The sequence below is a fragment of the Rhea americana genome, unplaced genomic scaffold (genome assembly GCF_003343005.1).
Source record: "Rhea americana isolate MKP2758 unplaced genomic scaffold, rheAme1 scaffold_90, whole genome shotgun sequence".
NCBI classification, from domain to species: Eukaryota; Metazoa; Chordata; class Aves; order Rheiformes; family Rheidae; genus Rhea; species Rhea americana.
Genome location: NW_028187089.1, coordinates 1,949,455 through 2,011,340, shown reverse-complemented (window position 1 = coordinate 2,011,340; position 61,886 = coordinate 1,949,455). Strand labels below are relative to the sequence as shown.

At 44.1% G+C, this 61,886-nt stretch overlaps 1 protein-coding gene across 2 annotated transcripts; it reads right to left on the bottom strand.

The window, feature by feature from the left end:
- Positions 1 to 1,172: 1,172 nt before the first annotated feature.
- ZNF185 (zinc finger protein 185 with LIM domain) lies at positions 1,173 to 54,070 on the bottom strand. 2 transcript variants are annotated; one of them, XM_085324301.1, is made up of 31 exons: positions 53,911 to 54,070; positions 36,886 to 36,960; positions 34,199 to 34,337; positions 33,539 to 33,598; positions 31,584 to 31,622; positions 30,890 to 30,964; positions 29,981 to 30,055; positions 29,215 to 29,295; positions 28,047 to 28,130; positions 26,784 to 26,822; positions 26,060 to 26,143; positions 23,548 to 23,628; positions 23,033 to 23,101; positions 20,569 to 20,652; positions 19,266 to 19,310; positions 18,776 to 18,880; positions 17,836 to 17,907; positions 16,709 to 16,807; positions 16,072 to 16,185; positions 15,329 to 15,424; positions 13,396 to 13,476; positions 13,052 to 13,153; positions 12,424 to 12,579; positions 11,028 to 11,141; positions 10,663 to 10,740; positions 9,336 to 9,437; positions 7,697 to 7,765; positions 5,299 to 5,379; positions 4,817 to 4,919; positions 4,030 to 4,128; positions 1,173 to 3,199 (listed from the first exon to the last, which is right to left on the bottom strand). In XM_085324301.1, the coding sequence occupies exons 2-30, from the start codon at positions 36,908 to 36,910 to the stop codon at positions 4,030 to 4,032; spliced, it is 2,451 nt and encodes an 816-aa protein (XP_085180427.1). In that variant the 5' UTR covers positions 36,911 to 36,960; positions 53,911 to 54,070; the 3' UTR covers positions 1,173 to 3,199. The 2 variants fall into 2 exon arrangements, with proteins under 2 accessions (XP_085180427.1, XP_085180428.1); XM_085324302.1 differs by having other exon boundaries at positions 26,784 to 26,819.
- Between the last annotated feature and the right edge of the window lie 7,816 nt (positions 54,071 to 61,886).

Here is a 61,886-nt window from a genome sequence, read left to right as displayed (position 1 = left end):
GCCGGGGCCGGGGCCGGGGCCGGGCGGCGGTGTCGCTTCAGAGCACGGCCTCAGCGGAGGGCAGTAAAGACGTTGCTCGCCTCGCGTTGCCTCCCTGCCCCAAGGTGCGCGCTGGACCCAGTATTCCCCTCAGACTTTCCGATAACCGAGCGTTCGGGTTATTGGATCTTCGTTGCCGTCAAGGACAGGTGCTGTGAGCGGAATCTAAAGCAGCAAAACTTGAATCGCCGCTTCTAAAAAAGCTTCGGCGAGACGGAAAAACACCGTGTGTCGTTCTTTAGGGGAGGGCTGCATCTACGCCTTGTGCAGTAAGGTCTCTTCAGGGTCTGTGGAAAACGCGTGACCTCGTCCGTCACGCTGGGGAAACCTGCGTGCAGATGCCCCGTTCTCCACAGATACGTGGAGGTACCAGGCATCTTCAAAAGACTGTTTCATTTCTTTTCCGTGTGAGGCGGTGGAGCTGGGAGGGGTAGGCTGGCAATCCTTGAAACTTCAGAGAGAGACGGAAACAAACTAAAAGTGTATTATTATTTTTTTAAATAGCTGCAGGCTCCTTTTGGATGACCCGTGGGCTTTTTTGGTTAAAAAAAAGAAATGCCGCAGACCCTTGACTTCTGTGGCAGTGCTACATGCTGCCACATCATCAGGAAGGCAATTCGCAGCAGCCTGATCCCAGGAAATGTATGAAGAAGGGAGAGGCAGCACCTCTACGAGCAGCCCGGTAGACAGGAAAAGCCAAGAAWCTTCTGTCTTGACCCAGTGGCTTTTTTTTTGTTGTTTTTTTTTGTTTGTTTGTTTTGGTTTTGTTTTTTTTTTCCAAATGGAGGCCCATTTGCACTCCTAGGATGACAGCAGCGTGTATCAAGGCTCCTGTTTTCCCAGGTAGCTGGCAGGTTTTTAAAGCAAACAGAGTGAACTGTGTGAAGACCATCACATCACACCACTCTGCCGGTTCCAAGCTACCACCTCCATTGAGGATGCCCTTTCTCCTGGGTACCTTTCCTCCTCTTTCTCATTGCTTGATCCTCCAATCCTCCATAAGTCAACCAGTGACTTTACCGTCGTGCCCTTAGGCCACTGAGGAGGGCAAAAAAAAAAAATTGACCAGTAGATCAAAGGGGTCTATAATAGGAATAGGAATATATTATATGGTGACACAAGCAAGTGGGTTGCACATGAGCTATGAATGTTTATTAGAGCTGTACCGTTGAGGTTAAACAACTGCTACAGGAAAATATAGTGCTGAACAGATATGGTGCAAGATTGTATGATGGACCAAACCCTTTCCCCATAAGGCCACACACACATCAGGAACTCTGGAATCAGTGAATATGTTATTTCTGCAGATCATCTCAAAGTGCATCTGTAATTTTATACCTATCCGTTTTGGCATTTTAAAAATATCCCTTTTCAACCATGGCATAAGGTGGCTTGTAACAGCTTTGATATCCATCATTCCCAACGACAGGTGTAAGTACCAGGAAGGAACTGCAGACCAAGGTTTTCAGAAATGAGCAGCAATTTGGGGAGGTTCAACATCAGATGCTTGTGAGCCTCTTATGTTCAAAAAGTGGATCTCTCTTTAACRTCTCAGCTTGAGAACTTAGAAACGTAGGCAGCCAATATCAGTAGTCATTTCCAAAATCACAGCTTCGTGATTACTGCTAGGGACTTTTCCCCCATGCTTTCATAAATGGGCTTCAAGGCTGCTGATGGTCCCCCTACTGTACTAAGCAAGTTCAAAATGGAGCTGCCCAATCCCCTGTCACAGACATGGCTTTAAGGTCTCAACCTGAAAGCTGTCCAGTAGTCAAGCTGTTACTGATTTCAAATGGAGTTCCCCTCATGGAGTRCTTCTAAGGTCATGCCTATAATTCAGTTAAATAACTGGTACAGTGGCCTAAAAAAGGCTAAGCAGCACTGTGCTGTAAAAACACTAACTTGCTAAGCTTTTGCATGCATGCCAGCTTCCATCACTAAGAGCATAAAGAATTCTCTGGCTAACAATGGTCTGCATTAGAGCTTTTGCCATCACCTATTTCTGAGTAAKGGCTATTACAGAACTGACTTGGGTGCTTTGCTGATACTTCTAATGCTTTCAGAGAGAAAAAGAGTAATTTTTTGGACACATTCAAAGCTGTATTTTTAAGGCAGAGAGACTGACTTCCTAGGTTTTGGTATTCAGTTTCCTCAGTGGCACAGCATTCAGCCTCTCAGTGGCTTAATTAAGGGTTAAAATCATGAGATTCTGACTTCTAGTATGTAGAGCACTTGCTAAAAGTTTAATTTTGTGAATTAGCATTTGTGATGTAAATAGCTTACAGCAATAAAAGAGGCATTACAGCAAGCCTCAGCAAGGTCAGGGAAAATTCAGATTCAGCTGAGCAGTGTTCCTTGTCAGGTGAGCCAAYTGAGATATGTATTCTCTGGCACATTTTGTTTGGCCAGTGGACACTTAACATCAGAAGCCAAGTTAGACTACCCAGTGAAAGAGAGTGYTATCTTCCCAAACAGGCAGCAGACACGCATGCTGCTGAAGGAACACACTAGGGAGCAGGCAGAAAAGGGAAATTAAAGCTGACATACAATTAGAGTAAAGTGAGTCTGCATGTGCTCCTGAAAGGCTATGGAAAGCAAATGGAAATCAGGCAGAAGCTATTTCTAGGCAGGGTTTTGGGGTGAAACAAACAGAAATAGGCTTTTGCTAAGAGCTAAATTCAAACCTTCACAAGAATCCAAATTTAGTGTCTAACACTTCTCATATCTGCCTGCTTTGTGCCAGCTGACAGGCACTAAGCTGCAGCCTCATTGCAAAAATGAAAGAAAAAAATCAAGAAGGATTTCTTGCAATTAGCTTAGACCTAAGGAGCTTCTACCTGATTTCCAACACAGGAAGCACTATGGAATCTTAATGAAGTTAAAGACAGGTGGAGACGCTCAGCACCTTTGGAAAATCAGCCCTCTTGTAGATGACACTGCCTTATCTTGTTAACAGTGACACTTGTCTTGTATACAGCTGACAGCCTAAACTAGTGGATGTTAAACTCATTCATTGTGATGAGGCACTGAAAGAGAAAATAACTTGAGGAAAGGAGGAGCAGGAATGTTGCTATCTCAGCCAGTCAGAAACTGCTAGATGCTTTCTGATATGTGCTGCTGAGGACTTTCCACTGGCTGCTGTCTCCAGCTTTGCAAAACCCTGCAAGCAAATAAGAGAAGGTGAATGCAGGATCTGGGAACCACAAAAAACACTGCATTACAGAGGTCAGTGAAGCAGATGAACACGCAGGAATGGGATGAAAAAGGCTAGCTAGTCACATTGCATTACGTGACAAACACAGCAGCCATTTATGGAATGGGGCAGGTGCCCCTTTCCATCTCTTTTTGTTCTATCATGAAGCAGAGAGRGGAAAGCAGGCACCTTTTGTACAGTCTCATTGTGATGGCAGGGTTTCTGACTGCTACTGTGGTGACTCCTATCCTCACGGGATTATCAAACTCAACAAAATCCACTCCAGTCTACTTCTTTGTGGATCTATCAACAGAGCATGCAACTCTTCAGTTTTCCCAGTRATCTTCATCTCAAAGGATTTTTATATAAAGCAGTAACCTCACCTGCCACTGACACACTGGCTTCTCACTGGAGGAAAGTTAAGGCTGCTAACAGCACCCAGCCACGCTGCAGCTGTTTTACCCAGGAAATAAGGGGGAACTCATTTCCTGAGAGGATTCAGAGAACTCTCAGTCTCTAAGGGATACTGTTCTGCCYGTCTCCCCAAAGTGAAGCTAACACAGCCTGTTTATCACATTATGACCAGAGATTCCCTCTCTGTGACTGAGACCCCTGGGACTAGCTGTAGCATGTTTCTAGCTATTTCTGTGACAAGGCTCATTGTTTCTCAGAAAAACCCAGAGGAAAATCCCTACGTAGGTCACTTAGCGAGTATCAGGGTTAAGTGCTCATCATTAGTAAGCTCTTCATGAGCTATCATCCAGCCATTTATGCTGATGCTGTAAAGGGTCACTCACCTAGAAGAGCTTCTCATAGCACTTGTCGCAGTGGACGATGTCCCGGTGGATGAATATTTTATCCAGAAGATCTCCCATTGCTTTGTGGCAAATTCCACACTGCCAAAGGAAAAACAAGGTGGTTGGACAGTAACCAAAGCACCACACAATAATGACAGCATGAGAGGGGCAGAGAAATGAATAGYCTCTGTATCATTTTAAAGGTAGAGATGAGGCCAAATCAGTGGCCTTTAAGACTAAACTCTTCTACAAGGGAGACAAATGCCACTCAAGGCTTCCTCCACCCACAYCCATACCCAACATTTTCACAGGCTGCACTTGTAAGCTTTGTGGAGTTTGAGAGATTCAGCAAGACACGTACTGGGGAACAGAGGCCACAAAGCAGCATGTCCACCACAAGGAGAGGAACATGAGGAAAGAGAAAGTCCTCCAGCGAGGAGGCAGCATGTCAGTGGCAGGTCAAGTTACTGCTTTATTTAAACATCCTTCGAGTTGAAAACCACTGGGAAAACTGAAGAGTTGTATACTCTGATAGCAATTCTATCGGAAAGAATTCTGCTTGCTCTAATATGCATTTATTTAAGGAGCTGAAAAACTTTTGGGACACAAAACCTGTGACGGCATGATTTTTTGTCCCATTGTGGATGCAAGTGTTTGGTGCATACTACATGCACAGTATACACTACTCTAAAAATGTGAGGACAGAACTTGCACCAGGACCCCTACTCCCCTCACCCCATTTCACAGCAACAGGTATAAGATGGTCAGTAGTAAAGTTTTTTTTTACCCTGAAACAGTATTCATGGCAGCAGATGTTAAGGTGCTCTATGATGATCTTAGGGCAGTCTCGAATCTCACGGCCACAGTAACTGCAAACAGCTTCATTGGACCTGTGAAGGAGTAGAACAGTGAATTCCTGCATCACAGTGCCTCTGTAACGCAAAAAGCTTCCAGTCCCATCACTGATATCAGAGCTCTCTTATCTAACACTTCTCTGCTCCATTACCTGCTTCTACATGAGTTTGGCTGTGCCAAGAGACAACACAGAAGACCATGGGGCACCCCACGTACACTGTGTTTCAAAGGCAAAGACCACAACAGCACAACAGTACAGAACATTAATTCAATGTCACTGTATTTTCAAAAGACCTTTTAAACTTCCTGCCATGACTTCACCAAACATATACCAGTATTACAAAAAGAGTGAAACCTTAAAGTTATTTCTGTGTAAGTCTGCTAAAATCACCATGCAGCCCTGAACTGTCCTACCTCTGCCGGGGAGAGCTGGACAGGTAGCTGTGGTGGCTGGAGGTTGCTCTCTCCAAGTCAGTCAAATCTACAAGGCTGCCACTGGAAATGGAAGGAAATATCAGCACTTAATAATGATACGTGGGAAGTGTTGCATATGGAAACATTAATCATTAGGCTATGATAACCTAAAGCCCTAACTGGGTCACAGTGCTTCTTTGCAAAGTCCCAGCTGCCTGTTTCTTGGAGAGACGGTTGATCCTTCCCAATTAGCTCTGAAAAGGCATATCCCCCAAAAGTCAGAGCTACACTGACTGATGGACGTGGGCTGTCAGCAGCAGCGCCTGCGAATCTTCGCTGTATTCACAATGCAAATTCTGCTGTGTAAGAGTGGCAGAATCCCCCTCCCTGCCCCATACCACAATCACTGTGCCTCATGCCCGACTCACAGCGCTGCTCTGAGAGCTGGGAGGGGGGTACAGGTGCTATGGCCCACTCGAGCTCAGCCTGGCAGATAAGGTTTGCAAGGAAAAATAACTTGGAGAAAGGGGCAGGCAAGAGCTGCTGGTGCCACGGCCTATGTGAAAGCACTGAAGAATGCATCTGACTGCTGCACCAAGAGCTGCTGGCCTCAGGGCCTATGTGAAAGCACTGAATAACGTGCTTGGCTGCTACACAACAGGGGAAAGTGGGATATGGGCAGCTTGGCTGGGAAACCGGGAGATTCACCCTGAAATAGGGCTCCTTTGAGCCTGAGGGAGGTGGCACAGACACATAACAGCCCTGCACTGCAGCCTYTCCCCTCCTGCGATCCTCTGTGCCAGATGGAGCTGGTGCCATGTCATAGTGATCACYGCTGGCCGGTGTAGTGCAGCAGAGCAGCCTTGGCACCTGGCTGCTGGGGGTGTCAGGAAGTTAGCATTTTCAGTCCCACACAAATGGTCTGGCAATGCAGCTTGTGAAGGGGCTGAGAAAACCTAGCATCTTGCCAAAGGAAAAGGAAAGATGTTGCTCCCTCTTACCCTCTCCATTCTCCAGTATGCTGCCAGCCATATGCTTCCACCCACTTACKTCTTCCCAGCCATCAAACCCCTCTGTGAGGCAGGTTTACTCATTAAAGTGATAGAAAAGAGGGGACCAGACTGGCTGGGAGCAGAGAAAGAAAGCAGGGGAAGCCGGGAGACGAAGAGGGGAAGCAAAGCTCCCCTGTCAAGTGAAAGCAAGCCACTGCTGCCTTGGCTCAGCTGGCTTTGGGCTCATGGCGTGCTGTCCAGGACATCTATGCTTGGGACAGGCACAGTCGGTGACCCAGACTCCAAGGATCAACATACCGTACACTGGCTGCTAGACAAGAGGTGTAAAATCCTGCACTGGCTGCTAGACAGGTTCGCTGCAAAATCTTGCCTCCGGTACCCCCATCAGTAAAGATTCTCCAGGCTCAGTAGGTCCATGATGTTATCTACAGGCCCACACACTGTTACTATTTTTACTGTTTCCTAATGTATAAAGCCCCAAATCCTGGACTACTCTGCAGGAAAAGGCAAGAGTCTCACCTAGTTGAGTGCTCCTTTTCCCCCTTCTGTTTGCATGTTTCTTAGACTGTGAAGCAATATGCGTATCTTTGGTTGCCAAGACCTGCTTTGCACRCTTACATGAAAGGCTAGAGATTTATGTAGCCTGTAACCACCTTCCATGGCAAGATCAACCCAGCACTGAGGCAGGATAAACCCCAGCAGGGAGGCACGGAGTGTAACTGGGTGTTAACTGCCTGTCACATCAATGCAAGCAGGATGTACATAGGGCCATGTTCTGTTCTCAGTCACATTGATGTGAATTTAAAGTAGCCTTACTGATGGACTTTTGAGTGAGCAAAATATAGAAGAGTGAAAATTTTATTCTGAGAATTGGTTCTTTTGAACATGTTTTTTTTAACTCAAAAATGGCTCATCTTCTCAGAGAGAACTCAAACCCCACACTTTTCTCACCATTTCCAATCTTCTTCTGTGTTTGTGCAAACATGCAGTGAGGCCTGACAGTGTCAGATCTGTAGTGTTTTCACCCCCTCATGGACCTCACAGGCTGACCCACTTGCAGGGGGAGTCTACCCCATAACAGGCTGCAGGACAGAGATTCTCCTGTTACTGCAATGGTACTAGACAGCACAGTGCAGCGCTCTGGAAGTATCTACTCGGGTTGCCAAAGTCTTAGCACAACTCTGCGCCCACCCAGTGCAATAATCCCTCCAGGGCTAATTAGCTCAGGCATGATGCCATGTTGATGTAGTGCTAATGGTCCCAACTCTGGAGCTCSTTTGGTGCGTATCAGCTGGCAGAGTCGTACACTGCTCTTTGCGTACATATGTAGACACATGACCACCTCTGCACCCCTGCTGTAGGATATGACCACAGGCTCCTCATACCTGCCATAGCGTGGGGAGGATGATAACTCACTGCTGTTCATGTACTCCTTCACAAAGAGGACCCCTTTTCTAGGAATAAACAGATACAGGAAAAGAAGCATTTACATTAGAAAAGACTGAAACTAATGAGAGACAGCACAAGGGACCACATGTGTGCACTTGGACACAAAACGTGCATGAAAAGGCACAGAGTGAGATGCTTTTGTTCTTAAATAAATACCAGATTTCAAGCATTGATACTAAATAACACCTAATATACCCTTCTAATTAGCCCACCAAAACAAATCATGTTAATTAGAAAGAATGAGACAGATAATGTAACTCTTTCATCCAGTTATCCTCTGTTTTGCAAGGATAAATGYCTTTTTCAGATCATCTCAGGATTATGCATACAGTAAATACTGAGAGAGCTTGTGGTCCTGTTGTTTAACATTAAAAACCTACTGACACAGCACTACTTACAGTGAATGTTTTGTCATTGGAATATCTTCAGTATTTTCATGCCCTAAAAATTCTRATCTGCCTGTGGGGTGCTTTTTCTTACAGAACTGACCTTCCTTACATAGTCTTCCTTTTCTGAAATCCTGATTCCAAAATGACATGCCCCCATCTGTCTGTCTGTCTAGCACTCYGCAACAGATCGAGAGGAGATGCTCTGCCCACTGTCTCTCTTCGCAGAGCTATGAACTAATCAGGCTCTTTCCCTGTGGTTCATTTTCATTGCTGCCTTTAAGCTGTGACTAATCCCTTTTTCTCATATGAGCAAATTAAGCCATGTTCCAGCTAAGGGAACAAAAGGAGAGCTTTTTTTACTTAGCACAGACACTTCCCATTGCAAGTTTCAGATGAGAGTTCCCTACTTAGACAGGTGTTGTGATAAACAGGCTGTGGCAATGCTAAGAGGACCCACGTATTGCCTGTCAGGGTGTGTGCTGACCTTGCAGAAGTCTGAAACCTGTCCTTAATTTGTGTAAAACTGTTCAGATTTCAGTAGTGTTCATCTTCAAGATGAAGCATGTGGAAACTACAGATCCCAGAACACAAAACTGAGTTGACACTATCCTCTGTCACACACTACAGACCAGGGTCCTGTGCTGGCCCCAGAGAGCTCTGATGGGCTTGCTGTAAATCACCCACTCGCTCATCACTGACCACAAGACAAAGAGTTTATCTTGGGCACAACAGGGCATTAACACAATCTTGCAAGAGCCCCATACCTTTGATGAGTGTGTATGGCATGAGGAGCTCCTCCAGCTACAGTGGATAATGAAGGATTCATGATTTAGCTACCTTAAATAGCAAAGGCACAGCTTACACAGTAAGCCACTTACCAGACCAGACCTTGGCACCCAAGGGCCCCAAACATTCTTTTCCTTGACAAATGAATTAGGGCTCTTTCCAGCTCTAAAAAAAAAGGTGTCTGGGGAGAAACGCTCAGTTTGTTTATCCCTTTTGGGTTGCCCCGGCCACCATGGCAATGTCTATGCTATTAGCTAGAACAGGTTGAATAATGTCCTTTGTCCCAGATGCCAAGTAGCAGAGCCTGGCTCATGTTCACACTTCTCCGTCACCAAACAAGATGGCTGCATGCAAAATGCCTATTACACCGGGACGATCATAACAACTCATTGCTCATTACCCGGCGGCACTGGAGTCAGGCCCATACCCAGAGGCYGCTGGGCTGTCGTACTGCAAGGTGGCTGTCGGAGTGGCGATCCTCTCACTTGAACTTGAGAGAAGCCTGGAGAGAAAGAGAGAAAAGTCTAYGGATGTTGGAAACATGAGTCATGATATAATCCAAGCTGGCTGCCAAAGAAAGACCTACCCCTACTGTTAGAAGGGAAGTTTGGAGGGTGCAATATTAACGCCACTAACCACACAGATTAATTCATCTTTGTCACAAGCCTGAGAGGCTCCCTTCTCTTTTTAAATCTGCCAGATATCAGTACTACTTCCCTGGGGAAGTGATTTGGGAGAGTCCCACTTTGAGGCCACAGGAAAAAAGATCAAACAAGATCTTCAAACGAGCACAGACCTTAAGTGGATCATGTAGCCTGAATGGGTGCAGCTCTGAAGAAAAATGACATACAACACATTGCAGGAGAAGAGGAGATGGGGACATACTGGCCAAGATCCAACATAACCATCCCTGACTTAGCCACCGCAAAAACCACAGTGGAWACAAGAAGGCAAAACCATGGCTATTAAGCTGTCATCAGAAGACAGCTAACCACTAAGACCTGTTATGTCTGCCTTGAAGGGATGATGCTGATCTTCTCTGGAGCCAGCCCTAGGCTATCGAAGGATCTCACACCTCCTGTTCTTGCCCACATGCACCCTACCTACACTACCCACATGCTACACTACCTGCTCTACCCACACATGCACTCTACCTCCCCACACTCACTTTACAGATCCAACACTTTAACTTACACTAGTGCCTCCAAACAGTGCCAGGCTGCACTTGAGTAGATTGAAACTGCCATGAAGGACTGTAGAAAAGCCCAAAGTAGTGCTGTTCCACAATGGGTACCTCCTGCCTCTTCCATCAGCTTTGTTTTTGGAYCAGTTCAGTCATTTAATCACTGGCTTTCTAGAGACAGTGATTTTCTCCCTCAACATCTCTCTATGCTTCTAGCTCTCTTTTTCTGTAGTTTGCATAAAGGCTGATTTCCCATTAAGCGAAKGTAGCCAGGAACGATCTATTCAACTCTCTTGCACTCTGTTCTGRCACCCATATGGTGGAGAACATCCAGCATCCAGAGATGAGTATATCACAGATCCTGTGCTGGGTAGCTTTTGCTAGGGACAATGTTGTTTAAAAGTAGTTCTATACATCCAAATCACAAACGCATACCCTGGGAACCCTTGCATCTTTCTTTCATCCCTTGTCTCTGCTTCACAGGTCCTGTTCCACAGCAGTTTTGTAGAGATTTCCCTCACAATCATTGAGATTATCCATTTACCTGGTGCTGTTATAGTCTGAGCTGTCCATGTAGAACGGCACCCTGTGGCTTCTCTGGGGAATGGACATTGTAGTATCTCTGGAAAGAGGGTAGTGATTAGGAAAGGAAGTGATACAATCTCAAGYAATGAATTTGAGCACATGAAGGATTCTCACAAGTGATGAGAATCTTGGCTGCATTTCTCCCTGTTTGGCATCAAAATCGCCCATTCACCACAGCCATCCATGAAAACAGGAGCTCACTAGCATGCTTAGACCAAGGGAGTTGGTAAGAAATGTGTCAGGATACTCYAGATAGTGAACAAATCTAACAGCACGGTATCATTTGGGTTAACCAGCCTGGATTCCCCCCTTTTGACTCCTTACCTTCCAGCAGTGGGATTAAATTCACAGGATTCTTTAGCACTAGCACTGTCATATCTGCTGCTTCTAGGGCTACTTCTGCCATCATAAACTGTCCCTTGGTAATCTGTGGCAGGTCTGGCAAGGAAGCACAAAGTCTTGATTACATCATACCAAGAATCACTGGAGTCCCCACACCAACTTATTGATATTTTGTCTCAGGAGTCAGTATCATGCAGTTCCTCCTCTGCTCTGCAGAGCTTTGCTGGTTCTGCAGCAGAAGCTCTGAAGTTAAGAAAGCAGACTCAAAATCTAATGCTTGAGAATAAAACCAAAGCAGTCCATAAGTGGTTGCATCCTGAATACTGTTTCCTTTCCAGGTGCTCACCAAAATCACCACTGCAACATCTACAGGGCTGAACTGCTGACCAGCTGGCCAGTCTGGCTATCAGACCCACACATTTTCACTTCTCCAAAACAGAACTCATTATCTGAATGGCTTTAATCTGCAGGCAGAGCTGTTGTTCTTTCAAAAGCAAAAATGTGCTGTAATGGTCRTTCTTTTCTTGCAAGTGCTCTGGGGCACAGATTATGTTTACATTGTATGTTAAGACTTTGATCCTGATTAGACCTTCAGGCAACTGTATAACTTAATATTAAACAATGCTGAAAAACACCAGAAAGCTAYATTAAAGAGAGAAAGAGGGGTCAGCTAAGCTCATCATAAGATGAGAGAAAGCCTGCCCTGGGCAAGACATGCACTTGGCGTGTGATACAAACCAAAGGGGAGAACCCTTTTTTCTTTTTCTTTTATTTATTTATTTATTTTTTGTCTACAGCACTGCAAAGAGACATGTCAGCACCACACAGTGCCATGCTGGTGATGAGAGGCAACAAGGAACAATAAAGGTCTGTCCCATTTTTTCTKGTCCTAGTCCACAAATGCCCTCAAATGCAAATGAGTGCTTTGTTACACTAGGCTCTGTGAAAGATAGTAAAAGAGGTGAAAAGCCACATTCAGATCACACAAGTGTAGGTGCATAGAGTAGTTATAAGTACATGCCTCTTACGGAGTGGAGGGTCATGAGAAATAGAAAACTTAGATCTCTCCCAAATCAGTATCTCCGCAGTTACAGAGGATTAGCAGATGTGTATTTTACACATCTGCCAGGTCTGCAAGCAGAGCAATTATTAACACAGATGTCCTGAATCCTGTGTTCAGCCCTTTGGGTCCAAAGAGGATCTTGTTAAATATGTTTTGACAGCTGGCCATCCTGTTGCTTCCTCTGGGAACAAAATCCACTGCCTGTTTGCACTTCTTTATGCAATGATCCTCCAACCTGGACCAGAGTTCCTGTCAGACACTTCTGTGCCAGCAGCTTTCACTCYGTCTCTGCATCCCCTGTCCCCAAACCCTTACCTTTGAGTGCTGAATACTTGGCTGGCTATATAGGATGGCATCCTGTGACTGGGTGCTGACACACTGGTGTTATAAGGCTGGCGGTCCACATACAGTGGCATGGGATGTTGGGTCTCGTATGCACTGAGAGTACTCTCTTTAGAGCTGAAGTTAAACCTGCGAACAAATTAGAGCCAATCTGACAATAAAGCCAATGAATGTATTTGCTATGACTAGCCCACACAAGTATTCAGAAATTGCAGAGGGCAGGATCATGCCTCTCTCTACTGGCAACAAGGAAAACCTAGGACAACATGCTATTAAAGGGTTCCTAAAATTAGTTAGAATGGCAGAAGTCTGTACTTTTTCCCATCTATACAGCATTTGATTTTTCAGCACGATGAACGGCTACAAGATTCAGCAATGCTCTAAGCAAATTTGATGCCTAATATTAAAGATAAGCCAGCATATTTGGGGTGAAATCCTAGCCCTACTATTCCTTTTGTCAATATAAGTTGACTAGTATACATTGTATGAATTTACACAGGTCTAGGAGTTCAGTCAGGGCTATATAAAGAAACAGGACTTGCAAAGGATGAAGACTTCAGCACTGTTGATGGTTAGAAGCAATGAGATAGTCCCATTGTACCTTGCTGCCATCGGATTAGGTTCATTGCATATCGGGGCTCCCAGGCTCTCATGGTGACTATCTCTGGTGGTAGAGGCTTGTTCTTCATAAGCTGGAGTGACCCTTGTCAGGAGGGAAAAAACTTGTTAGCAGCTTTAGCACTTGTATTTGAGCCTACCCACCGTGGCGGGTAAATGCAACAGTATCATGATTATGCTGGGTTCTGATTTCAGCTCCCTCTATTGGCACTAGTCACAAAAAGAGCATTAGTAATGCCTTCAAACAGGGATTAGTCAGGGGCATGCAGGAGAACACAAGACGTGTGAGACAACAGCAAAGACAAGTCTGGTCCCCTCATTCCATACCTTTCCAAGCATGAGTCAGATTTGTTTGCCCATTGGCTTTCTGGAGCAGTGATGCTGCTTTCTCTAGGTAGGGAGCTGGACCTGTCAAGACAAAAGACCATTATCATCTTTAAAGATGCAACAGAGCATAGGAGAATTGTAGGATGTAGATACAACCCGTGGTGAATCTCCTGCCTCAGGAAAAGTATTCCTGCATGAGAGGATGCCAGATAATCCACAGAGATGTGGAAAAAAAAAAAAAAAAGAAAGAAAAATACAGCTCTCTTCAAATACAACTCAAAGAAGAAAATATACCTGTATACTCTTTCCAAATTTGAATTCATTTAACTATAATCATCATGTTTTATCTAGTACCTCTGCATTATATTTTAGACTGCTAAGAGTGTAACCTGGCCTCATCTGGATGCCATCTCAGATATATATGCACTAGATTTCTGCACCCACTGCAGAGCAACCCCAGATTTGCATCTCTTCATTAATCTAGGGAAAAGTTTGTTCACTTTTTTTGTCCGTTTTTGTGTGTTTGTGCACCTCTACATGAACACTAACCCCTCTGGGAATGTTTGATATCCTGTGTAAATGTAGAAAATCTGAAACTAGCATGGATTCTTGTACCAAAACTCTACATTTAATCAGACTCTGGGAAATTAATTCTCAAAATGCTTTCAAAGATCCTACCCTGAAATGCTGAGGCTGATGAAAGAAGAGACAACATTTACACTCGGTTTTAGCTGAGGGCTTGCCTTCACCATCATTAATTCTGTTCCTACAATTTCAGAAAGTAAGCAGATAAGCCAACAAGGAGAATTGGTACAGTCATCCAAGAGAAAGCCAAATCTATATATTTTGATTATTTTACAACAAAAGTAGGTATCTTAAATTCTTACTTCTGGCAAAACACTAACGTTGACTGAAGTTTAATTTTTACAATAGACTCCCACCGAAGTTGGGATATTCTGAGTAAGCGTATAGAGAAGACACATTTGTCCAGGAGCTCAGCCTCAACAGCAACTGTCTGCTTGAACGGTCCCAGCTTGGAGAAAATACAAAGCTGATAGATTTAGCCCATAGTGTAAAGGTTAATCTAAGTCACAACACCTGCTTTTGCTGCAAGCTAAGGACATACACATGAATAGGTACAAGGATTCAGGTGGGTGTGTAGTAATATTGTCTCTCCTTGGCTGTATTTGCTTGATGTCCTGTACTAACTTGAATCTAAAGGTTTAATGAAAATAACTATATCCAAGAGAAAAAAGTAGAAGATAACTCCAAAGTCCTTTGGTGGAGGAATGCTGCAGAAATGCTCGTGACTCTTCCCCTGCTCAGTCTGATCCAAACTCACTGCACCTGGAAGCCTTAAGAGTCTCAGATCAGAGCTCTGCATTTCTTTCAATAACTTGGAAACTTGGTAAGCTTTAAAGTTTATCCATAGGAAGGCCATGATGAGGGGATAGGCAGGGGATTGCCTGGTTTTCTCACTTTGTTGGGGGCTGCTGGAGAAAATGGGGCAGTTTCCTCTCTGCATCTTTTTTCTTCAGCGGTCTAACTTTCATTCACATCCCTGAGGACTGGGAATGATCTGTCCCAGTACATTCTGCCTTCCCTCAAGATGAAGAACTACTATTTGTGGTATATCTGGGATAGCTCCCTTCATTGAAAGTACCCAGCAGTACAAAAGGGCACTAACATTATTGCTCTCTCCTGGCTGTTTTTCCCAATGTCCTTTCTTGAGCTCCCACCTCCACAGTTCTCACCAACACGCTGTCCGCTGTGCCACCACTCACTACACATCTCTATGTGCATTCAGGAARAAAGCCCAGCTTGGTAACTCCTGACCTCAAACACAGCATCCTCAGTCCCCTTCTCCAGAGCCACTTGCAGTCAGTTCCCCATGTTTGTTCATCASAATAAGAAATCCCATCATTTCTCTTGCCTTCTTGAACTGGCTTCTTCACTCTGCACACAGGGCAGGCTCCCCTTGTTAACGTCTGTGCTCCTGCTGGTGMTGTCCTTGGGGTATGTCCTGGACCTGAGGGAGAAGAGCAGCCTGGATTACAAGCTTATTTGGAGATGAGCTGCTCACTGAAACACATGTGTGAGGAAACCCAGTTTGCCTAAGAGCTTCAACCCTTCAAATTTAGTGGGAAAATACAGACAAAAGGAAAGAAATTAATGCACAAAATCCTTCCTTTTGGACACTTTTCCCTCCACTGKTTCACAGGAAGCAGGCTGAACACACACAGGCAGCTATCGCAAACCCAGTGGAGTCACAGAGCAGTAAGGAGGTGGTAAGGAAAATAGTCACGTGCCCAAGGTGACCAAAGTGCAACCTGACATCTGATGCTGCCCAGGGAATTTCTGAAATGAGACCCAGCATTATCATGGAGGYGTTGCCACATGCCGGAGTGTGTTGCTTATTGGCAACTGAAGGTCTAGGCAGCARCTCCTGGCAGTCCAGCTGAACAGTGTTTGATGCCTCCGGCTAATTAGGATGTTTTCTTTCATTTTATATAAAACCATGTTAAGAGGGTAGCTCAATACAAGTACACTAGCATCAGGCATTCAGAGGTAACCTAGGAGAAGGTTTTATCCATGTGCTGATGTAGGGGAGGACATGCAGGGCAATAACTCTCAGCCTACAGGCAAAGGCAGGGGGGTTATTCTCTGATTCTTTACTTAGCCATCCTCTGTTCAAACTCAGCATGTTCCTTTGATCTGGGAGATTCTGGGTGAGTGTCATGATCAGGAGGTTCTTCTTGCTTCTCAGTATGGTTGTTTGAGTCAGAAAACCTAAAATAAAGATCTCTGCTGAAGGCGGTGAAGAAAAAACATGCTGAGGTGGGTAGATATCCATTCCCTAGAYGGACAGGGAGCAGGAGTCACTGTTTGAGCCTGAGCTACTGCAAACTGCCCTAGAGATTTAGATGCTCAATTCTCACCAGATCTAATGGGAACTGTGTATAAATCCCATTCCAACTTGGAGAAGATTTTGCAGCATTCGTAAATGCCTGGATAGTACTTAGTGAGATCTCTGTAGCAGAAGCTGAAGTTTGCCACGCYTATCCCAAGGGAACAATGCTGATGCCAAAGGACTTTGTTTCTGCCCTGACAGCACATGACATATCTCATCCAGCTGGCTCTCCCCTGACAGTACAGGTGAGATTGTGTGGCACTCATAACGTGCCATTAGAAATCCTCCCTCCTGGGTGCAAAGCAGAGGAGCATTTCTGTGTTCTCAGTTACACTGGSAACAGAGTAAGACAAGAAGTATCAAGTGAATAGCTACTTTGAGTGACTCCTATGGATCACTTACCCTTCYGGGTGCAGCTCTGATTTACGTTCATCTATGGCCCGTGTGGTCTCATGCCCCCTTTCTCTAGGGGTGGTCTCCTCTTCRTACCCTTGGGCAGACCTAGCAAAGGAAGAGAAACCTCACTCATGCAATGAGTGTCAGTACCAAAAACAAATGACAGCTCAGTTCAGTGCACATTGAAAGGTAGGAAAGGCACAGGGCTTCAGTGGAGGATATTCCAAGCACTAAGCTGTATTCAGTACAATAAAGYACTGACTTCAGCATGGCACTAAGCRCTGCTTAACTGCTTGGACTTCAATGGACAAGCCAAGTAGCACCATTTTCACAGGGCAAAATTAGTTCTTTAAAATAYTAGTCCAAATTATGTTTACTCTAGACAAACATGCTGCTTTCTAGCATGAAAATAGACTTACGAAATCTTGGTTCACTTACAGAAGCCAGATCATAAATCAGGACTGTGTATGTCAGGACAGATGAAAATGTCTGATTATGGTGTTTTATCATTTTTGAGGCTAAATTTCTAGTGTTACTCCCTCTGCAATATTCTGGAGATTTTCTTGTAGCCAGTCCCACTCATTCAGCGTATCCAATGACATTATTCAACACAGCTTCACCTCCCCTTGCCTTTCTCAATCAAACACCCTTTTCTCAAAGTACACGGAGATTTTCCACTGGATCTTTGGAGTAACGGTGTTGCTGTTTCCCAGATAAGAGCTGGATCTATCAGAGAAGGAGTCCTTCCAGCATGCTAAGTACAGAGGTGGACTCTGAGGGAACTGCTTGGGAAATGGCTGAGTTGGAGCCATGCTTTGTGAGGCACAATACACTAATGCTCTTTACAGATCTCCAGTGTGGAAGATTATCCAGAGTTTTCTGCCCAGTGGTACAGTTCCAGATGATGAGTACTAGCCAAGGAAACCTGATCTCAGTCATGCTTGCAAGGAAGAATGATAAACACAAAGTGCTGGACTGAGAAGACACATGACCTATTCCTTCATTTCTCTACATCTYTGGGATGAGAGCTTTAAAAGGAGGCTTAATTCTGTGCAGTCCAGAGCATCTGGATTTCAGATTTACATTAATCCTCAGTATCATTCATACTCCTGCTAAATCTATCCCACTCTTACCTTTTAAAATAATATTCTGTGTTTTCTGGGTGCACAGTGGTTCTGTCAGTGAGAGGACTGGGGACATTAGACCTGTCAAAGGAAGGAATCAACAGCTTCACGGCTTGCCAAAGGCTTTTAAAGTGCTTCAAGATGGTGTTCAGAGGAGTCATTGTATAAAATAACAATAATGCATTTTATATGAGACCAGAAGATAGAAAGTAATTTTCTCAGAAAACTGCTTTTCCTTCAGAAAAAAAAAAACATTCTCACTATCCCTAATCTGGTAAAATAGAGACTATTAGTGGAACCAGTGTAGTTACTTGGCCTAAATTTGCACAAGTCCTGGCCAGATATATCACTCTTCTGTTCTGTCACAGATCATGCTCCTGGGACAAAGCACAACATGAATGTTTTGGGAGAAGATGCTCCTACATTACTAGCACCAACTATAGGGCTTAGGCTTTACTCTATCCTACATGGGTCTCTGTGGTCTTCCTCACCTCAGTTAGGAGGTAGAAAGACATCATTTACTTATTTCAAGTCTCAAGACTCAAAACAACCATCTAAACTAGGAGAAGAAAGCAAGCTTCTGGGAGTTTAGTGTGTTTGGTGCCAATAGTGGCAATTCTGTCCTGACTTTTTGCCTCCAACATTGTTAGAGGAGCAAGCACACTCTAAAAAATACGTAGAATGGAAGCATTTTTGAGATCAACACAAAAAAACAATAAGAAAAGGGAACTGGAATAGCAAAAAGCTGCTGTAGCAGAAAGGCTGATGACTGATCGTGAACAGAAAGAATGCTGATCCCACTCTCTGGCCACTTTGGATTTTCTATGTCCCTTCATTTTGGTGCGCAATTTTGATTTTGCTTCCATTTCTATGGTAAATAAGGTTTTTATTCTCCTGCCCATACATATGCTTGCTAGCAACACAATGAATAGCAGCATCAGTCCCTGACCTTGCAGCTTCAGACTTTGCATCATCCAGGTATGGAGAGACCTCATACTGACAGTGCAGCTTTGTTGTAGCATCTGCAATTTTGTCCCCGCAACCAGAGTTGGACCTGCAAAGAGAAGGAAATTTATGGGTCACAGAAGGAAGCCTGGCAGGTTGGAAAATGGAGTAAAAAGTAATAACATCAAACATGAGATTTTCCTGTTTGGAACATTATGTCTTTTCCTACCTCCTGCTTAGCTCAGTAATTTCCCTGTAGCAGATCTGAAGAGCAGARACCGATCCAAACATCTTATGCCAGTGCAAGGAAAGAAACTGAAAGGTCTCAGCACATTTTGAGCTGATGCATCAGGTTCACATCCCTTTGTAAGTGCATGCAAATGCTGCTCCCAGAATACATTTGTTAGGGCAGTACTATGTCAGGAAAGAACCCTATCACTCTAAAGTTAAGAAGAAAAGGTGAATTTTACAGTGTTAATAGGCTTTACACTTACTTTGGTGGATAAAATCCATTGGTGGTGTCTGTGTTTTCTGGGTAACTGAAAAGGAGAGAAATCAACTTCACAAAGTATCTTTGCTGCGAATAATGTTATGCAATTATTTACTTGTGCATTAAAAAGAAGAAGGAATCCCTAAATCTTCTCAAATATGTTCCTCTGTGTATTTTTATAGGTAAAACAGCAAGACACTTTGGAGAAATTCAGTGTGTATCAAATGCAAAGGAGCAGTCAGTAACCTTCAACATCATCAACATATGAAAGATGTCAGTGGTACGGAGTCATATTCAAGCCAGGGCACTGCCAAATGCAGTGGGATGTCCTACTGCCCACAGCTACAGCACAGGCACTTCCATCTGCATGCACAGAAAGGAAGGCTCACTTCAGGCTTGCTGACAAGATGGGGAACTTCAGGTGTCTGATCCCAAACTGTATGCTTTTGTTTTCTTGTTTCCTGGCCATGGGCAGTGATAAAGCACATGGGTGAACAGCTTTCACTAAACTTCTCTTCTGCATGCCACAGTCTTTCTGGGGGTAGCACCTTTCCTCCCTCACTTCCACTTTCTCAGGCAGGACACAAGAACAGCCACAGCCAAAAAGAGCAGTTTGCAACCTCTTTTGATTTAAAGTTTTAAAATTTTTCCAGTGAGGGTGCAGATTACCTAGAACYGATGTGAAATAGACTGCTATACAGACAGCTGCACACTGCCAYAGAGCAGGTAGGTACTGAGCTGTTTTAGTGGATCACCTTTACTGGATCTCTGAGAATCAGCCATCAGACTCACAGAGGTTTCTGGACCAAATTAAACCACTGTGCCTCCAGCAAGATCCACTGACGCAGCAGTGAAGAGCCCAWGTGTGTAGACCAAGTTTTTTTTAGAAAGGGGCCTCTTGTTGCAAAAGTAAGTAGGTAGAGGGAGACAGGGTGCCTAGAGATACATGGCAAATGGAGCTTTTAAAAATAAAGAAACATTTAAGTTCTGGAATTGCTTTAAGTTTGAGAGCAAATTTTGAAAATGCAGAAATGACCCAAAAAAGCAAARTATATTTTTTCTTGTATCACAAAAATAAAGAAAAAAAATGGAACAAAATATCAAAACTAWCTTTTAATTTGAAAAAGGCTATTTCCCCCCCTTCCTAAATAACATTTTAGAGAAACTGCTGCAGTGCTGTAAAGTAGAGATTGAACTGTGTTTTTCCATCAGTAAATTACCATCAGGAGCTTCCATATAGCTCTAGAGCAGCAGTTTACTATTTGCACAATGCTCAAATCAATGATGGAATTGCACACTAACTCTACCTTCCATTTGTGGAAACTGCAGTTGCTCTGGAGGCCGATTCATCCCATGAGAATAGCTCAGACTTTTGCTTGAGATGTTTGTCACTAGAAAAAGGAAAACATTGGTAAGCTACAACCTGACAGTATTTATACTGTATCATCACAGGACACTGTACTGGCAGTTAGGAGGAGCACAAAATGGGGCTAGCCCAATACATCGAGATGGGAAGGGCCAACTTTTTATGTACTACGGGTCTGATTCCAGTTCAYGGGGCACTCAGAGAAATTCTTTGCTCTCTGGAATGACATACTGATAACCCCTTTGCTCMGGCAAGCACAAGTACCCTAGGATAGCCGCTTTCTGTCTGTTCATGTGCCAGATTGGCCTTCCTACAGGTCCAGTGCRACCCCTTTGTGCCCAGCTGCACCCATCACTCATTCCCTCAGACTGGCCAAGATGTGTGTCTGTCTCCTTCCCTGTCAATTATATCTCTCCAGTTTTATGTGGTTTAAATAATAAGGCATCCTCTAATTTCTCTGGGAGACTGAATCACAATTRGGAGCAGCCATGTGATCTAAATGATCCTTAACCACCATGAGTGGCTTATAATCAGGTCTTCCCCAYAATGACATACAGGGATATATTTATCCTTTATATGCTATTTAAATATAGGCCTTGACTGAATGACCATGACAACAGTCCAGCTTCTACTTTTYCTCTAGGGCTATAAATTTTGCTTCTGAGTACCACTCTGAGGTACTGGTTTGGCAACATTTCTAGCTTTTTATTCACCATCAAGAGATAGAAAGTGTTTTGCATTTAACTCTACATGCTACAGAAACTCATTGGGTAAATCCAAGCCTTCTACAGCTACTTAAGCTGAACATAGTGAGAGGTGAAGGACAAATGGACAATCTGGCTTGCTCCAATCTAGACACAGCAATTCTGAGTGATAACACTGAGAACAAAAAGAATCCTGCTAACATGGGATATATTTCAGAAATCTGAAACAGACTTCCGTGTACAGTCCAGAGGACAGAGATTACGGGACATAAGCACACAAGTAGGGAGTGATCTCTCTCCATAGGGCTAGAAGATATGACCATGGTTAAATTCAGAGGCATCTGTACAGGCAGAAACAACAGAATTCCTTGGGCAGAACTAGCTAACTGCTCCACTGTTCAGTTACTAAGTGAAGAATGCTCTCCCCCAGAGAGGAACTACCTCTTCCTCAGAGGAAATGGGGAAAACAAGGGACACCACACGGGACACTGTCTTCTGTACAACATGAATGTGAATCTAGACCAGCCAGCAGCACCCAGGCTTAAAGTATGTGACGCTTTCTGTCTACAGCTAGGCTGGGTTGCTTCCTCCTTGGAGGTCCCTTCCCAGGGCTTCTCATCTGCTTTGCCACTGAAGATAATCAGGATAAATTTCCTGATATGCGAATTTATTCATGTTTTCTTACACACACAGCCCAGGACTCCCAAAGGGTGAGAGATGCATATGCACTAAAGTGCTGAAAATAACTCTGGCACTTCTGAAACACCATATAAACTGTCCTGGATCTGCCAGGTTTCTTTCTCCCTAAAAAGAAACCAAGAAGAGTGCTGGGTCCTCAGTGCATCTACTGTTATTTGATGAAAATATCTAAGTCAGGAGACCATGCACCCTGATTATGCTGCCCTCCACTCCCAAGGTTGAGAGAGAGGGCCATCTTCAGTAGCAGTGTGGATCTATGGGCTGAATCACACTCCAGAAGTGTCTGTCTCCAAAAACAGAAGAGCAAGTTTTGGGCAAGCAGGATCTTCAGGTGAGCACTCAAGGTAGGAGAGAGGAGTGTGGGTCCTGTCATTCAAAGGGCCTGACACTTTATTGAATGAGTGAAGCATTCATGACCATAGCTGTGAGTTCCCTGCCTCACCTGTGCAAATATGTAGTGTCAAAGCTCGGAAGAGCTCTGTCTCTTGAGCTCTGCCCACAGCACCTGTGTCTATGCCTTTCAGTTCCTTCTTTCTTAGTTTCCTCTATATCCTAGWATTATTTATACTTTCCCAATGTCCAGCCTTCCCTGATCACCAGCAGACTTTCTACAGAGTGCAGAGGAACAGAACCAAAATTAGCAGGAGCCATCAGTGACTTAGGCTCAGTGTTGTACCACGCAGGCCTTGTACCACAAACGCCGTGGAAGAAGCTCCATGAGGAGGGCAGTGGGAGGGCAATTGGAGCAGTAAGAAAACTGTAAAGAGATTCTTTAGGGACAGAGCCAGAGAGGCAAATCCCTGAGGGTGGTGAAGGAGAAATAGAAAAACCTGACAAGTCGCAGCCTAGTCAGCAGATGATGCTCTTGGAGAGCAGCCCAGGACCATGACTGGAGAGATCCCATCTGTTTGAGACCACTAGCAGGTATGTATCATTGCTGAGCAAAAAATGGGGTTATGTTTTATGTTCAGCAGCACAGATGAACTTTTCTCAGTTACTTACCCATCCCCATACTGTGACCTAGTTTCAGATGAGAAATTCTCATTAGAGGCCTGTCTGTTTTCACCATTTCTGCAAGCAAAACAACAGGAATGATTAGGTAGGAAAGATATGGGGACACAGTTTGGAGCATAGGAAGTTTAAGGCAAGGTCCTTGTTGGAAGTGTGATGTGTGCAGTGCAGGGACTGGATTAAAACAAAAGTCAGACCAGTCTGGAAGATAGAAAACTCTGCATTTTTTGTGTTCATATTCTGATCAGAAAGAATGGAGTGACGTTCGAGCWGCAGGAGGCCCACAGCTTCCAAATGAGTATATTTCCTCCCTGATTGCCAATGCTTTTGTAGAGCGCTGCTTCCTTTGTATCCTCATTCTATAGTATTTATTGTTTTGCAACTGCAGTGTCCAGAACAATCATGTATCTGGRCAAATAAAACAAAGTAGAGCCACACTTGCCCATGCAACATCTCTGTTGTTATCACAGTGGAGCTTTAGAAAGCTACAGAGACAACAGACCTACCTGATTTCAGTATGAGTGGAGATTTTCTGTGAAGTTTCACTCAAGGATGTGGCTGTTTGGCTCTTACTGCTTGTTTCAGTGCTGCAAGACAAGGAAAAGAAAAAACTGTCATTCCTGAGCAAGCCAACTTCTCATTGCAGCTGACCAAAATTGTCCTGCACGAAACGTTCCTTCCTGTGAATAAATGAAACAGAAAACAAACATCACTGTTTGCAATACGTTCACTTACAAAGTATTCTTTATCATGAGCAATTCTTAAATTAAAAACACTGATATTACCATGAATATCCACCCTCTGCCAGTGAGATGCAGAGAGAAAAAACAACAACACAAAGTCAGTGACCAAAGCACTGTTTTCAGTGATGTGGGAAACTATTTCAWCATTTTTTAAATCATAGTCAGGAATTCAGACAAACAAACAGACAAAGCTGAAAGCAATTGAAAACCTGAAAATGATTCCACTATACACAATTGGCACAAGAGTTCAGCAGTTTTGGGTTTCCTCCCTCCCTGGAAATTGGTTTTAGGTTTCGACCACTTCTATTAGGATATTGTCTGATCATTGMAGGATATGCATAATTCCAGGCGTGAGATCTTTTTAAAATGGCTGCGTGGGTCTMAGAAAAGTGTTCCATGTATGAGGCTGACAAGTTTGCTGCACTTCACCTTCCAGAGCGGCGCGCACAGAAGTCTCTGACTTACAGCTACACATGGGCTGATACAGCAGCAAAATAAGTCCAAGATATCCTGGCTGTACTAAAATCTTTACCTAGTGAGAGACATTGGCTGTTGTCCTTGGCTCATTCTGTGAAGACACAACTGTGTTTTTTCCTAGCGCATTAAAACTGACAAAACTACCCCAGAGTAATAAAGTATGAAAAGCAGAAGACTTCTTTTGTTTCATTTTCCTGTGGGGACCCATCCTGTGTGCCTGCCCACAGCTCTTGTGTCTGCCTCCTGGGCAGTGCGAGGCCAGGCCTTGCTGCACAAGGATCCACAGCAGCAGCTGCCCCTGCGCARAGCTGTGCTGATGTGACTAATGCCTGCCTTTCTGCCAAAATGCTTTGCTGTCAGAAACTGGCTTTTCCYATCTGACACAGCTGTGGTTGTTCCTATCCCCAACGTTTGAGTTTGCACTAAAAAATAGCTTCTCCAAATGTACAGATTAAATTTCAGCCTATTCATAAAATTGTTCTCACTATATACATATGTRTAATATGCGAGGAAGGGAAGGCAACTGCTTCCCTGCCATGCCTCAGACCTATACGGCAATGGTACYGAATTGCAACTGAAATTCATGAGGCAGCTCCTTCATCCTGAAAACAAAGCACACCAGGCTGAAAGGCCTCATCTACTGGACTCCCTGCTGGGCCCACTAAGGACAGTGTGGCAGAGAAGCCAATAATGCTGCTGCCTGGCCCTAAGCCACYCCTCAGAGTGGGAATAGAGAGCTGAATCCTGAATTAAATGAATCTGCTTGAAAACAGAGAAGGATTCTCCCTCCTGCGACAAACAGTTCCACCTGCACATCAGTCTCACTCAGCCGTACACCACATGCCAGAGGTTCCTGACCAGTGCGGACTAGGAGAGGATGTCATCATTTCTCCTGTCTCCAGGACAGACACAGCCTGTCCCCAGGCCTTGCATGTCGTAGTAAGAAAACTCCAGCCTGTCTGCCACAGCTCTGTATGGCTCTGCACTCACTTGGGTTTAAGCATAGCCTTTGGAAAAGGTTGGTGGCTTGAAATGAGGCTAACGTTTACTGCCAAAGCAAAGATCAATTTAAAGATAATGAATCTTTCAGGTCATATCTATCTGTTGCTCTCAAGGCAGAATAATTAAATCTTAAGTCTAACAGAAGTTGTGAGCTGGCACAGGGGACTTGAAATAATGAGATATTGAATCTTTCATGCCCAGGTGATGGGGTCAGTTCAAGCAGCCACGGTTGCTAGTAAAAAAAAAAAAAAAAATCATTACTATCTGATGGCTGCCTGATGGAGAGGCAAGCTCATCAAAACCTCTCCGGACTCTTACTGGGGGTTGTTTCTCCAGGACTGGTGCCAGGCTCATTCCTGTGGTATATGAACATCTTGTGAACACACGGGGCTGTAGTGTGTGAACACTCCTAAGCCTTCAGAACAAGTGAGGGGCTCTGTGGCAGATTTACCCCATGCAACTTATGCCAGAGCTGGCCTGTAGTTAAACGCAGTCTGTCACTCCCCAGGGCTGTCAGCTGGGTACCTTCAGTTCACAGTGCCCTGCCATCATGCCTGTCCATTTGTTTCCCTGAGTTTGTTCATCTCATGTTTCATTTTGGATACTTCCCTTTTTGCAAGGAAGAGGTAATCAGGGTCTCATGGAAAGTTTGTTTTGAGAAACCTTGAGAAAACTCAGTCCCCAGCTGTGCTCAGCCAGCCACCTTGCAGTTAAATGCAGTATCTGTGAAGACAGTAAGTCAGTAGACCCTAACATCAGAAATGGTCAGCACATTACTCCACAATGAGGACAATACCTTTTGCTWTCCGACGTAAACTTGCATGAATCTGACACAGTTGGATTCCTCCTCTGCTGTCCTTCTTCTTCTTCTATCTCAATTCTTTCAGAAGGCAAACAGAGAGAGAAATATCACATTGCTTCCTATTCCTCATTGCCAACTAATTCAAGCTGTTTGTTTTTGTTTTCCCTTAAGCTACACTTTTCCTCTATTTCCCTTGGGGGCATCTTTTTCCTGTCCTTGTGTTCCATGTACTCTTTTAGTGGGGAGTATTTCAACTGGCTGAATTAAGTGAGACCTTCAATGACATTTTTCTATCAGTCACTTTACAAATGGCATCAGCTAATGTTTAAGTTTCAGAAAATGTCCTGGGCATTATTTCTCTACAGCACTGACTGCTTTAGCAGTCAAATGCTTGCAGCCTGAAGAATATTGGCACTGCAGGTTGGAACTATGCTTCCCTAGAAGAAGAAAGGCAGTGARTAAGTCCAGGCAATCACTCTTTGCTTTAGGTTTTACATAGCCCAAAGCATCATCAGTACTGTAGCTTCAGCATTTATGACACTGTGGGCTCTCAAAAGCCAGCATCCTTTGGCCCAAAAAATCCTACTTTTCAGCTAACTGATGCTCCTCCACTTTGAAACACCTGGGAAYGTCCTATTCCAGCATTTAACAGCATCCCTGGTACTGCACACAGACACACAGCCTCAGTAGCATTTCCAGAGCAGGATCAGTGACCTACCTCTTGGCAAACAAGGGTGGAAATTCTTGTGTTGGGCTGCTGCAAAGGAAGAATAAGATAGCAGTTACAGAAAACTCTGGAGGCAAAGTCAGCTCCCAAGGGGATTCAGACCAATAATTGACTCATAYGGTGCAAGGTGTTAGGGATCACATAGCACCCTTTGGGAAGCATTGACAGGGACTGGGTGTGTTAGACCTCCACGAGTTACGGAACAGATAAGCTAAACATAAACATAAGGAGTCACATTCTGTTCATGCTGCTAGTAGCTGGTGAGCGTAGCCCTGAAGAGTAGCAAATCATAATGTGAAGTAAAGAAGTTTCCCCAAAGGGCCTTTTTAATTATACACCTTCCTGATAGTTGCTTTTCTCCCTGCACACATGCTTCCCTATACAGCACGCCACCCTGCATGCATCAGAGAAACTGGTAGCCAGCGCAAACTCCCTTCTTAGTGACCTTATGAGTCCTACTCAAAAACTTCTTTCATTTTGGGCACTGTTGAGTGTTGCTGGCACATCCCCTCCCTTCTCTCCTCTGCACTAGCAGCCTCCTGATGCCTCATTGTGTCATCCTGAGTTATATCAGGAGGAAAAGGATTCACACTGAAAGGSAGCTGCAAAAAGCTCATCATAAAGGTTCCTGGGAGATCAAAGATCTCGGAAATCTGGCCTTCTCCTCTCAGGAGAGARATGGACAACAGAGCCTCAGACACCAGAAACTCCCACCCACCCTTCTACACATTACTGTTGTTTTTTTACAAAATTACGTTTAAGCTGCAACTAAGGATCTTGTCATTCTAGGTACTGCTCAAACATAGTGCAAAGATAGACTCTGTCCCAAAAAGCTGATCCAAACTGCATGCAGTTTCTTACAGTGGTCTATATTTTTATGGCTTGCCCCTTCCATCCCACTACTTCCTGCAATGARACTGGGGAGAGGAGGATTACTAAGAATTGAGCCTGAAAACTTCGGTCCTAGTTGTAAGTCCCAGGGAATTGGGGAAAATTATGTTTTTTTCTTTCCTGAAATGTCACCCCTCTCAGTAGGAGACRCTTCTCAAGATTTCTAAAAAAAATTGTCCCATTTTCAGAAACCAGTGAATCTCCTTGGTACTTCTAGATAGCTGGCAGCTAAACCTTCTGCATCAATAGAGAGATACACATCGCCTTCAGCAAGTCTTTAGTTCAGGCCACCATCCCTGTGAGACCATGTTCAGCAGCCTCCTTGCTGTCTTCTGCCCCCAAAATTCCACTGTGAAGACTCACCCRTTGCTTTTCTTGGCCGCTGAGAGGACGTAAGCACGTTCCCTGCTGGCAGTGCGTCTCAGGACGCTGTTGGCTGCCTCTGTCCTGGAAGGAAAGGAAGGAGTCAGTCAGCAGCTAGTAGCTGTTGAGTGTAGCCCTGAAGAGGCTGTAGGTGAACAGCCCCATGGAGGCTTGTGCTGACCCTGACAGAGCTCTTTCCATGCTCTGGAAAGATTATGAAATCCACTCAGAGCTAAGACAAGTAGAAATGTCTTATCTTTTTCCCTAGTATAAATCATGCTCTTCATACTAGGCCACAGTGCTCTTTCATAGATGTAAAATGTCAGGCAAAAAAATCATTCCTCCTCCAGGAGGGCAGAGAGAATGCTCCTTCTCAAGACCTGGACTGTTGCAATACAGTATACCACAGGACATAAAACAGGGTATAGGCTTTGCAGCTGACATGTTTCAGGGATCGAGTTTGTCTACACAGATGTCAGAACCACCAAACATATCAAAGGGGAAGTGCTGATCTCAAAAAGAATTTTTTCTTTCAGGTAGGGGGTGCTGTCTATCTCCAGTGGGCAGAACACTCAGTTTTTATTTGTAGAAGCCCTGCATCTGAGAAAAACAGTTTTAGAAACAGAACAAGGACTTTTAGAAAACAACAAGGGCTCTGGTTGCCTCAGATGCTGTATTCCAGGCAGATCCGTCACACAGGAAAAACACATTCTGCTCCTGATGTGTGAACGAGAGACCAATCTGCATCTAGATTTAGATGAAGGTCCGCAAGCGGTCCAGACTCAAAGGYGCACGTGTAGACTGTGGGAGGTGGACTTCTCCCTTTACTGCCAGGCTATTTGCATGCTTCTATCTTTTCACATAGACAGGATACACTTGATGGATTCCACAGCCCAGCTCTAGCTGCCAAATTAATTGGGCTATACTGTCAGGTTGAATCATGTCARGCTTTTAATTATATTTTGTTGGGAGCACAGCCGCCTGTGGGCATAGATGTGCTCTGTGTAGAAATATCCGCTTATTATAATTTTATTGCAATCAGCCCTAATGGGTCAGCTGTAAACGTCATCAAATTGACCCTCCCAGTAACGAACAGTTAAAGTGAAGTAAGTCCACTTGCCACTGCCCCTGCCCCTGCAAGAAAACAGTGGTCCCCTGCAGGGCATACCTCTTTTTATGTTCATCTGGAGTAAAAGGGACATCCTCCTCGTCCAGGTCCACTGACCTTTGCTTGACATTATATGGAGCTCTGAAATACGAAGGGAAGGGGAGAACCAGAGTGAGGGAACTGCCTCTGGAGACTGTTCAAAAGGCAGCACGAACGAAACCCTAAATAATCCAAGGACAAGCCATGCTGAARTGGGTTCAGGCACTGGAAGTGTTGCACTAGAGGGGGGAAGGTGCATGCATTTTCCATGTACTTTGGGGTACACATGTCTGCATAGGATTTTGTTTTCTTAGTGCAGGTGTTAAGCCTAGAAGAAGGTTGATAAAAGCTCAGCTGCACTTCAATGGTGGAGGCCGTCTTTGACATAAAAAGCAGCGTAGAAAATGTCAGGAGGCCTCTCCTTTCTGTTCTGCCAGGAGGCCTCTCCTTTCTCTTGGTTTCAGAAAGGCCAGTAACACTGCAAACCAAGCCTCTAGGCTGCATCCTCCAGTTTCTGCCTTAGTTAAGATCAAGCAGTAAAATTTGCTGCACAGGAAGGCCGCTAGCAGGCCAAGGAATACCTCACGGCCCAGACACACGTAGAGGTAGCACCAGCAAATGATTCACTTTCAAGTGAAAGCTCTAAAATGCTCAGCTGATCGAGGGATCAGCCTGGGTGGGCATCCACATGCAGGTAGCTTCATCTCTGAGGCTCAGATGCTGCTGATCTCCCGCAGCAGCTGGTCAGGGCACAGACAGAAAACATTGTTCCCCTTTGTACACTCACAGTTTCTTGTAATCCTCAGTTGTCATCCGGTAGCCAGAGGAAGAACGGCACTGGCTGGATCCCTTTGCTCCAGTGCTGCAGATAGCACAAACCACATCTGTTAACATGACCCTCCTAAGCTCTTACCCTTTGCCACCCCCTCTTCTAGGACTCAGGCTTCATAAGACAGGGGAAAACATGGTGATCCCAAAGATTCAATCTCTGAGTTCAGAAAATGCTATTTAAAGGAAGGGTAGCATTTGTCTTCTTTCTACAGATTTGGACTAGGATTTGAGGTCTACTTTGTTTCCCCAGGGCTACTGAGAGCTGTCAGAGCAGTATGGGCATAGTCTTCTGTGAGACAGTGCTAATTCTTCACCAGACCAACCCACAAAACAGAGGAAGACACTGTGCGGCATCATGCTTCTCCCCAGCTGAATCAAAACGGGGGGAAACATGGGGTTTCAAAACATTTGATTTGAACCACAAAAAAGTATCTGCTGAGATTAGAGCTATGCTTAGGTCTAATTTTCTAAAATTAAATGCAAGTGCCTCTCACAACAAGGTGGGTTTCAAAACAACTGACATTAGAAACACCAAAATGAAGTGTTCCATCCTTGCAAGGATTCTTTTTGATTTTGTCCCCCAGTCAAAACAACTTTCCAAATTCAGCCCAAATCTGTGAGTAGTTTCACASTCAACTGCCATCTCATGCTTTAGTGAAGGAAATACAGAGYTTGATGTCATATCTCTTTCCTATGYTATCTTAGCGGAGCTGTTCATTTAATAGCCACTGTCTTCCAGGATTTAGTAGGGATTTAAAGGAGCTCAGTGGAATCCCACAAGCACTGGCCAAGGTAAAAATGATCACTAGAAAGATATATAATATTCAAAAGCTCAGTTTCATGAACAACATGAAGATATACAAACCTTTTCTTTGCTTCTTTGGAAGATGAAGAATCTGGTAAGGAAGGAGTCTTATCAATGGTTCTTGTGAACACTCCCCTGGAGAGAAAAGAGACATGCTAAATTGGATGCAGGGCAGAGTCTGGAATCACAACTAGGAGAGACATGCAGCCATTCTTTGGCCAAACAGCATCTGCGTGCTCTACCAGGAGCAGCTGCTGGCTCAGGACACAAAGAATTAGCATGTGCTTCCTTGGAAAAGTCATTCTGAGAAAAGTTCCTGCTTTTGATAACACTGTAAAATCAGCTCCCAAGCAGGCTTGGGTATGGCATCACAGGACTTGCCAACCTGTTTGGGATCAGGGAGGCATCAGGTTCTTTGTGGGCAATGACTGATGTGTTAGAGGAAGCTGAACCACACAAGCTCCATCATCAGTGCTGTGGTGATCATAAGAATGGTGGAACGTTTTCACAGCACACTGATCTCCCCATGTGTGATCACTGTGTTGCTCAGAGATCTGATTTTCTGTTAACGTCACCAGCAAACTAGCTGGTATACATGATACCCAAGAATATCTTTTCAAAGAACCACTTGAGCATCACCATGTTTCCAGCTAATCAAAGAGTCCAAGAGAGCAGTATTTCTCCTATTTGTTGCTCGTGATCTAGTTCTCCTTCCCCTATAGTCCAAGTGCTTCTTGTGATTCTGTATACTAACCTGATCAGGTAACCAGACTGAGGCTTGGAAGCAGAAGACCTGTACAAGGAATAGATATCAGTGAAATGAGAACACACAGGGGAAAACAATAGCAGCATCAGCACTAGTATGAGAAGGAAATCTCCACAGGACATATGGCTGTCAAGCCAACAACTTAGCCAGATTATCCTTGAGTGATATTTCAGATACTGCAAGAAAATTGACCTCAGAGGGATTCTTTAAAAGCTGAATAACCATCAGAACATGCTCCATAAAAGAGTTCTATCAGAAAGCCAAATTTTAGAGTTAGTCAATTAAAATTAACCATGCTGACAGTGTTTGCTGGCTCCAATGTAAATCCTCAGATTGAAGACACAGAGGGGGAAAAATGAATGTAGATATTTGTTGTTTTGTCACAAGAAAACATCAGCTTTACAGTAACTTTTCTGAGTGTCTGTTCTCAGGGAGGAGTGTAGCATAACTCCCCCAGAGGGAAAGGAAAGAGATAACATTAGGTGAAGATATAGTTGCTTGCGTCAGGACTGGAGGAAAATGTCCCTGGAACCTGCTTCAGTATTGGGTTGGAGAAGTCTTCGTGAGAGCTAGGTGGGGACCACAATGGCCAGGACTCAAGAGTAGGTTCCCATCAAACTGGACACAGACAGCATCCCTCTAACCCTGCCTGGATACTACCCTCTCTTTTATCTGTCTGTCCAGGTGCCCTTAGGATCATAGGATAATTCAGGCTGTAAGGAAGCTCAGGAGATATCTGGCCCAACCTCCTGCTCCAAGCAGGGTCAGTCATGATGTCAGACCTTAGCAGGAGGGCAGGATTACACTGCTCCCCACTGCATATCTGAGGTGACTGTCAAGCTCAGATTTATCTTTCCCCCATAGCAGAAACARAAATGTAAACTCACTGCAGTCATAGTCTAGCTCTGGAGTTCTTAGAATGGGATAAGCTAGAGCACGATGAGTGCTGGCCACTGTCCCAAGTTCTTGCTTCTGCAGTGTCCTCTGAGCAGGCACCAGCAGGGTGTAGTCCACTGCAGCCCCATTCCTTAGCAGTCCCCCAAGCAATGTACTTTGAATGAGAGCTGCAGGGAGGCTGAGTAGTCACCCAGCTTGGCATGCTAATGCCTGTCCTCACTTTGCAGCATGAACAGATTCAGAGTATCCTAGACTCCCTGTCATTTGTCTGGTGCTGACTTCAGTCCCCCAGATATTTGTGTGAGGTGAAGAGACACCTTCAGATGTCATATTTCCAATGTCACAAATGTCTCTGCTAGTATTTATACTGTGACCAAAAAGCACAACACTGCAGAGGGAGGCAGAAAGGGTAGGGCATGCTAGGGAAACCATCCTAATCGCAACAAGAAATGACAAGAGCTGGCACAGCAAAGGGGAGAGTAAGCAGGAAACTGCTCAGGGCAGACAGCAATGCTTTCGCAGTGGTGGCACTGCAGCTAGCAAGGAGCTCACACACAGAGCTAAGCCCTTCCCAACAGTTTTATATTTTAGGACTCCTACGAGCTCTTACGTCCCTGAAGAGCCATTGTGCTCTGCGCCTGAAACAACAGTGGACTCCCATACAAAGCTTCTCTTGCTGTGAGCAGCCCTCAGGCTCATTGTATCATAGTATAGGAGCTAATGCGCAATGGTGATCTCATGGAATCATAGCCTTGATGGCATCCATTCATCTGCAGAGGACATCCATCCACCCATTCAATCATCYCTCCATCTATCTAGAGTTTGTAGGAGGTGAGCTACACTTGGTAGGAAGTGAAAATTTGTAAGACATYGTACTGAATAAAGCAGGCTTTCCTTGCGGACTAYATTTTTCAGTACAATCACAGTAGTGAGTGGGTATGGGGAGGTGAAGAAACACCATACATTTGGGAAGAACCAGTWAAAAGTTTCACTGATGCCATGAGGTAACACAGAAGGAAAGTAACAGGAAAGTTCCCTCAAATTACCTGTCGCTCTGGGGTGCAATAGGTGCTGAGACTGAAGATCCTCCATCAGCCTGTCCAGACCTGAGAAAAYAGGAAACACACCCACATAACAAACTTCTGATCTTATTTAGACTTGCCAAACATGGCAGTGATGTTTTCTGAGAGAGTTGCTAAGAGAAAAGCAATTTGGACTTGGGTTTGTTTCTAACTACAGYGTCTGGTGCAGATTGTGGCCTTCTCTGGTTCAGGGGTGGCTGCATGTCATATCTCTGTGAGCTGCAGGGGGAGATGTAGACCTGGCTGGATAAGGTCACTTAGAAAGTTTCTCCCATCAAAGGAATCTCTAACTAACTGCCCCGTTTTTTGTCACTCCAGAGATGGTGAAACAGAACCTGACTTCATGCAACTTTGGAGTTCTCCTGAGATTTCAAATCTGCCTGTGCTGTTGGATTCACAACTCCCAGAAAAGGCCATTTCTCTATGTATTTCTCTGTGTATTTATCAAAAATAAATAGGAACACTGTATCGCTTTGGCACTGTCATTTCCTGTCATCCTGGGGACCCAACACCACGCCAGCCTGACATGAGCTTTTCCTACAGACCAGAGAATAGAGTGCTCATAACCAGTAGATGAGGAGAAAGGAAGGAAGAGGAAGAACACTTCTTGGTGGTCATACTTACAATGGGCTGCTCTTCTTCTCCTCTTCAGAATCTGAATTCTGGTGATGGATCCAACTCTTATCCCCTTTCAGCGTGGTACGAACCTTCATCTGCCTTATGATCCTCCTGCGATCCTCATCTGTAGGTGTAATCACACGTCCTAGGATAGGCAAAGGAAAGGAAGAAAGGGAGAAAGCAAAAAGGAGCACTGAGAAAAGGCAAAAATTCAGTTGCAGATGAGCTAAGTGCAAATCTCAGACAGTCGGGAGCACAGATTTCCTTTCAGTCAGAGATTAAAGCACTGAGCAAGTCTTTTGCTACTTCTGATGGTAGATGGAAACAAGTCGTCATCTACACTTCAGGATCAATTTACCCTGGCTTCCTTGATGTATCACTTCCTCTATAGAGATTTGTACAACTTTTTTTTTCTCCTTTCAGAGAACTGTTTAACATTAATGAATCATTTTCTTTCAGAAAGATTAAATACATATAGTAGGTAGTCTAACCACACATTTTAAAAGCAGTGGGTTTCCTCTGGCATTTCCCATCAGATCAGCTTTTTGGTTTGCTGGACAAGATAATACTTCTGGATCTTGAAGCTGAATCAAGGTTTTGGGGATAGGGCCATAATATGCAAACACACCACACTCAGCTTTATCTTGAGTTCTTCTAGAGTTGGACAAGACACACACTYTGGTTGCTCATTTCCACATTTCCATTGCCAAGTGCAGTTTCAAACACGTATTATCAATTTATGTCTCTCTAAGGGCCTTAATCTCTAAATGTCCTGTCTTAACAGTCTCTCCTTTAGGCTTGTTATGTCAAAGAGCAACTCATCTCCATTCTCTTCCTTTTCTCTGTTCAGACWATGACCATAACCACACTCTCTGTTTCAGAAAAAGTCAGCAATAATGATTCAAATACAAATTTTAAAGGTAGAAAATTGGAAATTGTTGTAGATTAGGAGATGCTAAATCCTCTTAATAGTATAAAGAGTAGGTGAAAAAAAAAGCAGCACAGGTTAATGGGGAGGAGCACTGAGGCCAAAAGGAATTAGGAGCAGGAAGGGAAGGTGACGTAAGGGTGAGAAAGATGGAGCAGTCTTTCATAAGGAAAGGGATCATGTAAGTGATTGAAGAGCAAGGCTTCAAGAGTACTCAGATGACAAAGTCCTGCTGTTTGACACGGGTTTGACCAACCTGAGTGCAGCTAGATAGAAAAAATCCCAGCATTTTAACTGCAAAATTCCCCTTCCAGCTTTTTCTGGTTTGGGAAATAGCTGTTTTCCCATGAGAAAATCATAAGATGAAGACCAGATGAGGAAATCTCCTTCTCCATGTGTTTCTAACTATCTTCCATCTCTTGCCATTTTGAAAATGACTGCTAAGGGCTGAAAACATTAGGTCTGCTCTCCTCATAGCACTTAGACCAATACAGCTTAGAGGTTCAGAGACACCAGTAAGTTACTGTAGCTTAACAAATAAATTCTTATCAGTCAAGCCAAGAAAACTGCCTGTCTGCACACTCTTAGCCTATGGCAAACATCAAGTAATTCAATTTATATACCAGGAAAGGATGGTCAGCCAAGTCGCAATATCTTGGGCCTGAGGTGGACTATAAGGCTGCTCAGAAATAGTTATCACTGATCAGCTGATACACAGTAATCTGTTTAATCTATAMTACATGATCATGTGCTTCAAGTCTCTGTTATATAGTGAGGGTATGATTTCTTTACCAAATAGTCACAACAGATCACCTCTAAGAAGAATGCAGCTATAGCAGTGAAGAGAATGTCATTTGCCATGTAGAATTAGCAATAATGTTTGAAAGGCACAGCTATATTTAGGGGCAAGAATATTAGGCCAAAAGTAACACTGCTCATRGGGAACACTTGAAAAAGCAAGGGCTGCTTTTCTTAGTAGTGAAATTTAAAATTAAATTAATTGCCTAACAGAAACAAATAAGGCTTTTCTACTCTTCTCCAGATTACTGTTTCAGATCACCTATGTATTTATTCAGATCTAAAGGTTCTGCAAGCATCTGTTGTTTAAAAATTAACTCTCAGAATTTGCCACAGAATTTTGCAGCCTGGGCATGTTCTCAGAACAAATCAGAGGAACTTGTAGCTCCAGTGAGAATTTTTCACATTCCTTTGGTTATGAGAGATTATTAAGAGTGTATTATTAATAAAACACTATTATCATTACYATATGAAGGTAACACACTGCACAAGGATGGTTTCCACTCCACAGACCTTATATTTTACTTGTAGAAGAGATGAGGACGGGATTTGGGCAGACAGGGGTAAGGACAAGCTATCCTGGTCAGTCACTGCAGCGGCAGCTACTTGTTGTGTTTATTTTCAGTAGACACTTCAGAGAAGGAGGACTTTAAGGAGAGTCTTAAAGAGAAGAATATGGTAGTATACTATTTTACACTGATGTCCAAATCTCAGTTARGCTGTAAGCTCTCCAGTTCTCCATATCTTTGCGGATGCTGAAATTCTAGCCAAATGCACATAATTCTGGAGCTCTTGCTCGAGTAGGCTCTGACAAGGAAGAGGTATCCCTATCCCTTGAACATGCTGCACTAGAGGAGCAGAGCTGAGAGGCTGTAGTTGATGCAGTGAAGCAAAGAGCAAAGAAGCCAAGCGAAAGTCTATGGAAGAGCAAGAATCCCCAGCAGATCAGAGTGCTGAAAAGAATTACCTTTGCTGACACCGAGGGACATCATGGTTCTCAGAAGTAGCTTCTCCTTCCACTCCTGTTAGAAGACAACAGGCCCTTGGAAGAAATGGAAGGGAGAAAAAGAGATTAGTAGTTCTGATATCAACATCTTTGAGGCCAGGTGGGCGGTGAGCATCACAACAATGTCACAGCCACAGAACCTAGAGGAAGGGGAGACTGTGACACAGACRGTAGGGAATTGTCATTTCTCCCTTTGGCATGTACTTTCTGGGGCTGTTCAGTGCCCAGATGCAGGTGAAATCACAGGAACAGGGTCTTCCTATCTGCAAATCCACAGACAGGTCATGACAGATGTGTCCTTCCAGGTCTGGGAGGGAAGTGAGGGAAGTGCACCTTAGGTGCCCAGAGCTACCCAGACTGGACAGACACCATGACACCTTTTGTAGTCCATAAAACAGCTGACGTTGTACTGGTGTTGGCTCACACACTACCTTTCATCCTCCCCTTGTCTCTGAGAGGGTGCTCACAACTCACACAGCCACTAGCTCCCCTCCRGGGCTCCCAAGGTAGGACAGAACAAGACAAAGGTGATTTTCCCTGCCTCCTGTCCAGCCACCATCTCGCAATTTAACTTGACAATGCGGTGTGCCCTCCTAACAGGCAGCACCCAGTGACTGGCAGTTGCAGAGCCTCTTCCAGCCAGCAGCCACCACCTTCTCAGGYCATCATCTCCCACATCAAAATTCTCAGAGCCACATAAATTCACACAGATATTACAAAACATGTTGATGTCCAAGGTGTTGTTTTTTTCAAAGTAGCTGAGGGTGAACTGCTTGAGTGAACCTTGCCACTTTCATCAGGCAGAAGTATAATACATGGGCTCTTAACAAGTTGCAGTTAGTAGAGATGCCCCATTATTTCCCTCAAAACACAGCAGAAGAACATCTTACTGCTTATCTAAGAGGGAAGAGTTACCTGTTGCTCTTGAGGGCATCTAAGTCCCTCCTTGAAGTGACCAGCTGAGCAGTAAAGAGAAACTCTTAGATGTACAACCTAGGAGATGCTTTGAGATTAGGAACTTGGAGAGCACTGATCCTTTAAGTGCAGTAGTTGAATCAAAAACAATCACAAAGCAAAGAGCACGAAAAATTGGTTGTTTCAGATATTGCCAAAACAATATTTTTATGTATGTAAACAAACAAAACAAAAGCAAAAAAMCTCAAAGCAAACACACTAGTTTGGAGTCTAGCAGAGCACAGATTAACTCAGCACTTGATTACATTTTTATCTGAAATGTTTTTTTTTCTTTTTCCACACTTTGAAATTTCTCAGATAAATAGTGAGATAAGCCCTTGTTTCAGAAGAGAAAGTCAAGGGAAACTTCCAACTTTTACAACCTTTTTCTCCATTCTTTCTTTGCCAAAACTACCTACTGAACCTGGATTCTTAAGTGACTACACTATTCATTAAGAAAAATGCCCAGCCCTATTTGGGAGTCTGCGAATCTAAAATTAGGTTGTTATTATCTGCTGGTGGGCTAGTTTCTGCAATATTGCTGAGAAGCCACAYGCCCCTAAGGAATGCTGCGCGCTGATCTCATAGCATTGCTTCTTGGAAAAGTCTCCTCCTTTGGCTTGTCTCAGCTGAAGACTCACCTCTGCTSTCTGCATATCCACCCTCATTCAGTTTTCACTGAGACAGTGAGCAAGCCCTCTTACACTACCCCAAGGCTTCCTCTCCCTTTCACAAACACTCCCTTCACTTTCCAAATATTAATTTAACCTTCAGTGTTCCCCTTTCCAAGTCTATTTAATTGACCATGCCATTTACAGAGGAATGAGAATTGCAGCACTGTCCTAGATATCTACAAAGAGCCTYTAAACACCAGCACACCTGTATTCTGAAGGTGGGAGACATGACTGCAGCCTGTAGGAGCACAGCTGAAGGACCTGTGATCTGGCTTATTTGAGTAAAAAAGAAATCACAACATCTTGGACCTGTACACAGAGTATCCATGTGGCTTCATTAGTATCAGCATCTGTGGATTCAGACTACGGTCACACTGCCAACTGCAGTTCACACATGCTCTTAAGCATTTGGGGCGCTCTTCTCCTTATTAAATTATTTCCTATTGCAGGACAAAATAAACCTGCAGTGAGTAAGGGAAGAATAGTGGAAAAGAACTATCCCAGTAGTTTGAAATGATCCTGATCCAGGGCRTATCAGCAGCAGAACTGTGTACAGGCTATACCTCTAAGGCTGTTGTAATATAGTGGAGGCATTCAGAAGCTGCAGAGTTGTTATACCTAACAGCACAAATGAGAGCTGATTTGTGCCTTAGCACAGATCTTTCTATGATTCTGTGATCTTTCAGAGGAATAAACACAGGTTTAGAAGCATGCCGGAAAGATTCCCAGAATCAGACTGAAGGACAGAGCTCATCAAAGGGCAGCACTGAACCCTTGTTCCCAGTCACGCACCGCAGGTCTGCTTGACACGTACTGCAGGCCTCAGGCACAGCCCTGGGAGAAATGGTGCCTCCATTTATTGCTTAAAAGGAAACTTTGCTTCTTACTCATACATTTCCCCTAACTTCACAAATACGCCCAAAAGGCAGGGAAGTCATGGAGAGCGGCATTCAGCATGTGCATAAATATATAGGCCAGAAACTACATGTTGGCCAAGCCTTTTCCTCTGGCACTGCTGATTCCTCAGCCTTCCCCTTTCCCTGCTCACATCATCCTGGGAGGGACGGCAGCAAACAGAGTCATATTCCACTGATATTTCTGGCTTGACAAACAGGTGTTGGAACATGTCGGTGGTGCTCAATGGGCTTGGCTTTGGGGGACTGGCAATGTTTTCTTACAGCCTGTTTTTTCCAGCTCTGAATCATGCAACAGCAGCAGCAGCAGCCCTGCCTTTCCAGGTTAGGCCTGCTCTAGCACTGGATGGTATACCCACCCCTGGACGGTGACCCTTTGAGATCTATCTACTGCATGACCAGCAGAAACTGCTGGAGGTTAGCATCTGACTCTCTCAGGGTTTGGCTGATCTGCCCCACACTCAGGGTTTTACACAGAGAATCACAGATCAAAACCTCGTAATTATTCTTTCTTTTTTTCTATGCYCTATGTCCTACAAAACTGGACAAAATAAATGGAAATGGAGTCCTACAGTTATCTGTGTAGAGTTATCACGAAGCATAAGACTCCAGAATGAAGCTTTCAGCCAATTTTCTGTGATAGGTACAGAAGAGTGAACCTTTCCATATGTGAGAGACGCAAAGGAGTCAGCTTGCTGCTTTCTTTACCAGTTAAGATAGGAAAAATTGTCTTTTTCTTTAACAAAGGCCATCAAGTAGGCTGCAACTTTTACCTTTCATATGAGGTCAAGGAAATATAGCCTAAACAAGATCACCAAAAGCTGGGAGGATGCAATAGAAAAGAACAATTTATTTACTCTTTTTCGCACACATTTTTTAATCATCTGCTGTAAGCTCCAGCTGAAGGTAGGTTAGTGGTCTAGGTAGACCTTTGGGCTGATGCYGTAGAAAAACTTTAATGTGTGTTTAGTGCTTGCTCAGTGACTAGAATACGAAAAGAGAAATCAACATGAGTTATACTATGGATCCTGTAGTTAAAGTACCTCAACATTTCCTGGATGAGAAATAAAAAAGCTCATTTTCTTGTTTTAAAAATAGCTGGCACTGATCCTTAGCAGAAAAACTGACATCAAGAGATGCAGAGATAGTAGCCATGATGAAGAAAAAAGAACAAGAGAGATACATGGGACTCACCAACCCAAACCAAAAGAAGTCAGATCAACAAACTAGTATCAGGAAAAATATTTACATGTCTCCAAATTAACCCTACTTACATTTCACCCACCTTCTGCCCAGTCATACTTTTCTCATAACTATATTTGTCCATGTTTTGACATTCCAACAGTTTGTGGTCAGAATTAAGGACAGGAGACACAGCTCTTCATGGCTGCAACAGAGCCATATCCAGGTCCACCTGCTCAAACTATTGCTGTGCAGAAAGCAGTGCAAGATTCACGGAACCAGGGAGGATTAACAAGTGTCTGATTCTAGAGCAGTRATGACAACACACCTGTGCAATAAAGTAGTTCTCCTTACTGCTMCAAGGACTAGACATTGAAACAGCATCTGTTCTTTGGAAAAAATGAGTTTAGGCTTCAGCACACAGGCCATCAGATCTCAAAAAAATTTTAAAAGCATTTTTGCCTTATCTTCTAATTTGTGAACCTTAACTGCAGTTAATCTCAAAGACCTRAGTTCTAGATTTTCAGTGGGGTTTTCAACTGTTAACGATTGCCTACYGTTATTCCTAGGAAAGATAGTGATATGCCACTTCTGAAATCTTCCTTACCAAAATATTATTGGAGAACATGTTTTTTAAAGTATGTTTTTATATTACTGGAAATCCCATCACAAATAAAGTTACAAAGGCAAAATATGTTTTAGTTGGTATGGCTTAACTGGGAATYGCTACAGCAATAACCTATAATAATTTCTTCTACTGCTATAGAGACAAATTTGCCATTTCCCTTGTAATGGAATGCATTGCAATTGATTTCATAGCTTTCTTTCCTTCCTAGTTTTAATGAGAACAGTAACATTATTTGCCACTTGAGTAAAGCTTAGAGATCTGAACTCAGCAAGTGAGGGAAAAWTTGATATTCAAAATACTTCCCATGGCCTGAAAACTCAGCTGTTAGCATCTCCAAAAAGACTGAACATTTTCCAACAGCTGGGTTAAGTTCCAGGCTGTACTGCAGTAAGCAGTATTTTTTGAGGTTTTAAGACCCAAAAGCAGTGCTCTACTCTGTTAGGGTCATTTGGGAGTTAGGAGCATGGACCATGATTTTAGGATCAAAAAAAAATCTCTCTTCTGGCAGCATTGAGGGATACTTGTCGGTCTCTGGAGCTGGTGGTGAGCTAAGTCTCTGGCTGTACACCACTGCAACTATCTTTTAGGATAACTTCTCAAAAAGTCTCAGAAAAGTCTCTTTCCCCTAAACAATACGCCAAAGACATGCTGTTCCTCACAGCCTCCTCTTGCAAAGAAAACTCAGACATTAGACCAGCAMCTGGCCCTTTTGCCAAAAAAGGAGACATTTGGCCAGGGAGATGTGGGAGTTGGTGCTCCCCCGCCCACAGCTCCCTGAAGGCCCCTTGAAGGCCTTCTGAACAGATGGTTCAAGAGACCAGTGGGTTCAAGAAACCCTGGTGAGCTCTGGCAGATGGGCAACTATCAGCGACAGGGCAACTCAGGCTGCTGTACAGCATGAAATCTACTGTCCCCATGAGGTATCAGGAGAAAGGCTTGATATCAAATGTGTGTTCCTAGGCCAGCTGCTAGAATTTGGGACAGCAAGGGAATAAGAGCCAGGACAGTCACTTTACGTGAGTTTGAACAGCAAGGCAGTCTTCCTGRGGCTATCCATAGAGCATCTGTTTCTGTTCAGGTAGGAAATGCTTCATGATAACTCTACATGGATATCTGTAGGGCTCTATTTCCATTTATTTCTTCCAGTTTTGTAGGACATAGAGCACAGAGAAAACAAAGAATAATTACAAGGTTTTGATTGATTAATTTGGTACTCCTAGGCTTAAATTTACCCACTTAGGGTAGCTTTACTCATAGCATAGGAGCTTTACTCATTGCTAAGAGAGATAAAAGGTAAGAATGAAGTTAAGCTCACTGTCCGTGCCTCAAAATAATTCTTTGTGGTAGGAAACTGGGCAATGGGCCCCTCTCCACTTYGGACACTCTGAGTCCCCATGTCTATAGCATCCTACTGTTGACAGAGAGAGCACTTTGTATGCACAGGGCTTGATACACCTTTGCGTCCTCTGTTCATTCATCACCCAGTACATAAGGCTTCTGCTGTGTGACTGGGCACATCTCTTACAAATAGAGATTGTAACAACTACTGTGGATATGCAGCAGGTCATCATTATCTTTGCTCTGTTTTAGACATGAAACAGAGCTGAGGATTAACTTTTTCTTGGTGAAAAATGCTGCTGTAAAGGCATGTATTTTTCTGTTTTCATTCACAACTTGTTAAAGACTTTTTTTTTTTTGCTTTTTTCCTGTTGTTGAAAAACAATGATGAAAATCTGACAAATAAAATAAAAGCTCTTCAGAAACTGATCCCCTTTCCTATACACAAGCACACACTTTTTCACAGAACCTTCCTAAACATTCACTAAAAATATATAATTTGAGAGAAAAAAATCCATTTAAAGAGACATATATTTTCCCTTCAAAATATTTATATGGAAGGTTTTCCTTCAGAATCCAATGGGAGTCCTTGGGAGCCAACTGCCTCCTATTGAGTGCCTGCACACCATCAGCACAATACATCCTTGATCCTAATTGGCACTCTTGGGTGCCATCAGAATGTAAATGAGCAATAATCGCTCTTCACTTCCTGATCTAAACCATTATTGCAGGCTCTGCTGCACTGCTAAGCAGTGCCTGGCTTAGGCTGAGGTGGCTACACTTTAACAAATGAATCCTTTAACATGACCCCGGGGATAACCTTGCAGAGCTACCTACGGCTTAGATTTGCAAAGTGCTCTGGGATCCTGAAATAACTGCCAGATTGGCTTGCAAAATGCCATTTCTGAGATGTGATCCCCTTTGTAAATGATCACAGAAGAATAATGACTTGCATTCAGCAAACTGCCTCCCTGTAGCAGACTTGTGCTGGCCAGCTGCATACAGCCGTGTATTTATTTTGTCCGCGGCTGGGTGGATTGAGGCTATGTCTGTATCATGGGACTTCTCATGTACCCTATTTAGGTACGTGCTTCTGCTGTTTCCTGACTCCTAAACCGACAGGGTTACTGCCTTCCTTCCTGGTTGTCCTCCAATTTCTATGGGAACAGAGCCCTGACACAGTGTGCTTGTAGGAAACTCTGTTGCAGTTTTTTTAACTGGACAGTGAAGGAGACATTCACAGTTTACCCTTAGACAAAATGTCTAAAAATAGCCATGGGTGACARTTCTGTCTGCAAAACTGCAATTAGTTACACCTGCATACACCTATTAAAGACACAGGACATGTTTCCTTAGTGATGGGCACAGCTGAAAGACATGAGAGGGTAAGTTCATTCTTTCTGACACCAGTCCTGGGAAGAAGAACAAACAAAACCATTCTTGATCAGGAGTGAGCAGGKCAAATTGCATAGGCAGAGAGGCAAATACCTGTTGACACACATTTCAAGGTAGACTGTGGTTTAAAATTAAACCTCATGACCTGCCTGGAAGCAAGGTCTGCTCATGGCACAGCTGTAGAAACAACCTGGRGGGTTGAATCCAGGCCATGCAAGGCCAGGAGCCCCATGTCCTAACTGCCTGGTCTTGTGACAATATCCCTGCTTTCATACAACTGGTTCTCAGATTCACTATACCTTGGCCCAAGACCTGAGAAAAAGTCCTTAGCATGAACTTGTGAGCATCATCTGCTAGAGAAATAYCAAACAAGCAATAGGAAAACACCCAAGCTGACCGTGGTGCCTAGACCTGCCTGTTGGAATGACTTCTTCCTCAGCAAGGGTTGCTGGGCATCACTACAGCCAATACTTCAGCACAAGTATAGGCATCCTATGACTTACCTGTCAAATACAGACTCTACAAAAAATTTCTAGGTAACACGAGGACAGAGTTCAGTTCCTTCTGCACCTTCRTATAGACTTCCCTTTTTAAGCTAGAGTAACTCAATTTCCTCCATTTTAAAAGGTCTGTGATTCACAAAGCAGCGTGCATCTTCCAMGTAAAACACAAGTGGGTGCAAATTCTGATACCACTTGTCTTCAAACCAATTCACAAAAATACCTCTGAGTCACAAACACAGAATCCTTTCTGTGACTTAATCTGTAGGCATATGTAAATACTTTACGTACTTTCCATTCTACAAAACTTTTTCTTCTTCAGATTCAGTAAAGCCACTAAGGTTCTGTGCATGGATGTTTCTATCCACAACTCTGAATAGATGTTTCTAATGGTACAGAACATTTGGATTTGTGTGTTTCCAGCAAGTGCTAACAATAATATTTGCAGAGTGTTTTGGTTTTGATATCTATTTTTGGAGAAAAAGATAGATCTGTAAATATGTGTCCATTTTACCATATTATTTACCTCAAAACAAAATTAAGATATAAGTGCTTTATTTGCCGCCCTTGAACTGCAAAAATTAAGGGAAACCAGAGAGCTGTCCATGTGCAAATCCCAGGAATACCAGACTTACAGGGTATTAACACCTTCCATATTGTGGCTATGAGGAAAGAACCTGGTAAACAAATGCATCAAGCTGCAAAAGAGCCCYCACGGGCTGAATCAAACCAGCTATCGAATTTCTGAGAAGATAGCTTCAGAAAAGCTTGGCTGCTTAACAAGGCTTAATGGCAAGAAACTGAATCAAAGTGATTCTGTTTCCTGGGATAACTGCCTCCAGGAGTTTTCATCTTATGATCTTCAAAGCCCTCAGGATCCTGTAGATAACTTATAAGAGTGGTCTCTTAATGAAAATAAGTCCAGGGAGGAAGGCTACAGCCAGGACATTCGGTCATCAAGTAGGGAAGGTGTATCCATAAGACATGCAATCTACACTCTGCAAACGGCTGAAAAAATCACTGGCCAGCTCTCTAATAAAGAGTAGAGCTCTGATCCATTTAATATGAGTGGCAGCCTATTACATAGATATAGCTCCACTGATRCAAGAGGGGTTAACTCCTGACTGCCCTAATGTGAGGAAAGGAAAACCAAGTCCCCAGGTGCCATCTGGGTCTATTTAATAGAGAAGATTAAAGGAGAGGCCCAGCACACTGCTCAGGGTTGTGCACTGCTCTAGGAAAACACCGGCCTCTTTGTTGTGAGGCACTGACGTGGTCGGCATTAGCAAGCAGAGTCCCGTGGCACTGCCGGGGTGAGACGGCTCCCAAGGACCACGGGGACACTGCAAGACTCAGCTCCCAGAACGGCGCTGACGCCCAGGACAAAGGTGTCTTTTAGGGGTCCTGAATCATGCAGCGCTGCTGGCATGTAGGGAGAGGACATTCCCTTCTGCTCCCCTCCTCCCTACCGCCTTTTTTTTTCTTTTCTTTTTTTTTTCTTTTTCTTTTTTTTTAATCTAATCGTGCAGTGTTAGAGGAGTGGGAGATTTGGGGCTTAGGGGGTTATTCACTTCTCAGTCAGTCATTAGGAATGGGCAAAAGATGAAGGTCTTTTTAGTCATTGATCATCTCCAGTGTAGAAAAAGGCAGTGCTGGTTTAACATGAGAACGCAGCTCACAGCAAATGGARAAATTCAGGATAGATCATTACAAGTCAGCCAAAGGATTTAGTTACATATCAAGCATAAAACATATTTTAAACAGAAAAAAAAGAACTAAAGAAAAAAACACATTGTTTCAAGACAGAAAATGAAAATATTTCATTAGAAAAGGTTAAAATTAGCCATTTGTTTCAGGTTTTAACTTTTTTCTGTGGGAACAAAAGCTTGATGAAACCTGTATGTACTTTTGAAAGAGTTCAGTGTTGCTCATTTTGTGAAAAAGAGAAACTGTGCAAGTCTAATCGCAAAGCTGTAACAGGTTCTGCCCTGCTAGTCTAAGTTCTCAAAGCAAAGCAGGTGTCAGCTACAGCTTCSTCAAAGTACTGCAAGGGTCTCCTTCACCCTGATCCTGCCTAGAAAARTAACATAAGAGTCCCTGAGAGGTAGGTTTGTTCTGTTAAAAATCAGCAGATGCTCTGCCCATAGCCTGAGTCTTAAGTTTGGGGTACCTCTTTTCACATGATCCTAAGAACATACCTGCTTTAGTGCAGCTGGCCTCAGCTTTACTTCTGCTATGGGTCCATTTCCCTGCTCTTAGGCAAGAGGTGAAGCCTTACACTTGCTGTGGAAATGTTATTTTCCTCCCAACTTCTGGCTGGAAGCTGTACATCACGGGAGTGTTTTGTAAAAATACTCAGTGGTGGTCTGCCTGTGGTCTAATTAGAGCTCTGCTGAGAGCACAGTTAGTGTTGTAACTWGGGTATTTCATATCCATCTTCACAAAACTCAGAGCTAGCACTGGGTGCCAGGTGAGCAGAGAGGCAGGCACAGACTGTTCTACTCTTGATCTCAAAGCATTGCTCCTAAAGGTGATCCTGCCACAAAAAGATAAAATAGAAAACTCCACTCTTCAAAACCTTCCACTTTGTACTCTGTGCTCACTGCCAGGTTCTCTGCTCCCTGGTAATCCCTGCTGTGCTGCTTAGCCATGATACTATTGTCATCTCTATCATCTGTGACCTCCCTGTTTCCTAAATTTGTCTTTCCCCCTTGTTGGATCTGCCCACACCCCAGGATTCAGATAGGCTGGTACCTTCCTGAGGCTGGTACCTTCCTGAGGGTACTGACATCGCTAGATATGAAGATATGTGTTCCCAGTGTCGAGCATAACAAAGAGGAACATAATCAACTGTAACTGGCACTAACACCAAGACTCCACATGGAGAAGAAGTGATGTATTGGTCCTTAGCCATGGGATGGAGGATTTTTTTAAAAATTTAGCTCTTCTCTATAGGCTCTTACAAACTCTTTATTTTTCAGGATCTGAGCACCTTTCAGGGAGTTAAACACAAATTATCTCTCCCCTCCCCGCAACAGCARGTCGCAGGTATGTAACACAGGTGGAGTTAAGTGCTAAGTGTCCTGGAGAAGGTGAGGTTGATCATGTGAACGATATTACTGGGAGAACCTCTGCTTATGCGCTGTTTCCTTCTCAACCAACTCAGCAGGGCTGATTTCAGTAGGTAGCAGGGATCAATTTAGCTTGGTTATGACAATCTACAACCTTCTTAATTCTGCAGAACACTTAACAAGCCAGACAGATCTCCAGGCTTGACTCCCTTCCTCTTGTTTCTCTCTCTAATGCTTTCCTATGAGCATCATCAAGATATAAGAAATTGCTTAGCTGYTCCTGGACAATACAGATAAATACAACACAGCTAGATACTGCTCAAACCATTTGTGCTTTACAGTCCAGCTCAACCTTATGCTTCTAGGAGGAAAAGGTCAATGCACTCTCACTGCAAGTCATTCAACATACACAGGGTGATTGCAGCTAGTGCTCAGCTTTCAAACAGTGGCCTCTGGAATCTAGCACTGGGATGTCTCAGGCAACAGGTGACCTTTAAAATGGGTGATAGTATGGCTAAACTACTGCTGACAAAGCATCCAGCATGAGCACCCCTGCAAGAGAAATAAATATTTTTCCCGTGTAGGACCTAAACCCCATTAGACCACGTCCTGAGACTGTGGGCTTCAAACGGAACTTGTAGCTAAATCCACACTAACTGCTTACATAGGAGACCTAATTTTCAAAGGTACAGCACACCACCAAGGCTCTTGACAAGCATGGTCCTTAAGATCAGGTCTATCTCCAGGAATCCGTGTGGTACACAGGTAGCTCTGCTACAAAGCTGCGCGGGCGGACAGTGCTCACCCTGGAGTCACTGCTGACTCCAGGCAGGAAGGCCACGATGCCTGCCAATACACTGCCTCACACTGAAGATGCCAGCTCTGAAGATTCTTGTCACGTGAATGAAAGCGTTTACAAGCTACTTAATAAGGAAAGGAGAGCTGGAACCTTGTTTAGATTTTAATCTCCAGGGTGTGTCTGTTTGCAGGCAGCCAGCCAGTTCTGCTCTCCCTTTGCACATTATCAGGTGATGGAGTGGTCCCTGTCCTGGCCCAGGTATTTCAAGGTGCTTTGAATTTTAAAGATGCTCCAAGGWGTATGCCACAGCTGCTAATGGGATATGGAGTCTCTTCTCCTCAGGCAGCACTTCAGACAGAAGCTCCTGGTATCCCAAGTGAAAATCCTCAGCCTGCCAGRTGAGCAGGTGGCTGTGTTATGTGAAACAAGCTGAAGAGCTTAGCTGCCTGTGGGTAGGCAATACTTGCAACCAGCAGGCACCATCAGCAGCAGTAGCAAAAGAGAGGCAAGGAATGGCTCGGGCACCACAAACTCCTCTTACACCCTTAAAGGGGGATGATCTCTATGGATAACAGCCCACTGGCAGAACAAAAGAGTGCCTAAGGCTGTGCTCTCATCCATGCCCATGGCCACTGCTCTTCCCAAGGCCAGGGAAGCTGCAGTTGGCCCAGGAGAGCACATGGAGGGAGAAGGTGGCATATCTTTGCCCACTACATAGTTCCGCTCTGTGAAGGAACTGACATACAGCCAGACTAGCAATCTTCTCCACTAACACATTCCTCAAGAAACAGAGATCAGTAGCACATCACTTAATTGGGAATTATTCTGCTTTCCATGTGAGCCWCTTAAAAAGATGTAATTATACCCCAGGAGATGAAACACTTGCTGTTCTTTAAAAGCTRACTGTAGCTCCTATTACCTGCAAACATGCAGAAGAAAAACTGGCCAACCATCCCCTTCTCGATGGCTTACCTGCAACATTAAAATGTTAATAACCACCTTCTGCCTGCTTTTGTCAGGAGTTTGTAGGGCACTTGTGATAATAGCCCCTTTGCACCTAATAGCCACCTTATCTTCTGTTTGTCTTGGTAATGAGCTGGATCTCAYGTTGGACCCGGTTCTGAGAACTAAACTAATGCCCAGGGAAAGGAAGCAGAGCTGCTTTCATCACTTAAATACAGCCTTTTCGGARAGAGCCACAGGGTGCCTTTAGACTTCTGAACTGTCCACACAATCCAGATTCCAGGCCAGCTGCTGAGCTCATGTTAAAACGCTCCTGTTCTCTGTGCCTCGCTCCTGTTCTCTGTGCTTTGCTCCCCAGTCTAAGGACAGGATCTCCCTTTGATGGTGGGGCACTGGCCTCACCTTCCTGCAGTGACCCCTGCGAGAGCTGCACAGCAAGGTGCTTTGAGCCAGGAAATTGTGCCACATGAGAGATGGAACAACCCAGCCCTCTGATCAGTGAAGTGACTTTTGCTAATACAGTTTCCTTTCTTCATAATGAAAGAAGCAGCAGCAGAGGTGCTGTATGTCACCCATGTGGCTCCTGGGAGCCCCAGATACTAGCTTGTTCTGTCGCACATCAGCTGATGTGCTTGGTCTTTGGTAATGACAGGCCCTCAAGACAGCTGYTACCAGATGGAACTGAACAATGTCTCAAGCTGTGTTGGTCATATCCCTTCTGGATAGGTATCCCAAGGCTGATTTGTGCTGTGCTATCTTCCTCAACATATACAATGAGGAGGTAAATTCTTGGTGCCTCAAAATCAAGGCCATTAATAGATGACAAATTGTGTTCTAAGCCAGTGTCTAAAGCCCATGTGGCACCACTTGTGAGACCCACTGCAAAGCAATTAACCCTAGTAATAGAGGATCTGCAGCCAACAACTCTTGTGTGGTGCTGCCTACTAGCAAAGTCCAGCAGTGTTGTCATGCTCCCTTCCAAGCACACTCCTGGCTCTTCTTGTTCCTAYGTACAGGCACAAAACTCATTTTGCCAGCTAGGAACTTGTGCACTAGTAAGAGGACTTGACCGACAATCTGAAGGTTGGCCCTGAGCTGCAAACTAGACTGGGATAGGTCACGAGGAAGAGGCTGATGCTTTAATGGTTGATGCATCTTCTGACSTTCTGGGTCCTCAAATTAGAATGTATTTAAAGCCTGTAAATGACTTGAACAGGAGCTTCTTCATCTGAGCCTCCCAAATTCTACTGTGCATTTTGTTATCCAGACCTAAACCAAGGTCCATGTCTCTACTCTCCAGCCAATATTGTGAAAGATTGAACCTTGGATTAACATTYAGCAGATCAAGCCCAACTGTTCCAAATTCACAAAAGAAAAGCTAGGAAGTGAAAGCTTCTCCATGTAGGTTACATGCAGCCACCAGTTTCTGCTCCAGAAAGGCAGTATTCTAGTTTTGGGACTGCTAATCCAGGTCTGTGCATTGCCAGACTGCCCTCMAGAGGGACTGTCCTCCATCTGGATTAGGCATGGGCACATGCTTGCATTAGCCAGGGCACACAATACAAACTTTGTGCCCATGTTATGCTTTTCGGTCCGCTGTTACCTGATCAGGTAAAAAGTTAGAGCAGTGTGGACAGCCTGTGCCTGATCTAGCATAAAGCCTGCCAGAACACAGTTAACCCTTCCAGTTCATTTGAACAAGTTTCAACTGCCAAAGTAAGTTTATGCTGCATGATCACTTTGTGCTCAGTGTCTGTAATATTTCTGAGCAAATTTTCTTCCTAAAACTAGATTTATTTCAYCTTTGAACTCTGACTTAAATGACATCCTGTGCATGGGAAGGATGTACAGCTTCCACTCAATGTCTGCATTTGAGGAAGCAAGTGACAACATGAATTGTACTTTAGGCTTTATAGCATAAACTCATAACCTACAATTTAAGGTATCATCCCACCTCATCCACACAGGTGGCTGAATGTTTGAAGTGGGAGGTTATCAGTCTCTGAAGGATCAGACCCACAGCCTGAGGCATAGTCCAGGACTTAGGCTGAGCCTCAATGTCAAATCTTACATACAGTGTTGAGATGTTGGCTCAGTGTTAGGAACAACTGGGCGGCTATAGGCTTTCAAATAGAGATAAACTCATGCATAACTGCTTCTGAATAGCAGAAATGTTTATAATGCTAAACCCCATCAAAATGGTCATCCACACAGGCAGGAAGTGGATCCTCTCMTTTTAGACAATGCTTAGCTTGCCTGAAAGACCAGTTTTTCACCCTTGCCCTCCACCTTTCCTGTGCAATTATTTAACAMTGATAGTGTTACGTACACACTCAGTGATACTAAAAAAGCATTAAGAAATTTCTRAAGTCAAGCTTACAAATGATCAGAAATGTCATAGAGCAATCCARGTAACCTTAAATCAATCATTTTAGGTATGTGGAATACAATAGCTCATTGCTATCTTGTTCAGGGCACATACAGCTGCTTTAAGGAGAAGCTATGCTAGAGCAAGAGGAGAATCTTTTACTTTTGCTCAGTAACCACTATTAGGGAGTATAYGAAGAAGCAAGCATCAGCTAGAGAAGACAGTTACCCCAGCCACAGATGACATTTCATACCTCTGCCACAGTTCTTCCATAATGCTAGTCAAATAATTCAAATCACATCATGGCTTGTCATTAACTATGCACCCACCTTTTGCAACATAACTGTGAAGCATGAATTGCAGAAGCATCTGCAGCTGACCCTGCTGGCTGTGCAGTATTTCTGTGAAAAGCCTCAGCACTTCAGCCAGGGCCACCGCAATCCCTAGGGATCTATCATCTGCACCATAGGATAGACACTGTCCCTTCTCTCCGGAGCACAGGGAAAGGAGAAATGAAGGCCAGCCATTGCCTTGGGGAAGCCTGCATGGAACTCATTAACATGAGCGACATRGATACATTTCAGTCATGTCTAAGATGACTACAAGTTATGAAAGCAAATTATAATTCTTTTTAATTCATTCACAGCCACATACCCCACACTGAAAATTTCAGTCCGGCCAGATGAAGTTGGCAAAGACATGGGCTGCTGAAGTCAAGAAAATGTGGCGTAAGCTTAATTAGAGCTGCAAGCCTGTCTATCCTGAGAGATCATCTTGGGGCCCTGCTGTGCTAGGGGCTGCACCAAGATATATAACATGGCCACCCGAACACAAAAGCTTGCTACTCTTATTGCCAAAAATTACTAAATCACTTTTCACTATCCTGGGTATTCAGTTTCATTACTGTAATTAYAAGACATTAACTCTTAATTGTTCAACTGATTTCTGTATTTGAAATGGAAGAAGGATGTTTACCGCACCCACATGCCATTGACCATAAGCCTTGAAGTCTCAAGATGAAAGCAAGAAGAGTTTTCCTTACTTTCAACAGCAGAAATGCACGTGCCTTTGTGTAACAGATCCACAGACAGAAGATCGCAAAAAATACACTGAAGTTCCATAACATCTCAGAGATGGTACAAAGTTTTGCCAAGAAAATATGTGGGTTTTTTTAAATTAAAATCAATCATTTGTGGAGATTGGAATTTTCAATTAAAGCATGAGAAATTTTAGGGAACACATTTAGTATTTTGTCTTCGGTTGGATGAATAAACTAAGCCAGCATAAGCACAGTGGCCCAATCAGAAGGACGTCTCTGCTCCCCAGCTCAAGGTAAAGCAACCAGCTGAATCCAGCTTCAGTTCTGCTGGTCAGAGTTTGCCCTGGAGCAGCCAAAGGCCAAGTGGAGAAGTGGGGAAAGGGAAATAAGGAAGACCTTCACCAAGCTTTGTTGTAGGACAGAACAAGGACTAAGGGAGGTGCTCGTCTCCTCCATACCAGCTTTACCACTCCCAACCTTTCCTTTCCAGGGTGCTGATTTCATACTAATGCAGAGGCAAACAAAACAAGGCTAAGTAAGAGTGAGAGAAAAATCACCATCTGTGCTCCTCTTCTTCACATACAGGTCCTCAGGGGGTCAGAGAAGCAGCAAGGGGACAGCTTAYCCCAAGCCCCCAAGGTCACCAAGGGTCATAGGCTCAAATTTTACCTGTGTTCTCCAGACACTACTCACTTCTGCACACACACAGATTTTTCTTCTCTAAGCTCACTGCCACACTCCCTGCATTACCTAATAAATCAAGAGGGGGCCAGAACCTTGGAAAGACATGGGGATAACAGGCAGGGAGGGAACTCAGTGATGGGACAAAGGCAAGCAACAAAGACCTACCTCCAAATCTCCCCCACTGTGTCCTATTTGGCTACTTGTACTAGCCCCATCCTTGTAATTAAGTACCATTTTAGATCCACAGTTTGGTCCAACACATTACAGAGAAGGGCTTCATCTCCTAAGCCAGCAGGTGGATTTAGGGTATCAATTCAAGCCTTCCTCACCCCTGCTGGATCCTTGTATAAGCAGATTGCAGAAGGACAGCCCTCTTCCTCCTCTCCAAGCGGAGAAGGCAGGTGAAGCACAGAAAGAAGCRGCACCCCAGCTGCCCTCTGCAAGGCTCAGAGGACCAGTCTCCCTGCCCAGCCCTACCTTCAGAGGCTCCTCAGCTGTGGTTTCCCTCCGAAGACCAACGTGGGAGCAGTCTGCAACAGATCTTCCAGTACTCTTGCCCCCAAAGGGCTCGCAGCAGGTATCTCTGATACTCCCTGGCAGCCAAGACAGCTGTGGGTGAGGCAGAGCGCTTACCTGCTGAGGCTGACGGAGAGGGTTGGCTCTTGGAAGCCAAGCCTTGTTTTGAGGAGGAGACTTGGGTGTGTTTTGCCCTTCAGGGTAATCAAACAGGTTTCTCCATTCAGACTGCATGGTCTCCCCTCCCTGCAAACTCTTCTGTACATTCCTCACATTCTCCAGCAAATGCTATGTTTCCCAGCCCTGCGCTGCAATGGGATAGCAGAGAGCAGCCCCCATCTCACCCCACTGAATTCCTTCCCAGGCCAAGCATTGCTAGTGCTGCCCAGGGACTGGCTCACGCCACAGTAAGGGGAAGGAGGCTTCCCACTGCTACGCAAGTACAGGCAAGCCCTTGAGTCTGGGAGAGCTGCTTATGGCAATGGTACCTGGGTAGCATCAAGGACCRGCACCATAATTAGCACTCAACAGTGATTGTCTCATTCTAGCTAATCAAATGAGATGTGMAAGCATGATTATCACTCCTTCACTGCAGAGGAAGCTGCCAGGTACTTTCATCTTCCTAAGTTTATTTTCTCTTCTAATTAATTGCTGTAGTTGCCATAAGATYCCTGAGGCCCAGCTCCACCAGTGATTCTCTGAATAAACACAGCAAGATCCCTGGGTACATCTTCTATCTTGACTCCCTCCTTTCCAATTTCCAGAGACTAATGGTTGGAGACACGAGTTTAGAGCACTTCTCTAAGAAGTCAAAGTATCAGCTCAGAGCTGCTACAGGATGGCAAGAAGGAGATGAAGCCTCCATCTCAGCAACTGTCATAGGACCTTTCCCCACCTCCACAGCCATCAGCACACATGACCCCCAGCCCCTTGGGCCCAGAGCAATTCTTCTACGTACACTCAGTAGTGAYCTCTTATCTCAGTGTTTGGTCTTCGGTTCTTCTGTTGTTGTTGCTCCTCTCTTCCTCCTACCMCTTCTACTGGAGGTGAAGTATGTCACCACGTATAAAAACTGCTTCTTGCTGAGCCACCAGCAAGCATGCTATAAATTGATCAGAAGTAACACTGYAGTGTTACTACTTGTAGTAGAAGGGGCCTTGGAGAGAAGCACTYCTATGTTCTCTTTGCAGCTCTGTGCCTGTAGATTTGCTGTAGGACATTGGGCAAACCTCCAGTGTTCCTGGCTATAACAGGGCTAATAATCCATCCCTGGCTCTCAGCAGCAAACTGAAGATAACGTCTGAAAAGCCCTGATGTCAAAAGCTTGTGATGTCAAAATTGTTATTCCAATCTCAGATCTTTCTCTCCGATCTACTGGTGCTGCAACATCAGCAGTAGCACAGAGCTCAGCTCAGCTCAGCTGTCTTCCCCAGAGGCTGATGATGATCTCAGCTGAGATAGGGATGGGAGAGAAGATGTAATATTTACAAAGCTGCACCTCAAGCTCAGAGTGAGCACAGAAGGGTGTCCAGCTCTGGAAGCAGCCTGTTTAAAATGCACCATCCCTAACTCTGTAAAGGATCCTCTGCTTCAGGGCTCCAGCTGACAGTGCAGTTTTACTTTCTGTAACCCCTGAGTCATCCCTTCACTTGCTGAAGGTTCGTTCAGGTTCCTTCCTGAAAAAATAGTGACTAATAGCTTTACTAGCCTTTTTAAGTACAACAGGTCCTTTGCCAAGGGAGCAAAAGGGACTCTCCAGGGTCTAAGGATTATATTCTTTTTCTAGTGTGAACACACTGTTCTGCAGAATGTTCAAAAAAAACCCAAATAATTTAAAAAAAACACACCTACTATGATCACCTTTATATTATTCTGTAATCTCCTTATCCATTTTTGGGGGAGGTGTGTTTAATATTCACAGAAGCAGAAGCTGACTGACTATTGTTTTACTTGCTGCAGACAACTGTTTCTTTGAACTGGCACAGATGCACGGTAGAATATTAGTTGCAATGATGGCTATCAGCATTGCTCTCTTCCTTAGAAGAAAGAAACACAGCAGAGAACTGCTTTTCTAATTAACTAAGAGGAGATAGGTACAATGATAACTAACATCTTGTTATTAGATTGAAAATGCTGGCTCAAGAGGAGCTTCCAAAGGCAGGTCTTAAACTCAGGGGTGTGGTAGTAAGGTAAAACAGAAGAAAATCTGCTTCTGTGCAACTCCATCACAACAACTCAGATGAGCACATGGTTAATGAAAGACATGCTGCACAGCATGTAGCCAAGTGAAAAAAAGAGAAATGCCCTGCAGGACATTTCTCCTCCTCCAACAACATGATTTAAACAACTACCATTCAAGCCCTGGCCCACAGTCACTTCACACTGTGAAGGCTTCTCAGTCTTCACCCTCCACATACAACCTCCTGATGGCATCCAAAGCCCCACTCAGTTCTGATCTTCATCAGCCTTCCCACAAATCAGAAGTCAGCCCCCTTGCTACTCCAAYCTGAGTCTGCATCAGTGGCACTTACTGACACCTCAATCCCACATYGAGTTCTCTGCACTGCGTTAAGCCTGCGGCAGTGCTCCTGAGAGAACGGCCGATGGAAGACACCTCATTTTGCTGAATGTAGCCATGCTTTTCTGGTGCATGGTCTCTGTTTTTAAAGCTATGGGCTAATGCAGTTGTGAGATGCAAGGCTAATGCAGAACAGTACTTGTTGAGTAAAGGAAAGCTTTCACCAGCTCATGTCGCACTGGTGACATGGGACTCCTTGGGTGCATGGCAAGAGGAGAATTAAGACTTGTCTGGGAAAGCCAGGGGAGAAATATGATACTGCTACAATTGCTATGCATGGTCTGTTTACACCAGAATAAAAGGGACTTCATTTTGCTACTATTCCCCCTTTCAGCTCATTTCCCATTTAAATGTGTTACCGTTTCATTTTATTTAATTAAGATGCCATGATTCACTAGTGATCTGCAACCCTGAAGGAGGTAGCAATACGTGTCTCCTTCTCCTTCCCCTGATATCTATGGGCCCACCAGTACTGAGGTACCCATCTCTCTTGCAAGCATTTGGAATACAGAATCATTGTGAACCTCTGTTATCTGAGATTTACATMGAGAGACCAGGAAAAAAACTACAGGATTTGCTTACATCTCACAGTGACAYTGAGGAAGAGTAGCAGGGATAGAAACGCTGATCAGTCAGGCTTGAATACACCACTGCAATTCTCCTTCATTGCTGAGCCCATGGACCGCAGGTCACCATCAGGGTAGCACAGACTTTATTTTGGCAACGCCTGCTCTCCAGTTGGTGCCTTGCAGGAAAAGTACTAGGCYTATTGTTGTGATTAAACATAGGACCTCTCCAGCAGCTCCAGTTCTCTTTGCCCCATCAGTTTTGAAGCAGTCCTTTACTCGCTTTCATTTACATTAAGGCAATAAGAATAATAATCAAGCTCATGTATTTCAGAGATTTGAGGTTTGCACAAGAGGATGACGCARGACACCACTGTGGCCCTAACAAACACAGCAGCCTCAACACCATATAGCAAGTGCACAGCTGAACACCACTTCCCATGGAAAGAGTAAAGCAGAGAAACCCTTCTCATGGCTGCTGCTCAGGAGGAGTAGGAAATGGGATTCTCAAAGAATGGCATGAATGTGATAGAGTTCTCAAGGAGCGGGTTTCCCTATTAACAGCTGAGAGACAGAGAGCACGTTTTAAAAAACCTTAAAAGCAGGAAGTCTCAAAAACAATTGTCTTCCAGGACCGGCATCAAATAAATAGAAAGAGRTCTTCTATCTTTCTTGCCTGGGCTAGGACAATGCCATAGGGTCACAGATCTGTTTAGATCAAAATAACCATGGCCAGCAAGGCAGACGGCTTACCTTGCACTAAATATTCCCATGGCTGTTGTGTCACCACAGTTCACACTCCCTCTCTGTTGCAAACAGCTCATCAAGCACATCTATGGTATGCAGCATCTTGAACACCCAGGGACAACCAGCCCCAAACAACTGTTTGTGGTTTTATTCCAATTAAGCTCTCAGATAAGCCACTCTTTCCAAAGCGTAGGTGAATGTCGCTCAAAACAGCAGGCACAGAAACCCTGATGAGTATTTTCCCTCTTCATAATTTCAGCAGTATATTCATTTTTTAATGACATGGCATTTTAAAATCACTGCAACGGCTAGAAGCAGGAGCTTTTTCCCAGCAAGTAGTAGACCTGTGTGAGATCCGGTGCAGCACCACACCACAAGGCCACTGAAGTGCAGTGCCACTAGGTCACTCAAGATCAGAGGCTGGAAGATGTAAAACAGGTCTGCAGGGAGGGTCAGTTTGCCTAACTTTAGGGACTTAACTGAAACAATCAGATCAGGAGTCCAAGCAAAAATTGGTATTTTCTTCTGTATAGAGGGTCTGGTTTGAAAACACTCCCACCTTGCTGCAGATTTTGACTGCCTCCTTAGGCTGTTAGCCAAAGGTGTGGCTAATGCTGCCACCCAGGTGTGCTGGAGAAGCCAGCCCAGCCCAAAGCAGGAGGAATGTTCTGTCCTCTGTTTAAACAACAGCTTCTCCAGGGACACACAAAAATTTCCGCAGCAGAGGAGGAGGGAGGAATCTGCAGGCTGAAAGAGTCCTTTTTCCATCTCCAGTTAGGAAACCTTATCCTTCTGTAACAGCTGAAGGTATATTTCAGCCAGAAGCAGCTGATTTTACCAGGAAATGGATTCTCCCTACATCTTCCTTAAGAGAAAAATACAAGTACCTCTCATGATGACATTGCATGGTTAGCACTGGTTAAAGCCTATTTCATTACTGTTCATCTGCCTCTCTTAGTGCATTACAAAGCAGATCATCTGGGTCAGTGAAACATAAGAACTGCCTCACACAAGGAAGCTGCAGCCACAGAAACCACTCACAGACTGGAGAGAATGCCTGACAGCGAAAGATTTGAAAGGTTCAGGCTGCTTCACTAAAAAAAGAAAAGAAAAAAAAAGGAGAGATAAATTGATCATTGTGTAAGGAAAATTTTCGGGGAGAGAACATAAAAAGGGCATTTACATCCAGGAAATAAAAACAGGAAAAGGTGATGACCAACATTCAAACTAGGCATACTCCAACTAGAAACCRGATTTTGTGGTTGGAGTTTTAAGTTTGGGGTTTTTTAGAAGAGCAATAAGTATTAAACACTGCCAGTGCTCTGAAACATGAACAGATTAGTTCTCCATTTCTTGAAGAAGTCCAGAAATTGTCCCAAAAGGGTTTCCTCAGCCAAACCCCAGCAGCTGGGCCATACAGAGTAAGTGCCTAAAAGCTGATAGCTAGCAATGCCAGTCAGGTGAGCAGGCCTGGCCGGCTGTGAACTGTAGTTACACCTGTACTGCAGTGACTTCTTGATAGGGTAAATCAGTCTAGTGATGTCTAGAAGGTAGGAACCTGCTCAAGTCACACAACCAGACAGCCAATTTTACAGGAAGATGGGTGTACCAGGTAGCACAGTGATTCTTGTCAAGACTACAACAACAGTGGACTTCTGCCCAGAGAGGCACGTGATCACCTGGACTAGCACAGCTTGTATTTGAACGCCTGTTACAATATAGTCTTAAAATTATCCAGACTTTTCTAGCCACGAAATATGACTAAACAACACTCAGGAACACCAAATTCCATTGGAACTTTCCCAGTCTTTTGGATGACACTTGTTCCACTGTAACTATTAACCCTCATCCTTGCTGTGAAGGTAGAAGGAAGGTCACAAATCAATCAGTCCTTTGGGCCTTTGCCAACTTGACAGAAAAGCAAAGCCTCAGTAGAGACTGAGCAGGGCTGTGATGAGTAGAAGGGTGTAAAATCACTACGCCCATTTGTTGCAAGGGAATCAAACTGGTTTTTCATGAGGTGTCATTATGAAGCACTGCCAAAATGCCAGACCTCACCTTCCTAATAGCAGGTAGCAAAACAGAACCATATATGCTTGACTATTTAGTGCTAGAATACAGTAATCTCACCAGAAAACCACCCGTAAAGACACACCTATACAGAAGGCCAGGAGCTCTCAGTGCTAAGACAGGATAAGCCTGCCAACAAACTCAGGGCATAACAGAGGCTGTGGCTATAGTGCCAGGCTAATGGTATTGTTAAGACAGTAAAACATGTGCAATCTGGTAACAGAAACACCTCAAGCACACTCTGTTGCAAGCAGAGAGATGCCTATTTACTTACCAGCTCAGCAGCCGCCTTCTGGGCTCTGAGACAAACAAGTTGCTTTCCTTTTCCCATAGTAATGACAAGTTGCACCATCACTTACACCTGTGGGCCTGGCACTTTCCAAACATTTGCACAAGCACTAGTGAAACTTGGTAACCGATTCTCTCAAGGGGCATATTCCAGCCCACTCATGCCATATTTGGCTCTGCAGGGCTAAACGGTGTGGGAAATCATACAGATCTTGAAGATCACTAGCATCAGCAGATTTGAATAATATATGCAAGGATCTACTGAGTCAAAAGATGCCACATACAGAGTTTCACAAAAGGCTGCATTTGAGCAGTGTAATGGCATGGCAGGTCCTTGTTTTTTTTAAGTCTTCAAAGGTAGTGAGCTTCCACAGCTGTAACTGAACCAGATGCCTATACTATGTTCCTATGCCTATGTTATCCTCCACCTGAAACCTWCTACATACCCATCTCAGGCTTGACTTCATTTGCCTCCATGCCTCCCTGCTCACTAGATGCACAAGATAGGAGCAACTGATGAAAAAAAATAAGCCAGAAACTCTCTTACTTGTTTCAAGCAATTACAACCAAGCCATCATTTTTGCTTCCTGGCAGTGAGGTGTATCTACACAAGAGCTCCCCAGCAGTCTAAGGGCAAGACTATATGGCATTTCTTTAACTGTAACATTCCTCCAGTGCTTACGCATTCTTTGCGGAGGGACAGTGGTGATTTCAGTCACTTTAACTCCACCCAGAACTAACAAAAAGCACTTTTCTTCCTCTTCCTCTTTCCTCTTTCTCTAAAGGAAGCTGTAGACCATACCTCCTTTATCTCTCCCACCACTCCTCAAACCAAGAAATGTCGAAATGTCTCAGGTCAACAAAATTAGTCACTGAAGAAAAAAAAAAAAAACAGAAAAGCAAAGTTACAGAGATAAAAAGTTTAACAAGAGTGCTCTAAGAAATTCTTTGAAGCTTCCAGCAGCTCTTATCAAATATTACTGACAGTGGCAGATTACAACTGCATTTGACCTAAGATACTTGAAAGAATATTTTGACAATGGCAATCTTGCTTTCTAGGCCTTTGGCCACCCCCCCCCCTCCAAAAAAAAAAAAAAAAAAAAAAAAAAGATAAAGGTTGTGAAGACATTGTGTGACAAATAACTCACAGGAAGAAGAGTACAAAGGGTCCAATTGGTTTGCACTGAGAATACAAGATAGGGTTTAAATGGAAGATTGCTATTGGGGAATGCTGAGAAAATGAGCTGAGAGGAGGAGGTTTGGTCAGGAATAGAAGAGGCTATGGATGAAGTAAGGTTTCTCCTCTGCTACAGTCAGGGGTATAGACATGCTGACATCAGGCTCTACCACAGCAACCGTGCAGTTTTACTTGTTTTGGAAAACAGAAGCTAGTCAGAGTCCCATAAGAAATGTTAGGAACTGACCTAATTATATAGATTACCAAGTCAAACCAACTTCAGCATGATGCAATGGTTCTTTCAGTGCCCGACACTGGGAAACCGCTCATCCCTATGGAAGCAAACCTCTGGTTACTCTTGTATCAACCAAACATATGAAGGAAAAACATATTGCTTGCTGCTTTTTATCCAGTAGACTTGAACTCCAGTGCCTCTTGTTTCCGCAGCACCTGCTAGGTAGATGTCATTCACTTCTTACCCTGCCAGTTCTCTAAGGTCACAGGGAGATGA